At 45.6% G+C, this 72,089-nt stretch overlaps 2 protein-coding genes across 3 annotated transcripts; both read left to right on the top strand.

Annotated features, from left to right (window-relative positions):
- Positions 1-32,526: 32,526 nt before the first annotated feature.
- RPS7 (ribosomal protein S7) lies at positions 32,527-39,179 on the top strand. The gene is made up of 8 exons (XM_078856209.1): positions 32,527-32,576; positions 33,542-33,627; positions 34,043-34,114; positions 35,269-35,412; positions 35,863-35,927; positions 38,166-38,316; positions 38,652-38,733; positions 38,995-39,179. The coding sequence occupies exons 2-7, from the start codon at positions 33,553-33,555 to the stop codon at positions 38,727-38,729; spliced, it is 585 nt and encodes a 194-aa protein (XP_078712335.1). The 5' UTR covers positions 32,527-32,576; positions 33,542-33,552; the 3' UTR covers positions 38,730-38,733; positions 38,995-39,179.
- A 3,971-nt stretch (positions 39,180-43,150) lies between these two features.
- Positions 43,151-66,054, top strand: TM9SF4 (transmembrane 9 superfamily member 4). 2 transcript variants are annotated; one of them, XM_078856928.1, is made up of 18 exons: positions 43,151-43,209; positions 46,481-46,594; positions 47,489-47,588; positions 48,769-48,937; positions 49,379-49,496; positions 50,541-50,652; positions 51,451-51,569; positions 52,155-52,266; positions 53,013-53,083; positions 55,217-55,349; positions 55,481-55,562; positions 55,911-55,986; positions 56,172-56,255; positions 58,677-58,852; positions 60,059-60,122; positions 61,147-61,266; positions 62,625-62,714; positions 63,467-66,054. In XM_078856928.1, the coding sequence occupies exons 1-18, from the start codon at positions 43,195-43,197 to the stop codon at positions 63,614-63,616; spliced, it is 1,905 nt and encodes a 634-aa protein (XP_078713054.1). In that variant the 5' UTR covers positions 43,151-43,194; the 3' UTR covers positions 63,617-66,054. The 2 variants fall into 2 exon arrangements, with proteins under 2 accessions (XP_078713054.1, XP_078713053.1); XM_078856927.1 differs by lacking the exon at positions 43,151-43,209 and adding an exon at positions 43,507-43,696.
- The last annotated feature ends 6,035 nt before the right edge of the window (positions 66,055-72,089 follow it).

Raw genomic sequence — 72,089 nt, 5'->3', positions numbered from 1 at the left:
CACTTAAATACATTTTATTTTAATTGTATTACCATTTTTACCAAATGAATCAGTGTCAATTTTAAAACAAATCTGGTCTGTGGAATAATTTCTGCTGGTGGTTGGGTGCGTTTTGGAAATATATTAGCCAAGTATTGCATTTTAATCTTCATTTCTGAAAATACTCGCGGTGTGTGGAAATTGCCACATCCTGATTAAATTACCCACAGCCTGATATGAGCATATGCTGAACTATTTTCCTTCACACATGCACAATTTTGATAGGGTTTTTTTATTATAATTAATTACATTTAATCGATAAATTATTTAACATTAATAATTCAGATATCGGGTAGCCCATAGCTTATTTATCACTTGTTCAGAACTGACACATTCATTACAGTGGGGGTCCATTAGGTACAACACTGTGGGTCGTACCGCGTACGTTTTTTGCAGTTGTGTGCGATGGGCTGCCCGATGTTTCCAACAGGTCATCTGACCAACACGTGGTACAACCAGAAAACACACCGGACAGCCACATCCCTGCATCGTATTTTGACACTGACACCCATTTCCCATTTGAACGATAGACTTGTGTTCGGTTGCTCTGGATGGATGGAATAGCTGATCCGATTTGCCTTCGCAACTCATCGCGATAAAATGATGAGCTCCACAGGACTGCTGCTGTGGCAAAGCTAGCAAGTTGGATAGACGAGGGCATGCAGTGGTGGTGCTACGCAAAAGCAATCTAAGCTAAATATTAACGCACCACCAGGAAGCTCAATCGACTACAACATATCCCCATACAATAAAATGTGAGTTTATTTAGTTTAATCAGGTGAAAACCCCAAAGAGTGACATGTGTGATGATACACCACTTAGGATTTAGACCAGGACATGGGACCAAGGCAGCCATTCTGGTCATACTTGATTACCTAATTGTAGCGATAGACATGGAAGAACAGTCTGTACTGGTTATGTTATTCCGACATCAGTGATAAATTGCTATCGACACGGCGGGAATTGGCTCGGGTTTGGGGAAGTGACGCTTGAGTCCTGGACGGAACAACACGGATCTCACTCCTCCGCATGAACTGATTCCATCACTCCATCTCACTCCTGCACTGAACTGATCCCATCACTCCATCTCACTCCTGCACTGAACTGATCGCAGCACTCAATCTTACTCCTGCACATGAACTGATCCCAATCTTACTCCTGCACATGAACTGATCCCATCCCTCCATCTCCGCGGTGGTCGTCCTTTTGGATGAATTCTCTCCTATGTACGCCGTTCCGTTACCAGTCTCGTCCATAGACCTTCATCCTGTCCAGCGATGTGCCCTGCTTCGGCCAATTCATTGTCAATGCGATGTTTCTGATTTGGGTTTGTTTCCTGATGCACGTGTTCCCTTTTTTCTATCTCTTATTGTCATTGTAAGCAAACATCACTCGCCATCCCTCCCTGCGATTCTCCTGTATGGGGCTCCCACAGTGCTTCATATTATCATCACTTCTTATTTATCGTAGACATACTGTAGGTCTGTTGGGAGACGTTGCAAGGACGGCGTGGATTTGAATAACACGTAGCTCCGCGTCTCCTTTACAGAGCGCTCGAGAACGCTGATAAGCTCAATGGAAAAATTGTCATCCTGCTGACGTCTCATCCTGGATGTCAGGAAGTTGGCCGAGAATCCGGACAGCACGGAGGTGATGGCCATTGACACAGAATTCCGGGCACTGGGCCACGTGCAACTGGCGAAGCCCCCTTGCACTGTGGGGGTAGTGACAGGGATACGGGCACGCAGCCTTTGGGGGTTATCTTTAACGAGGGTTGGGGAACATGCGTCCCGCGGCCCGCATCGGGGTCGCAACTTCGTTTAACTCGCGCCGCGACCGCCTGAGGCTTACCGCTTCGAAACGGCCCGTAAAACGACGTCTATCCATCACCGTAAGTACCTTAAGATACACTAATCGGCTACTAGAGGGCTGTATTGTCAAACTGGTAAAGCTGTTCAATTTAAAGGAGGCTCGGCAAACGTGTGTCACTTGCAAGGGCTTCTCTGGCAGTGACAGCAGTGACTCTGAGGTGTGGGTTTTCATGTGTGGTTGCCCACCAAAAGGTGTGTGAGAGTCCTGTTCAGCCCTCGGCAAGGAACAGTTCCCCCAACCCCTGATTGAGACAGACGCCATCAGCTGGGTCATCCGGTGGACACGGTTGTCCGTGGTTGTCATTTTCAACCGAGGCTGCTCCATAAATTGCGTCCTCCCCTTTCCCCAGAAATGCTCGAGGCAAATATCTGGGCTGTCTGTCTGTTAGGGCTGCCTCTGACTCTCAATCATAAGTTGCCTCCTCATCATTCTGCTATCGCTGCTGCAATGTATGTATATGCATGTATATGCATGTATGCTGAACTGCTTTCGCACCGTACGGAGCCAACCGCGCTAATCGGAGATGCGGGGGACGGACATCAAACTAAACACACACAAAAACTGTTCTAAAGAAATGAGTTTTCAATCTAGATTATGCAAAAGTACATAGCTCCCAGTGGATTCCTAATGTCGGAAGGAAGAGCGTTCCAGACGGCCACAGAAGCGCATGCCGTGTGGTGAAGAATATTCAAGCAGCTTCTGTGACAGTGCTTGGGGAGATGCATTCACCGAGAGCAGGAATGCGTTGGCGATGACTGCCCAATTGCTTTTCACGTCTGGCGCTCGCTACGGGAAGCTTGAAGCCCGCATTCTATAAAGAAGTTTTTTCTTTTCACAAACACCAATTAAATCGCCTCTCGAGAGAAGAAGGCACTCCAGTTGTCCGATTGGTCTCTTCGCTATCGATCCATCGTATAAAGGGAGGTCAAAAGGTAGCGCCTGTACCGGGTGTGCTGCCTGCATCGCGCGCAACGGCATTGCAGCGAGCGCAAGTCATTAACCACTCCAGTTGTATGGTCGGTGTCAAGAGCCGGGGGGGGGGGTGCCATTCCTCGTGTCTCTTCGGTGCTAAACGGAGCGATCCTCTGCCACCCTCCGCTGTCTGAGTGGCCATTCGGGCCTGGCTTTGTTTTGAGATGTCACGCGCAGCCGTGGATCACTTCCCTTAACTCTGGAGTTGGGACCGCGTTGGGTACAACCCGGCTGGGTACGAACAACGGCAGAAAATGAACAGCTGCGGTCACGATTCACGAGAACGTCCCTCCCCGACTCGCTGTGCCCAACCGAATCGTGTTGCCACTGAGGTTGGGTTCATGTAACTGTTTTGACAGCAGATTGGATAATGCTTCGAAAATAATGGAGTGGGGGTGGGGGGAAAACCCGCCCGATGCATTGAATGTTGAGTAACTATTTCCAGGTTTCCAGGCAATCATCCGCAGTCCCCACGGTGGTGCACGGACCACACTGTGTTTATGCACTCGCTGGCTCTTTTTTTTCCTTTCCGAGAGGGCATTGACGTCACCCAAGCTATGGCAAGGCAGAACTTTCGCTTGATGTTGCATGCACGAAAATAATGTCCGTTTGGTGGCCCGCTCGCTCAGGGAGCTGATGATGTACTCTTAGTTTTTTTTTTCCGGTAAAGTCACGTAGGTAAAAATAATAAAAATAAAATAAAAAATGCAATAATAATAAATGAAAATGAATCAAGCTGATGATGTGTCAGAGACACCGAAGCCGGTTTATTTAATTTGAGTTTACAGGGCATTTAAAAGGTGTGTCACCTCGTGTGGATACATAACATTGTATATGTAAGTATGTATCTGACGTCGTCATCTCGGGTCTCTTCTTTCTGTCACAAAGTGGGGCACATCGGAGTAAACAAACATCACCATCAGTCATTGATCTATCCACTGCTGGGTGAAGTGCTCCCCCAAGCCATCTCCGTCTCTCGCGGTCTTGTGATGCAACAATCCACCGAGCATCGTGCACACGAGAGATGATTGCATTGCTCCATCTCTGGACGTCTTCTCGAGCGCGTTACCTCCCCTCGGGTCTAACGCACGTTCGTCTCCGTCCACTGGCCAGCGTTTCCTGCATCGCGCGCGTTGATATGCGCTTCTGCGGCCGTCTGGAACGCTCTTCCTTCCGATGTTAGCAAGCCACTGAAGCGATGCACTTCAAAATCTAGATTGAAAACTCATTTCTTCTTTAGAACTGCTATTTGTGTTTAGTTGATTGTCCTTCTCCCGCACCTCCGATTAGCACGGTTGGCTTTGTATGGTGCGAAAGAATTTCAACATACATACATTAGTCGAATTAACGTTTCTTTACCGTCAACACGGTGTCTCTAACTTGCGTACATTCTCAAAGCCATGTGTTCCTCGTCTCTCAGTGTAATTCTAAGGATGCGCTTCTCCATGTTTCTTTGGAAGGGGGGGGGGACAATTACAGCGAATACAATTATGGCATTGATGTAAACTCTGCAGATTAGACTGGAGCCGGATTTGAAGGGGTGGAAAGAAAATGCTCGTTTAGGTCGCCTCTTATATTTTTCTTTACTTCGTGTCAAGTGTTTCGGTTATGTCTCTTTCTCCCCTTGTCATCTCCCCCCCCCCCCCCCCTTACTTTAAAACAAAAAAACGCTCTTATTTTCCCCTTTTGGTGGGACCCTCACCCCCCCCCCCGTATGGTTCGGGGCAGCGAGCTCGTTCCCCATCTTTCTACCTATCTCCTTTTGATCATAACCGGTTTGGTTTATATTGACGGTGTGTGCACGTGCGCGTCACAATGTCATGTAACGGGCCCGCACATTGCCTCAGTAATTCATTTTTTAATGACGTCATTGGTGGCCACGGGCTATATTCCAGGTGAGTCAGCACCCACGTGCACGTACGGTGCAGGCAGAGCTCGCCCCAGATGTCTGTATCCATCACGTCCTGTGACATTCCGAGAAAACCCTGCCCCCTCCACTTGCTCATTTTGTGGTCAAGTGTAAAGGTCAGGACATTTACATTCACCCCCCCCCCCAAAAAAATATGTTATGGTCAGCTCTATTGCGACAGAGTGAGCATCTGGCGTAGTGCAAAGGTGAGCGCACTGAACCTGTAACGCAGAGCAGAGGGCGCCGGTTCGATTCCAGCTCCTAGCACGGTAGTTCACAATCAGACTCTGTATTTACAGGAATCCGATGAGCTATGAAGCTCTTTATTTACAAATGTCCAGTATTCTCACAGACGTCCAGTTGAATCAATCGATCAACAGTGCAGTAAAATCTCCGTCACCGCCTCTGCCCACCCAGCAGTATAAATGGGTTGCACCACACTTGGTCGATGGATAGTTCGCGTGTGATGGGGTAAAGTGTGGGTATGTCCACCTCTTACAACACGTCTGGTCGAAGGGTGGAAGTGTAGACCAAATGCCCTCTAGAGTTTGTTATATAGTGAAGGCTCTACTGCTAGCAGCAACAATTGCAGGGCTGTACCTTTACCTTGCATTGCAACGAGAAGTTGTTCTATTTTGAGATTGACCCTTGGCATGTAACCATCGGCAGAGTAGAAGAAGAAAAATGTCGAGTCTTGAACAGAGGCGGGGAGTCAAGAGCACGGACGGATGGAGGGGGGGAATTCTCGACCATGGGAGTTACTGAGGATAAGTAATAATCCCCAGCCATCCGTGCTCTGTATCCTCCCTCTGTTCAAGCACACGCTGCCTACTAGTATCTTCTCTTAAAAGGAGATAAATACATCATTAATATGCCACATTGGTCCCCGTGACGAACATGTCCCACTGGTGTGGAGTCTTCGACAGAGGGCCTGGATTTCTGGAGCAGAAAATGCGAGCGGGGCGAGGTCAGGCGGGCGGAGGCATTGCATTTCGGCTTCTTCGTCGAGAAGATGACATCCGGTTCCTCGACTTCGTGAACACAACAGCAGCGGCTCCACAGCCTCCTGCTCCACAACAGCAACAACTCCAAAGCATCCTCCTCCTCCACAACAGCAACAACTCCAAAGCCTCCTCCTCCTCCACAACAGCAACAACTTCTTGGTTCTTTCGGTAAAGTCACGTAGAAGGGAAGTAATAAAATAATACAAATAAAACATAATAAAATTATTCTCACGACGTTTCGGCCACAACGCAAGCAGCCGTCCTCAGGTGAAAACCAGGTCCGTCGAGGCGACAGAGTCTGAATGAAACAGCACACGAGCTTGGAGCATATATATAAGCTGGGCGCCTTGACAAAGTAATTTGCATATCAAGAGTAATTTAGCATATTTATGGGAAATGCAGGAATGTGATTAGTACTACATATGCATGTGCTCCACAACAGCAACAACTCCAAAGCCTCCTCCTCCACAACAGCAGCGTGACCGACTCGGATGGGAAGGAAGCGTGACTCATGTCCCCACGTCCTGTAACTCCGGGCTATGCTGCCTCCCATACAGTTTTCTGCGGCCCAAAGATATTCATGGGAATTCCAGTCACATGGCAAATAGCAGTCTTTGAATTTGGAAATCACCATTTCAAATCTATAATGTGATACTCATTTTATAAATCTTAGCGGAATAATGAGCCGGGTTTACGAATTGAAATCCTTTACGAATTGAAATCCTTAAACAAGATTTGCGCTCCAACCTTCTCATTACGAATTAACTTCCCTCCTGTTAGCCTGGTATACAGGAGTGCGTGGGTTCGATCCCAGACCCTGATGCCAGTATATTTGGAGTTTACATGTTCACCACGTGGTCGCGTGGGATTTATTCCGGGTCCTCAAGTTTTCCCTCAACATTGAGAATCAACATCACGCGTTTAAGAGTATTTGGCCGCTGTAAATCTCCACGCGATAAGCCACTTCGTTGAGCTATCATTTGCGACCAGGTCGCTTCTGAACGAAAGCTATGTATCTCAGTCGTGTGCGTTCTAAATAGTAGGGATGGCAAGTACGATGCATGTGTCTGTGCTGTGTCGTGTGCCCGTGATTGTTGCGACTGCTACGGGAAGGGAAGAGTGGTCGCGATGCTACAGCACCGCTGTGTACAGCACGCAGGGGGCACGCCACTACGAATGCATTTTACGAGGCCTTGACACAGATGGTTGTTCCATACTCTTAGGTTTTTTCGGTAAAGTCACGTAGGTAAAAATAATAATAATAATAAAATAATAATAATACATGAAAATAACTCAACAGTGATTTAATAGAGTTATTTTTATTTTTAAAAAATTTGACCTACGTGACTTTACCGAAAAAACCTAAGAGTATGAATCCTTGCAGTCACGAAAGCTTCAAATCCAGAATGTTTGTTCCATTTTTCTTTTTTTACAAATTAAGCTGCGTGTTTGGAATTATAACGAGAGACAGACCAATATGCAATATGAATGGGCATCTGCCGAGTAGGGGACATCGTCACGTTGACCGTTGGAGAACGATGAAGTGCGCCTTGGGTAGCGGACCGGATGGAACGGTGGCCAGTGGGTGAGCCACAGGAGGGACTAAGCCTCAGAGGACGTCTATCGCGGGAGTGGAACAATGGAATCAGTTCACGTGCGGATGCCAAGGGGGATCGTTACATGGCAGGACGGTGGGAGCAGCAACAGCATCAGGAGGCAATCATCCAGCAGTGGATCGATCATGGATGATGATGATGAAGATGATAGATGGTCATTGTGTGTACCTTACCAATTTTGGTCGTATCCAAGTACTGCATCAATTAAATACATATGCTACGTTTAAACGGTCACTAGAGGAATGTTGACTGAGAGTTTTATAATGATTATTATGAGCCTAATCTCTCTCTCTCTCCCTCAAGCAAGTCCTTGGAGTTTTATTGGGAAAAAAACAACCAAATTAAATCCTTTTAACAATTAAAGAGACCGTTGAGATCACTTTTCTCGTATTACATGGATACGTAGTAAGAGCTATTAATACTTCCAATGGGCCTTTCATGATAATAATAATTGTTACCCAGGAAAGCCATGCTGAATCTCAAGACTCCTTTCTCAGAAGGGTGCTGCACAGAGATGTTTGGTCAATTCCATTCATGAGTGTTTGGTTTCATGTGGGAGACAAGCAGAGAACCCGGAGAAATCCCACCAGACATGCACAAGGGAATTCTCAACAATGGCATTTCAAGTATGTTGAACTTCTTTCGGACCGTACGTAGCCAACCATGCCAACCGGAGATGGTGGGATTCAGTCACCTTGCCGGCCGCCCCATGCCTACAACACCTGGCAGCGTCCTGATGATCGCCCATCCGAGTACTAACCAGTCTCAAGTCTGCTTAGCTCCCGACATCTGACGAGTTCAGGCACGCGCAGGGTGATTTGGCTGTTGGGCTTTCGTTTTTCTGCTATTCATACGAGTAAACATTCAAACATTGTTTGTTCAATAACAGCCTTATAAAAATCGTTTTTAGTTGTAGTTTTGATTCTCGGTGGACTGTTATTGTAACCCTTTGCACAATAACATGTCCAGACAATCGTGTGCTGATCGGGCGTTTGGTGGGATATGGGTTTGGTGGCGTGTCAATACGGGTAGCTCGGTGGTGCCTTCAAACCCCCAGTCTGTTTGGCAACCACATCCAAAAATCAGAATAGAATTCTTGTACATATTCCAAGTCTGACGATAGAAAATAGCCAATCATAGCTCAACATACTCAGTGAACAGGACAGTGTTTATTTCTTTACAGACATCAATGCCATTCAGTTGTCACATGTAGACAACATTGTTTGATGGGTGATCGTTAAGACCAGTTGAGTGCCCAACAACACTAAAGTAATTAAATAAGTACTTTGCAAAGAAGCGGAACATTTCACTGCAAACAAAGCGAGGGAGAAAGCACTCAATAATTTACAACACAATTAAGAATTGAGTACACGTGGTATACATGTTTATTTATTACATGATAAACACTACAATTAATAAGCATTACATATTTTCCTATGTGAAATACTGTGATTTAATATACTGGACATTATACGTACGGGCTTGCATTTGCTTTCTCAAAAAAAATTCGACATTCTCTACAGAACTGTCATCAAGCAATGAATCTTGACAGCAGAATTGCCACGTGACTGGAGTGGGGACTTGGCGGAGTGGCACAGCCCAAATAATCAATAATCGATCCTTACACACGATTACCGGTAGATGCACAAGCCATGAACATCATCATCCATATTCTTAGGTTTTTTCGGTAAAGTCACGTAGGTAAAACATTGAAATTAATGAAAGTAAAATAAAATAAAAATCACGACGTTTCGGAGGCAACACAAGTCTCCGTCATCAGGTGGGACCGTCACAGCCAGATTTGCTGCATCAAGTGAGGCAATGATTCAAGATGTAATCCCTTAAAAGCAAGTTGAGGGGGGAGGAGAGGGGGGGGGAGCTCATCAGAATGTGGTAGCCAATGAATGGAACGTATCGGGAGGGAGGGGGGCGGGGCTCAAAGACGGCACGACGTGCCACGTAGAACGCATCGGGAGGGGGAGGGGGGCGGGGCCAAAAGAATGCACGACGTGGTACACGAGAGTCGGCGGCGTGGACGTGGTTGTGCGCAAGCAACTACTGCTGCACACGCCAACGCATTGGACAGAGAGGGCGAGGGGAGGCCAAAAGAGAGTGTGGGGTGCAAGTGTACGTGGACATGTGTGTGTACAAGCACCTGTTGATACACATGTGTATCAACAGGTGAATCCTTGCAGTCACGAAAGCTTCAAATCTAGAATCATCATCCATATTAATTAAATTACAATGTATCTATGCATCATTACTGTACGTGTCTACATCTAAGTACAGCACTAGCCAGGCTCAAATACACTGCTTCGCTTCCGAGATAGGATGATCTAAAAACTCAGCTAAAAACGAAACAAAATGTCTTAACTATTTTTAGTATTTTACCAGGTAAGGCCCACTCTTTTTCAGATGCGACCTGGTCACAAATGATAGTTCAACGAAATGGCTTGCCATGCAGACATTCATGGCAGTCGTGTACTCTGAATGCACGTGGATTCTAAATACGGAGGGAAAAACCGGAGGACCCGGAGAAAAATCCACGAAACCACGGAGAGAGAGAGAAACATTTCTATTACAAATATACAGCAGGCGTCAAGGTCGGGATCGAGCCAACGACCTCCTGTATACCACGCGATGGTGTTAACATCCCGCCACCGTGGATGAGGATTGGGTTAATCCTGCGAGTATTTTGGGCTTTAATTTTAAAAGTTAAAGGGGAAATTATTCCGGTGAGTTGTACAGTACGTATAAAGGGGTTGAATATATACAGACTTCGGTGAGTGTACATGAGTGTGTGGGTGAGTATGTGTAAAGGGTTCAGTGTGTGAGTGTGTGCATGCAGTGTGTGAGTGAGTGAGTGTGCATAAATGTGTAAAGGGTTCGGTGTGAGTGTGTGTACATGAGTGTGTAAAGGGTTCAGTGTGAGTGTGTGTACATGAGTTTGTGAGTGAGTGAGTGTCCATGAGTGTATAAAGAGTTCAGTTTGAGTGTGTACATGCAGTGTGTGTATGTGAGTGAGTGTTCATGAGTGTGTAAAGGGTTCGGTGTGAGTGTGTAAAGGGTTCATTGTGAGTGTGCGTACATGTAGTGTGCATGAGTGTGTAAAGGGTTCAGTGTGAGTGTGTGTACATGCAGTGTGTGAGTGGGGAGTGGTGTTCAAAAGAAGCAGCTGCCCCCCACTAACATGTTTAGAGATGGCCGTTTAAATGCCAAAGAGCACTTTTGAGATTTTAACGAACGAAAATGTGTAAACAAGAGAGATACACGTGATATTATACATGATTGTGAAAACTTAATTGACTTCGAAAAACGTCTCTGTGCCGTCCTCTTCATTAAGGCAGCTGCTGTCCTGGGGAAAAATCTCAATCTTCTTCCTGCAACATTAAAAGTACCAGATTTTTGTCAGTTGTTTATTACACATACAGTACTGAAGACCATTTCTCGACTGTTATTCTCCCCTCATTTGGTCTTAGTTATTCTTTCGTTATCATTATTTTCATATTGTCCCCGTTTTTCTGTTTACACGCTTTTATGTAACTCTGTCTGTTGTGGTTGTTGTCGTATCCTCAAATCTTGTAACTCAATTCAACCCATTTCCCAATGTGATATCGACTGCAAACTTGGTATACTTATGTCATACTGATAACAATACTATATTCAATCGAAAAATAAAAAAAAGTATTTTTAAACATTCATTTTTATATGTTATGTTTCGGCTTGGGTCTAATTGTCCACGCTCAACTCACGTTGGCTGTAAATCACCACGGCCCCTGACGTTGTGGCAAGCTTTGCGGCCACTTCCTGGAGTCGTGGAGTTCTGCCATTACGAGTCGGGTACATTTCATTAAAGAGTGTTTAAAACAAGTATAACCCGTAAAAACAAAGTTTTTCACTATAAATCCTTTATATGCGTGGCGGCTAGAGTCCTCTCATCCTCTGGCTTGAGATGGCTGCCACCTATGGGTCAGATGATTGCATGGCACCATTAAGCAATTGGTAATTAAATATAATATTTTTGTCCTAAAAAGTGTAACATTTTGGAAAAAAATTTTCACGAACATTAATTGTCACGCACAACGAGTCTATGTGGAAAATGTCAGCTCGATTGGATCACGGAAAGTGGGTTAAAAAACGACCGAAAAATTGGCACGGTCGTAAGCAAGCAAGCAAGCGCGCAAGTGAACTTAATATGAAGGATTTTTAAAAAATTAACCCGTAAAAACAAAGTTTTTCACTCTAAATCCTTTATATGCGTGGCGGCTAGAGTCCTCTCGTCCTCTGGCTTGAGATGGCTGCCACCTATGGGTCAGATGATTGTCTGCCAGCATTAAGCAATTGGTAATTAAATATTTTTTAAAAATTTCCCTAAACAGTGTAAAATTTTTGAATTTTTTTTTTATCGAAAATTTATTGTCACGCACAACGAATCTGTGTGGAAAATGTCAGCTCGATTGGATCACGGGAAGTGGGTTAAAAAACGACCGAAAGATTTGCACGGTCGTAAGCAAGCAAGCACGCAAGCAAGCAAGCGAACTTAATATAAAGGATTTAAAAAGTACTTTTAAATATTACTTATTTTACTCAAGAGGTGGAAAGCCAATGCAGCCACTGTTGTAACAATGTGCAGTGGACATCGCAACCCTCTCAACTGTTACCACAGTATAGGGTTGCGATTTGTCCGGTCTTGACCAGGACAGTCCTGAGAATTGCCATCTGTATTTGGGTGGCACGAATTCATTTCTACCGAGATCTGGTACCGGTATTGTGTTGAACCGTATCGGCGTAAACCTGGAGAGTTTTGATAGCAGAACGAGTGCCGACTGAGAAATGTGTCCTGGTTTTTTTGTCTTCAGTGGATAAGGGGGCATCCCTGCCGCACACACGGGCAAATGACCAAAAACATCAGCGCATTTCGTCAATAACACTTCATTAAAAGGATTGTTTGAAATGATATGTACATGCAAACACATTCCTGCGGAGGGAGCTGGTAGGAACGTTGGGTTGCTCGGTCAATGGGCAGGGTCAACGGCGGCGTGGTGTATTCCGCAAATATGGCCAACTGTGAGGGCGGGCACAAGCCGGCGTGAGTAGGTTAAATGTTGAGTTTTATAAGGGCACCGCGGGGTGACCAGCCCCTCCCCACCCAGCCCCTCCCCAACCTCCCCTCCCCACCCAGCCCCTCCCTCCCACCCCCCACCCAGCCCCACCCTCCCCACCCAGCCCCTCCCCACCCAGCCCCACCCAGCCCCTCCCCACCCCACCGAGCCCCACCCTCCCCTCCCCACCCAGCCCCTCCCTCCCCACCCAGCCCCACCCTGCACGACGGACACAATAATCCCCTGTGGGCTGGTGTAACCAGGAGGTTCCTACCAGTATAACCCTTCTTCATAGCATCACAAAGCAAAGTGAATTAAATGCCGTTATTGGAAGCGCTGGCGACAATGAAGACGTCAGCCCCGACCGCTGTTCCACGTCTCTGTCTGGGACGCGCCGTGGATGTGCGGCAGAGGTCGCAACCGGGTACCCGATACCCGTACCCTACCCGATACCTGGCTACCCGTACTTGTTTGCGACCCTGGTGCGGCCGGGTACGGGTACGGGTAAACCGTGAGTCACTGGTGAGTAACCGTTTGTCACTCATTTCCCAACGTCTTGTCTCTTCTCACAATTCAAGTTTCTAGAATCAACCCACCCGCGCCTGCAACATGGCTTCATCCCAGAGGTCGCAATCAGGTACCCGTACCCGGCCGGGTACGGGTACCCGGCCGGGTACGGGTAGGGTACGGGTACGGCCGGGTACGGGTACCCGTTTGCGATCCTGGTGCGACCGGGTACGGGTAAGGAATCAAAACCCGTTTGCGACCTCTGGTGTGCGGGCGGCACGGGGCCACATTGCGGCAGTGGCAACAGCAGTCGCAGTAACGACCCACGGAATCACCACCCCCACGTAAAACAGGGCAATGAGGGAGGCCCATTTGTAGCATCGCGAGGAATCAACGTGGTTGCATATAGTCTATTATCTCTCTCGTTTGATTAATGCAGTCGTAACGACGCAGAACGTTACTGACATCTCATTATCACTGGTAAAGATGAACGGCGCATGAAAGCGGTGTTTGAGATCACGGCAACTCTATTGTGTAAACACTTCACGGTGAATCATAACGTGCATTAGTATACACGCGTTTTGTTATTCCTTAACATAGACAACTTTGCCCAAAGCGGCTTTTATGAACCCGTGGTGCTTCGCATTTACGTGGTTTGACGCTGCTCAGTCTCATCTCCGAGTCGAAAAGTTGTGCCGTGAGCGTGCTGCATCCATTGGAAGGTGGGAATGAATCGAAAGTGAGAACGATTTATTTACCGCGGTATGTTGTGGGGGTTTTGTTTTTGCGTGTCTAGGTGTTTTGTGTGATAATGCAACACACTCGGCACGCACGACCACACAACCGTCCACACATTGTCGCAGGCAATCGAGACGACACATCATTGAACGTTAAAAGTGACGGTGTTAAGGGGCGAGCAGCATTGGGCTAGCAATTCAGTGTCAGGTGGCTAGCGTTGGGCTTGAGGTGAAATTGAAAAAGAAAGTGTGCACACAGACTCAGCAATCGTTTAGTACAACAAACAAGGGTGAAAATCACGTAGAATCAGTTCAACAAAGAGGGAAGGTGGGGTAATTTCGGCACCAGGAACGCAAACCGATGTTTTCCATAATGACTATTATTTGTCGAACGGGGTTTTACCCAACACGGCATTTTCCAGGAACGTATCCCCCGTGTTTGGCGAGGTCTGCCTAAAATCAAATTACAGTACTGCATATGTAACGTTTTGTGTAAACAGTTAAAGTGTCTGCGACTGTCTGGAACGCTCTTTCGTCCGATATTAGGTAGCAACTGGAGCGATGCACTTTTAAATCGTGTAGATTAAAAACTAAATTATTTAGAGCTGCTTTTTGTGTTTAGTTTGTTGTCCTTTCCTCGCTGCTCCAATAAGCATGATTGGCTACGTACGGTGTGAAAGAAGTTCAACATACATATACAGTGATCATATGCTGTGTCCTTCAACGCGTTTTTAAGTATCATTCCAAACACAGTGACATTATCAGGACATAATTAAGAAATACTGTGCTTACAATGTCTGCAGTAGTAATTTAATTTAAACTTACTATGTAGGTACTTATCAAAAGCCAGTTTTGCAGTGCATTCGAGTATTGTACTGTGATTCATGTCATAGCAAAATAGATAAGCAGACAATTATATTAACTTTTTTGACAACTCATTCTGGAAGTGCATAATTTTAGCAGCATCGATTCAAAGAAAGCTAATTCTGGACCGGTTTTGACACAGAGTCGGATGTTGCTTACATCTGTAATGCGGGCGTAAGCGACCTTCCGGATGTGACGTCACGGGGGGTGGAGTCATGTGACGTGGGTGGAAGGTTCGGGTCCTTAAGCGGGTAAACCGGAAGGGGAAGTCAGTCGGGGTGTGAGCGGAAAAGAGTGAGGCCACGCGGGCGAGTGAGAAGAGGGGGGGGCGCCGACGGCCATCGGGAGCCAACCCCGAAGACAAGAGGAAGCTGCGGAGTGGTGTGCAGCTGCAGAGGAGACAGCCAGAAGGGCTGCGTGTTAGAGGCAGCGGTGTGGCTGCCAGGAGGAGCTGCGGAGAGAGAGAGAGACAGCACGAGGCTGTCAGAGCTGTGGAGAGAGAGGAGTTGCAGCGAGTACAGCCAAGGGGGGCTGTGTGAGAGAAACAGCAGCGGGGCTGCTGTTGTGGATCGGGCCGACATTGGAGTCAGCACCGTGGAGAAGCTACAGAGTAAAGACAGCCGTGTGGGTGTACAGCACGAACCGAATAAAGGACACTGAGCCAGACATCGTGGTCCAGTCGTTTATTACACTGGTGTCGGAAGTGCAACGGCATGTCGAAACAAGTGAGGAAGAAAGTTAATCCGGCGCCTGCATCGGCTTCTTCGTCCGACGACGACGAACTCCCTCCAACCACGGATCCTGTTGGGGTGGTGGAGGAGAGCCCGGCTGAGGCGACCACGGGAACGGGAGTGGAGGATGTTGGCGCGGTGGCGGTTCCGTCGACATCATCAGACGCGGATCAACGATGGCAAGCGATGGCGGTACAACTGGAGGCACTTAAGGACGTCCTGGCGCATCTATGCCATCTCGTCGCGCCAGGGACGATGGATGATGCAATTGGTGCTCCGCGGGCCGCCACGTTGCCTGTCCTGCCGCCGCCATTGCCCACGCGGCAAGAGGCCGCCATTTTGCGCGCTCCGTGGCGCCAAACCGCCATCTTGGCCACGCCGCGGGCCGACGCCATTTTGAATTTGCCATCACAACCACCACCATTGGAAGACGGCGGGAAGAGGAGTCGGAGTCGCCACCTTATAACGGTTAAAGAATTTTCCGTCGGTGGGGACTGGAGCGCGTTCGCCTGCCGCTTCTTGGCGGCGGTACGCACAGCAAGATGGACCGATGCGGAGGCTTTGGAGGTGTTGCCGACTCTCCTGGACGACGAATCTGTCCGATTCTTCCGTTCCATAACGACCGATAAGAAGGCAACTTTATGTGGTGTTTTTCAAGAAATGGCCGATGCTTATGAGCCACCAGATGATGCGCATCGGCGATTCGCTCAACGACAACGAGCACCAGAGGAGTCGCCCGTGGCGTTCAGGAGTGCGGTGCTGGAGCTGGCCATGGCAGCTTATCCTGAGACGCCACAGGACCTGCTCGAGCCTCTCATATTAGGGAAAATGTTGGAGCTGTCTCGGGATCTAGGGATCCCCATGCCTGTGTGTGGGCATGAGAAGCTAACTTCCCGGACGGCTGCTAAGTGTCTCGATGCGCAATTCAACCTCCGTCGCTGGAAACAAGTGACGGCGTGGACGGGGGGGCCCGTCAAAGAAGGGGATGCGCTGGGGTGGAACCCTGCGCAGGCTGTCTATGTTCCGGATGACCGGGGCCCTCAACAACTGACGGCCGCCTCCGCTCCATGGACGGGACGCGGCGGGCCGAGACCGCGCGCGGCGCTACCAGAACGGGGCCGTCAGGAGGCGAGGCCTGCGCTTCGGCGCAACGAGGCCGAATGTTTCCGCTGCGGGCGTAGGGGCCACTACGCCAGAGACTGCTGGGCCCGCTTCCCGGCTCCGCCGCAGCAGGAGGCCTCGGCACCGGTCAAGTCGGCTAAAGATCCTCCGAAACAGGCATGTCGGCACGCACCAGACACTCGGCAAGGCTTTACACCTCACCCATCACCGTCGTTGCGCCATCCTAACGTTGTGGTTAAAGCATGCCCTTCGACGGGGCCTTGTCGCTCGGTCACGCAGTGGCGCAAGTTGGCACGGAGAGTCGTCGCGGCCGCTACGGGCTCGTCCACTGTACCGGGGTCTATACAAGGGGTGGACGTACGCATTTTGGTCGACTCCGGCGCGTCTGCGACTATTATTTCGGATGTCATTTTCCATCTGTTGGGCATCCCGCCGGGGGCTGTGCGTCCGGTTTATGGGTCGTGCGTCGCTGCGAACGGGGGTAGCATGGGTATCGTGGGTCAGGTGGATGCTAAGATATCTATTGGGGATGTGTCGGCCTCGGGTGTTGTGTTGATATCGAGATCTTTGGCGGTTCCTTGTTTGTTAGGCACCGATTTTTTGGCTAAGATGCCCATTTTGATCAAAATCAATGAGAATTGTATTGAACTGCCGGGGGGCCGTCAAATCTCGTTTCTGCCGTCGCCCTGGGGGCGACCTGCTTCGGCCGTACAAGTGCAGGCGCTGTCCGTCGCATCTGTGGACATCCCACCTGGTACACAGATGCTTATACCCTTGCGGTATCGGAAGCCCCTGCCTGATCGGCTAGGAGCAGTAGGGGTCTTGTTGTCACCGTCCGCCACGATAACAACCGGGTTGGCGTTAGTGGGGGCACAGACCATCGTCCGGCCGGATCAATTACCGTTTTTACAGGTGCTTAATGCGGGGGGAGAAAACGTCCGTGTCCCGGCCGGTACGGTTGTGGCACATGCCACTACGGCGTTTGCGACCCATGATTGTCCACATAGCCGGGGAGTTGTTGCTGGGGTTTCCGACCCAAGGAGTTCGGATGATCGTTGGGTTGCTCATTTATGTGACGGAAATTCTTCCCTGTCCATGGAGCAACGTGGTGCGCTGCGTAAATTGTTGTTGACATATTCCGATGTGTTCAGCTCCGATGATTTGGATTTGGGCCGCACTTCGTTGCTTTACCATCACATTGAGACGGGCGATGCTGCCCCTATTCGATTAAATTCGCATCGGATGAGTCCTGCGGAGCGAGAACACGTACGGGGGGCAGTGGAAGACATGTTGGCTGCGGACATTATATCGCCATCTAACAGCCCATGGGGCGCTCCAGTCGTCTTGGTTAAGAAGAAGGATGGCAAATTGCGATTTTGTGTTGATTTCCGCAAATTGAATAAGATATCGGTGGCAGATGCGTACCCCCTGCCGCGTATGGATGACTCCCTCGACGCATTGTCGGGGGCTAAGTTCTTTTCCACACTGGACCTCTCTTCGGGATTTTGGCAGCTTCCCCTTGACGAGTCCTCACGGGAGAAAACCGCATTCCGTACGCCGCAGGGGTTATTTCAATTCAACTGTCTCCCGATGGGATTGAATGCGGCCCCTGCTACATTTCAAAGATTGATGGAGCTCGTTTTGACGGGGTTGCAGTGGGAGACGTGTCTTATATATTTGGACGATATTATTGTCTTCAGCCGCACATTTGATGAACATTTGACGCGGCTGGAGACAGTGTTCACGAGGATGCGTTCTGCCAAATTGAAATTCAAACCAAAGAAATGTCACCTACTGCAACGGTCCGTCCGCTATTTGGGGCACATTGTGAGTGCTGAGGGAGTGTCCACGGATCCGGAAAAGACGGCGTGCGTCCGGGATTGGCCGACTCCGGCCACCGTGGGGGATGTTCGGCGGTTTTTGGGATTTGCCTCGTATTACCGAAGATTTGTGCCGGGTTTTGCGACGATTGCGAGGCCCTTGCATCTCCTTACGGGTAAAGGACGGAAGTTTGTTTGGGGACAGCCGGAGGAGGCGGCCTTTCGGAGTCTGCGTGATCTATTGGCCACGGCCCCAACATTGGATTATCCCGATTTCGATCACCCATTCATTCTTGATACGGACGCGAGTGACACAGGTATTGGGGCGGTGTTATCACAGTCTAAAGGGGGTGTAGAGCGTGTCGTGGCGTATGGTAGCCGAGTCTTGTCTCCTGCGGAAACCCGCTACTGTGTCACTCGCAGAGAACTATTGGCGGTTGTTTTTTTCCTACGGCAATTTCGACCATACCTCTACGGTCGTTCTTTTATTGTGCGTACGGATCATGCGGCCTTGCAATATGCCCTTAAAATTGACCAGCCATCCGGACAGTTGGCACGTTGGTTGGACACGCTACAGGAATTTTCCTTCCAAATTCAACATCGGAAGGGAGTGCGCCATGCGAACGCTGACGCACTTTCCAGATTACCGCGGCGCGCCCCTTGTAAATGTGAGTCGGGGACGCATAGGTGTTCGCCGATTCCAAACCCCCCTCAGCCGCTTACGTTGGCCGTCGAGAAGTCGGACACTCCGATGGAACCGGGACCGGCTGACGGGGTTTTGAATCTGCCGCGGTCTGTCTGGATCCGGGAACAGATGATGGATGAGTCATTGGTGTCCTTGCGGAAGCGGTCTGCTAGGGACAATGGGAGTCCGAGTACGGCTATGGGGCCGCAAACCGCTCTCCGAGATGGTCTGCTTATGTGGCGGGAGGGGTTCCAGGAACGTTGGCGCCTGGTGGTACCAACGTCCTTGCGATTCGAGTTGATTAGAACCCTCCATTGTGACACTCTCTTACATTTAGGGGTGCAGAAGACCTTGTTGACGTTGCAACGTCATTATTTTTGGCACGGCATGGCGACAGATGTCGTAGGGCACGTGCGCGCGTGCCCTGCGTGTGCACGACGTAAGCCGCCGAAACATCCTTACGTGCCGCCTCTCCAGTCGATTCAGGTGTCTCGAGTCAATGAATTGGTGGCACTGGACATATTGGGACCTTTTCCACCATCGGCGAGGGGTAATAAATATTTGCTGGTAGGGGTTGAGTACCTCTCCCGTTGGCCGATGGCCTGGCCGTTGCCCGATCAGTCGGCCGCGGCCATTACCGACGCCTTTTTGTTTGGGTATATTATGGATAAGGGGGCGCCTGAGAGACTCCTCACGGACCAGGGCAGGAATTTCTCTTCTAAATTATTGGCGGAAGTGTGCGCGGGCCTTGGGACTAAGAAAGTACGGACATCCCCATACCATCCGCAGACGGATGGTATGGTTGAACGGCTGAACAGGACATTGTCTGCCATGCTTTGCCATACCGTGAGTGAACAACAATCAGATTGGGATCTGCACATCCCCGGGGTGCTTTCGGCGTACAGGATGACGCCTCATGCGGCTACAGGATATTCGCCGTTTTACCTTATGTATGGTCGGGAAAACGTGCCGCCGGTGGATGTGCAATTGGGAACTGGGGTGAAGGGACCTCGTAAACCACTTCCTGAATACATTCAGGACACGGTTCGCCGAGTCACGGAGGCGCGGGAGAATGCCCGCGTGGCTACGGCCAAAGCCCAGGCCCGGAACGAGCGATATGCGCGACGGTCTGAGGGGGAGTGCCCTTGGAAGGTTGGGGACCTAGCCTGGCTTCATTGTCCACAGGTACGTCCGGGGACCTCGCCGAAATTGCACAAACCCTGGCATGGTCCCGTACGCCTCATTGCGGTTCCCAACCCACAGTCAGCACGCGTCCAGATTGGGTCTCGTCGCTGGGTTGTGCATACGTCGCGCTTGAAACCATATGTTGCTCCCTTACATGATGCGTCATCCCCCAATGTTGCCTTGCCGGGGTCTGTTGCTGCTGACTCTCCCCTGCCTGCGTCCATTGATCTTGCTAGAGCGCCTGTCGTACCTGTTCCAGACAGGCCGGCCGTGACATTGCGGGGGACGAGGAGCCCTGCTCGGAGGACGCCTGCCAGGTCTGCGGGACCTTCGAGCCCTGCAGCCCTTCCGACCCAGCTGCGGGCACGGTCACAGGGCAAGCCCAAGACTAACTCTTTAGGGACACGGGACGTCGGTGGACTTCCAGCTGCGACAGGGGGATTACCCCCTGTCATTCCTCGACTTTCATCGCGTTCCCGTTCTGCGAGTGGGCCGCCGACCGTCCGGGACGGGCCGGCGACCCGCACACGTTCCAAATCGCTTACGTTTCGTTGATTGTTGCTGTCTTGTTATTTTTTTTCTTACAGTTATATTTATTGCATGCTTTTTGTACGTTCGTTGATGTTAATTGCGTTGTTGTTGTTGTTCTTGCTGTTACATTGTATGCTTAGTGTCCTTTAGGGGGGGAAGCTCGGTTCGCCGCATTACGATTTGCTATTGGTCAGCCGAGGTCGGCTCGGATTTTTCTACGGGGGAGGGTGGTGTAATGCGGGCGTAAGCGACCTTCCGGATGTGACGTCACGGGGGGTGGAGTCATGTGACGTGGGTGGAAGGTTCGGGTCCTTAAGCGGGTAAACCGGAAGGGGAAGTCAGTCGGGGTGTGAGCGGAAAAGAGTGAGGCCACGCGGGCGAGTGAGAAGAGGGGGGGGCGCCGACGGCCATCGGGAGCCAACCCCGAAGACAAGAGGAAGCTGCGGAGTGGTGTGCAGCTGCAGAGGAGACAGCCAGAAGGGCTGCGTGTTAGAGGCAGCGGTGTGGCTGCCAGGAGGAGCTGCGGAGAGAGAGAGAGACAGCACGAGGCTGTCAGAGCTGTGGAGAGAGAGGAGTTGCAGCGAGTACAGCCAAGGGGGGCTGTGTGAGAGAAACAGCAGCGGGGCTGCTGTTGTGGATCGGGCCGACATTGGAGTCAGCACCGTGGAGAAGCTACAGAGTAAAGACAGCCGTGTGGGTGTACAGCACGAACCGAATAAAGGACACTGAGCCAGACATCGTGGTCCAGTCGTTTATTACACATCAATGCTGGTGAGCTGACGATGTTACAGGCAAAGATCCTCCCCTTATTACACAACGGGTTCCTGATTAACGCACAATGATATAGTAATACGTAACTCATGTCACAGAAGGTAATAAGTGATAGCAGGTGACCTTGCACTGATTGAAGAAAACTTCCTTCTTTGCAGTACACCGGTGTATTGCTTTAGGAAAATGTAAACGTTGTAGGTGTGCAAACAAGCATGGAGAGCTGCAACGCTCTTGGAACAACGTTTTCACCGTTAAAATTAAGTCAATTGGCTCCAACCCCGTCTCCAAAACATTTTGCGAGGAAGTTGAAGTCTATTATTTGCTCCCCTCACCAATTCTGTCAATAAGGGGGGGGGGGGGGTAGCGATATTGCACCTACCACCCCCACACTCCCGTGGCACCACAATGAAAATGTAAACAAAAATTTACAACTTGTCAATCGTATTAATCGAACGGTTCAAATCATCTCGCCACCGAAGGACGCCACGGTGGCGAGATGTTCACTGCCTCGCCTGGTAAACAGGAGGTCGTGGGTTCCATCCCGACCCTGACGCCTGTATATTTGGATCTTGCATGTCCTCTCTCCCTGTGGTCGCATGGATTTTCTTCCGGGTCCTTCGGTTTTTCCTTACACATTTAGAAACATTCTTTTAGAGTATTTTTCTACAATGCATTTTCACATATAAGCCACTTCGTTGAGCTGTCATTTGTGGCCAGGTTGCTTCTGAAAAAGAGCTCTATAGCTCAGTGGGCCTTACCTAGTAAATACAAAATAGTTTATAGTTTAAAATATACATTTATAGTTTCTGACATTCAGCATCTGTGGGCTGAGTTCAATATTGGCAACTTTAAAGGCCACACGGAGGTGGGATTTTGCAACAAGTGTTGAAGTTGATTGGTTATCATTATGAAGGTGCCTGCAAATTTAAGCACCAAATCAATATACAGATTGGCATTATTAGAATCCTAATCCATGCGATGTAGCATGCGTGGTGAGCGATGCACTCTCTCTTGCGAGCTGATCTGCCTTCAGACATTCTGTCTGCAAGAGTTGACACTTACTGGAGGTCTTCCTGCTTCAAGAAGGAATACGAAAAGGTTACATCACCTGTCAAGGATTGATGGGGGGTTTCTTCCTAAGAAATGTCTCCAACAATGCAGATAATTTACATAAACCGTTTTCATAATCAAATTAATAAGGACCACTGACCTGCACTAACAAGACACTGCAGACACGCAGCCTCAAGCTGTGCCCCGACCAATTACTCTGCTCATGTCGGTTTGGATTCCCAACCTAGTGCTTAACACTTACAGCTTCCAAGGAAAACATAGTGGCCTTCAGGGTAAAATGTTCTAAAGTTTATGTTTGTTTATGATTTCCTACAAATTCATGAGCAACTAATGCCTTGCATCTGTTTACACAGAGACGCTTCACTGGGTCTCAAGACTATTTTTCAGGAGGGTCCTGCATTGGAATGTTTGGTCGATTCCAGAGTCAATTCCATGACTGTAATTCTGGCATCTATATGTGCTGTGAAGAAGGGCATTTGCCCAAAACGTCGCTTTATTATATATATTTTTCTTTTTAAGGCCACGGTGTGGTTAATGAATGTGTTGATTCTTGTTGTGTTAAAGAGTGTTTGGCATGTGGGAGGAAACCAGAATACTGTAGCAGGAGAAACCCCACGCACGCGAGGAAATTACACCCTCAAAGCTCCACGTAAATAGATTAAATAATCTATTTCTGTATTGCCACCTCCTGGCCACCTTGCACCCCAAGTCTATGATACAATGGTGTCGCCATCCCTGTACTAACCAGGTTCAGCCCTGCTTGATTATTGATCAGTTTTGCACTGAAGGGAACGTTAAAGCAAACAATTACTGTTTTAAATAAGCACATGGCAGACAAATCCAGGGATGGTTTTCTTCGTCTTCGTATCGGTTCCTGATTTAATACGAAGGAGCGTTTATGTTGGATCCATGTGTGATTGTGAAACTACATTGGTAATTGTTGTGCTTTTTGAAAATTCTACTCAAGTTTGTATACAGATACCCCGAAAAAAATTATCAGATAAGCAAAGTTTAAATCTTGCAAGCAAAAATATAATTATAATATGATTTAATTAAACCATAACTTCCTTCAAATTAAAGTAAATTGATGCAAGATGTTTTAGCTGGAGTGTAGCCACGGGCTTGCCACTGCACATAGTAGACATGGGTTCACGTATTTATTTATTTGTGTGCCCTCTGCTGTAATCCCAGCGTTTGCTTATCCCAGGGGTACTGGCGTCGTGCTTGTGCTGCTGGTGAAGAGTACAGCGAGCCAGGCTCGACTGAAACCACTGTAAAAGGATGGAATGGTGGAGTAGTGGGTACAGCACTTAAACCCGAGTTTGATTTCTGACCGAGGCATTGGTGGCAAGTATGTACTGTATGTATGTTGAACTTCTTTCGCGCCGTACGTAGCCGACTGTGCTAATCGGTGGTGCGAGGGAAGGACAACAAACTAAACACGAAAAGCGGTTCGAAAGAAATGAGTTTTCACTCTCAATTGGAAAGTGCATATCTCCAGTGGCTTCCTAATATCGGAAGAGCATTCCAGATGGCTGCATAAGCTCATCTGAAAGCGAGGGATGCAGTGACCGTCTTTGTTCGATTCTTAAAGTTATATCGGAACTGATCCTGCCCTCCCATCCATTAAACCACAATGAACAGCGTGGTGAAGTATGATTTTAATAAAAAACCTGACCTGGCATGGGGAGGTCATCATTCATGCAGGTAGAATGGGAGTGGCTGAAAGTTGTATTTATTATGTGTATTTCACACGTGAAACTATCTCGTTGGCAGCTTTGTGTCATATCGTTTTTAAAGCGACCGCGTCTCAGGCACATAGACATTTGCGACTGATGTAAATTGTAGCTATGTTCTGAACATTAGAATTTGCAATACGTTAGCTTTGTCCTCTCGTATACGATATAACACAGCATCGTACTTTGTTTAAAAAAAAAACCTAAACACCGGCTCATACAGCACGCACTGCACGTAACGCTTGTGAAAAAAAAGGGAAATAATTTTAGAACGTTGAACCACGTGTCCTGCGCAAGCGTCTTATAATTTCCTGTGTACGAATCTGACAGCAGCATGTTCCTCGGGATATCCTGCTGCCGCAAGTCGAGCGTCCTGTAGGGCTCGCCTTCCCCTCACCCACCTCTCCAGGGTGTCACTGAAGGCCTCGCATCACAAAGAGGCCCTTCCTGTGTCCTACCTCGGGCTTTCCTGTGTTCTTTCCTAAGCACTGATTTTTTGCTGTCTAAAACATCTATTTACAGTGGAACTCCTCTTAGCCACCCAATGGAGATGCGGTGGAAGAACGTGGCTCTTTCGCGGTGTTATCTCGCACATTTCCTCCACTTATCTGCGTGGGGGGAAAAAAAATCACGGACAATCGAGGAAAGGGAAGAATTAGAGTGCAGGCAACACGAGTTTTCCCGGACCTTACAGATCCCACAAATATAATAGGAGTTGCATGTAACAGGATCACAGATAATAGGAATTGTACTGCATTATAATTTCATTTGTGGCTTTCACCGATTTTCCCCGACTGGTTTTCTCATAAGCTCCGATTAGCATGGTTGGCTACGTACGGTGCGAAATAAGCACACAAGTGCTTGCATTTGTTATTCCTACCACAGTACTGTATCTATAATGGGGATCTCAGCAAAGCCTGCCACCGCCAGCAGACATGTGTCAATAACAGGAATGACCACTGCATGCATGGGGGTGGGTTACCCGGCCGCCAGTACATCTTCTCTAGTTCCGATATAGAGCATGAACGTAGGCCAAACAACACCACCGTCATCTACACCACTTCATAACAAAAATATACACTCCTCTATATCATACAGTCAGATAATACTATGCTGGTGCCTTTAATATATACAGAAAGGGGAATTTGGAGACAATCGTGAAGTAATAGTAATTAAATAAACGTTTATTCTCAGACGCATTTCTGGGAAGGAATGTGGCTTGGTGGCTTCGGGGTCATGGCAATGAGCCGACACTTTTGAGATCTCGGGCAGGAATCAGGTCTCGTTGCTCGTGATAAATAATGATTGCAACCAGGGTTAAGCAGAGTTCTCAGGTGTTGTGGAGTTAATGGTCTCAGCCAAGGCCACTATATATAAAAAATTTGTTGAACACTTAATTTGTTTAAATTCCAGTTCTGTTAATCAAAATGATATACATTGGACTGTCATGTGCCGAACATATCTCAGGCAGGATGGCGTGGGAAAGTGGCAGCGCCACCTCGTGTGCGTGCATCAAGAGAGCCTTTCGACCTGGAATGATTCAACGATAATCTCCTTAGGCATTCAAGAAGTAAGCATTCAAGCAATTACTTGGTGGTGATGCTGCTGCGTTGGAAGTGGCGCATAAGCACAAATAATAAGAATTTTTAAAAAATAATTGTCAATAACACTGTGCCTTGAAAGTAAAAATGTATTAAAGGCGACGTTTTGGGCAATGGTCCTTTTTCATTGCATAACACGCCTTCCTTCAGCAGGTCAATCCTTGCGAGGTCAGTCCTCAGTGCGAGATTTCCAAATGGATTCTTCGACCCATAACATGACACCGCTAACGCAATCTAAATAGCGCTTTGTTAAGTAATAAATATACAGGGTTACTTACTACCTTATGAAAAAATAAGAATAGGTTTTACCCTTTCTGGCAATACAACAAGTGTTAAGATGCTCAAACACTAAATACTGATGATACATTGTGCCAAGAATCCAGTCTGCATTAACCACACGTACTTCTGCTGAACATGCAAACACACATGCTTTGGACAATACTGTATGTGCAGTCTAACTGATTGGCCTACACCAGAGACATCCTTCTTTAGGGCTACTACCACCGGGTAGTAAGCCATACGAGTGAACTCATTCTCGCTCAAGTTGGAGGAACCCTTCATGGGATGTTCCGTGATGCGGTCGAGGAGAACGTTGATAACGCTACGTGAACTCAGCACTTGAACGGACATTGAGCTGCGAAGCACATGTATGACGCGCATGCGGGCACGTGGTAAATGCTGTAACTGATACAATATAAACACACCGCTAATATTTTATATATGTAAAATACATACACCGCTGTATTTGTATGCACGTACGTACGTATGTTGAACTTCTTTCGTACCGTACGTTGCCAAGCGTGCTAATCGGAGGTGTAGGGGGACGACAACAAATTGCCACATATTTTCTAATTTGCTTAGGGGGGCACACAACTCAAGAATAATAATTCATCGCAAGCACGAAGCGCCTTTCTATAAGGTATCCAAGGCGCTGCACATTTCACAACAAACACATCGCTCGACAAGGGGAAGGAAAGAGGTTATCGGAGGTAATTTAGAGAACCGAAAGCAAGATAGTGCGTTTTGAGGCGGGGATTAAACCAAACTACTGCCATCATTTTCGTAGAAGTGACACGGCGTGGGAGGCTCTCATCTAGCAGTGGATCATTGTCCATAAAAATCCATTCTCTGTTTTCTTTTTTACTGTAGATATAAAGTGTGCAATCGTCACTACCTGCAGTTGAATTTAGAAGTTGTGAAAAAAAACATGGATCCATGGTTGCATAATTATGTAAATGAATACACTCTGTTCTAAACTATGCAACATCTAACGACAAAAACGTATGGGAGTGGAATTTGTATCACCTATTGTGTGCGTACAGTGTGGCTCCTGTTGTTTATTTTTTTGTGGGTCAAGGGCCATTGGCTTTGTCCACTCATTGTTCACTCGTTGTTCACTCATTGTTCACACGATTATCGCATTCTTTACCACAACAGGCAGGAATTCTTGGAGAAATAACCATTCGCTATATTCCACCTCTACGTTTGAAGGTCATTTTCACAATTTTTCCTTCTTATGTTAATCCACTGCTGGATGAGGGCCTCCCCATGCCGTGCGGGTCATCCCCATGAATTGACCATCCCGAGTTCAACTTCGTGCTTGTTCTTTGCCGTTGTCCTGTGTTCTGCTGTATCATCTGGGATATCCATCGATGTTAATACTGCCGCAGCCTCGACAATGTGTTTAGCTAATTCTGCATATCTGAGCATTGACTTGGTTCGACGAACGTGCACGTGTACCTTCCCTGTTCGGTAGAGAGTTCTTACATTCCAGAGTGCCACCCTGGTTTCTCTACTTGGCATTTAGGTGTCGTGTGTATTTGCTATCCACCGTTGTCGTCTTTGCTTTGTCTTTACAGTATGTAGGTTTCGATCTGTACCAATAGCTCTCCGTTTCTGGAAATTATGAAAAAAACATCAATAGTTGAACCCGACGTACTGTGTATATGGTTCTCAGAAGCAGACATTGCAGCAATTAAGATTGTTGACTATTGTACTCATAAGTTTAAAAAATTACGAAACCAGTCTACATTTGTCTATCTCTGTATCACTGCTGCCTGTCAGTCGGTCAAATTTGTTCAAATTGATTTTAATGACGATCCAAAGAGAATAAGACCACAATGAAATTTAGCAGGATTTGCAATTTTTTTTTTCATAACACACAGGCTGAGCGTTTTTCCATGTTTATGTGAATGTTTTTTTGCTTGTTGTTCTGTAATGACGGGTTTTCCTCGTCAATTATAGATTTCACTAGTATGGTTGAACCACTGGTTCGCGCGAGAAAGTCCACCACAGCAGTATGGCCCCTGGGTCCACTTCTCACCGATGCCAAGGGTGCCTTGATACCTCACGTGGATCTAGTTCGGCCGAGACCATCGTTGTCTTCGCGTGCTACAGTTTGTGACCATGCTCCATTTGGCCAGTGTTCTTCATTGTAAGGTCCGCAGGCCAATGACGGACCCTGGTGGCCTTTAGTGCGGCCCCTAATGTGCGGCCTCTGACAATACACAGCACGTGATAACACCCCCATCATCTTGCTGTCAAACCCAATGGTTTAAAATATGTGGCGGCCCTCATACTGATGTCTTATCTGCGAAAGTGGCCCCTCCTCTGAAAATGAGTGAAGAACACCGTATTAGGCCGTGACGATTCATCTGTTCGTGGGAACCAGTTGACGGCGGTTCACCACGAGTCAATTTGCCTTCATCACTGTTTACGAGCTAGGACAGTTGCCTTTGCCTCCTAAATAAGCATCTTGAGACTCAGCAAGGCTTTCCTGTAAAAATAAATTACAATATTGTCATCTCCCAATCTCCTTGGCATGCACTCGGGAAAAATCATAACCCCACATATTGGCAAATAACGCACGGATAATTGGAGTTGAGTAGAAAATTACTCCAATTATCCACATATATTTCCCATATATAAGTGGAGTATATTCGCGGATCTATGTATGTATGTTGAGTTGTCGACCTTCTTTCGCCCCGTACATAGCCAACCGTGCTAATCAGAGGTGCGGGAGAAGGACAACAAACAAAGCACAAAAAGCAGTTGACTGCCAGATTTGTGAAGCTAGTTGTAATTACTGGAGATTATGAATGTTGTGGCTTTTCTATCCAACACACTGGTGTGCTGTACTAGTAACGAATTGTCATGTTCTGTTTACGTGACAAACCTTACTAAATTGGCTGTGTCGGGTGGTGGCGCGTTTAACGACACATTTATATATTTACGCGATCTAACCCAACAAAAAAACTGTATTATGGATCATACTGGTCGTGAAAGTCTACATGTTCAACATAATTATATAATAGGCGACATTTCGGGAAATGGCCCTTCTTCGTAGCACACGGGAATTCAACCACCCCGGGAGGGAGTTGAGTGGTGACCTGTCTGCTCATGAGTCGCTTGCTGCTGCTGCTGAGCTTTAGTGGGCCCTCTACTGGGCAGCTGTGCTCCCGTTGGGGCTGTCTTCCTCCTATGACGACTCATGGGCCTTATGTTCATGTGGAGCGGTGTTTCTCATAACTCTTTTGGCTCGCGGACCACTCAGCCGATTCAAAACATTTCCGCGGACCAACCAGTTCCGCCACCCCTGGTGACAAAACGCATTCACTTATCTCGGCTCTAAATACTAGGACAGCAATACAAAGTGATTCATTTTACCGTAACATACACTTTTTTTTCACTCGGCCATCAGGTTTGTTTTTAGGGGTGGCATTTAGATCTTAGGGTTAAGGTAGTTTAATCAGGGTTAATTTACCCAACTTCATTTTAAAATCAAATATCATGAGTAACTGGGTGACATTTTATCAAACACGTGAGTCATTGGTGAATAATCACGTATAAATCTGCCTACATTAAATAACTGCGATAACATTTTAATCCATATGGCATCCTTGAAACATAGAAAGGACCTTTCTAAACTCATTGATCGTAAACAACGTGGTTTCCAAGAGTAACCGGGTAGCGTGAACAAACTAGTTCATGCATGCAGAGTGTATGTTGATTTCTATTTGCTTGCAGTTACTAGATAGTTGGGATACCTCACAAAAATGGACAATTGGTAAAAAATATTACGTTAATTATTCATACGTTTATTTCTCAATAAACATCATGGGTCAGGCAAGGTTGAAACTAAATTAAAAAAGGGATACGATAGCCAAAAAAGGTTGATAAACGCTGAAGTTGAGCAACAACTGTAGTGGTTGAGTCAGATGATTGTTTCAGGAGTAGCGAAGTGGTGCATCGCTGCTGTCACGATGCCTCCTTTGTATTTATGAATCAGGTGTTGAGTCGTTATATGTTCATTAGTTGTGTGCTGGGTGGTGACCACAGTTGCTGCACACTCACCAGAGAGTTTTTAATTTTCATCATCAAGTATCCGCATCTACTGCTGCTGCCATGGTTTGTGTGGATAGCGATTTAGGGATTGTGGCCCATGAGCTTCAGGGTATCACGACGAGGCGTTTTGTCTGTGACCTCTTGTGAACTCCATTCAGCTTCCCAATCTGCAGCATCACCATCAGGATTGAAGTTGCATTGTTGGAGGGTTAAGAGGACATTCCGTGACTCCGAACTGTTTTTTGTGTTTATTTTGGTGTCCTTCCCCCGCACCTCCGATTAGCATGGTTGGTTACGTACGGCGCGAAAGAAGTTCAACATACATACACTTGGTGGATGGGGAAATTCGCTGGGCTGCGCGGACACTGCTCGTCCACACGCGTCCTCTGCTGGTCGCCTGCGGTGATGCGGTGTCTGCATTGGCCAGCCTGGGGTTTGATCTTCCAGGAATCTTCCCTTGATTGTTCAAGGGAAGATCCCTGGCTTTGATCTCCCACGAAGCTCATGGTCCACCCTGAACCGCATTTGCACAAACCATGGCACAAATGGGAAATGTAAAACTTATAATAAATAATCATCCAGAACAAACCATACAGCAAACCGTACGTCTCAAAAACCTCTAGGGTACTTCCCGACAAAGGTAGAAAACTGAAATTTGGTACATAGTTAGTGTGGTGCCCGACGTTCACATCACCGCCCGTTCTGCTCCCTCCTCCACCACGTCGGTTGGCTCCTGCCAGGCTCCAGCGCTAGGGGCCCTCTCTCGTGCTGCTGGCTTTGGAGCCACACGGAGTGAGAATACCACACGCCCGTGCACACCGCGTCAGCTGTCGCTAACGCAGTGGGCACGAACGCACTCGCACCTGCGGGCAATTGCCTCTGAACGCGTTCACTCTCCCCCACGCAGTAGCTCCACACATAACTCACAGACACCACGACGATGCTCTGTGCTAACTTTTATTCTCGGCGCAAGCCAAGATGTTGAAGAATAAAATAAAATAAATGACGACGTTTCGATTGCAACACAAACAACCATCATCAGGTGGGAAAACCACAGCAATAAAAAAATTTGCCCACTTCAGCAAAAATGATGGTTGCTTGTGTCGCAATCGAAACGTCGTCATTTATTTTATTTCATACCTACGTGACTTTACCGAAAGAACCAAAGAGTTAAGTTGTCAACGGTTTTTCATTTTTCTTTGCGGAAAAATTTACATTTTGGAGGAGTTGTTAGTGTCTGATCGTAGATCAAAAATGTTAAAAATATATATCAAATCATTAGACCTCGTTTGCCAGTACCAATCAGTTTCAAGGACAATGCATATATTATCATAGTGTGTTTTTTGTTTGCATTTTGACTGCAAGTATCGTGGTTAATGCAGACATGAATCCTTGTAAAAATGTTCAGTTTTGTTGCCAGAAAAAAAGGGGGAAAACCATGTTATTATCATAATATATATCAGGTTAATTATTATATTTATTAAAATGTTTGCCTGGCGAAGACAGGCTTCGTGAACTAGAATTAATTACTTCTGAAATATTGACTGATGGGACAATTCTCGGGCTTTAACCAACAATGCGTGCAATGTTGATGTTTGCGTTGCACAGAGGCCCCACAGTTTAGATGACATTCTCTTGCCAATAACCTGTGGCAACTCAAGCGATGTTTCTAGATTTGAAGCTTTCGTGACTGCAAGGATTCATACTCTTAGTTTTTTCGGTTAAGTCACGTAGGTAAAAAAATGAAATTAAAATTAATAAAACGTTTTTTTTTCATTTTTTTACCTACGTGACTTTACCGAAAAAACTAAGAGTATCAAGCGATGTTTGTTTAACAAGCCCGACCCTGCTGATGAGAGAAATAAGGTCGAAACTGGTCCAGAGCTTTGCTTGCTGAAACAAATGTTGCTGGGTTAAATGTGTCCGGAAATCCAACAAGCTGATGGACTAAACATACGATGTATATATAGTGAGACAGAGTATGGAGTATTGTCTTAAAGTGCATTTCCTCATAATTCTGCACAGAACCCCGTAATTAGTGTTTGTCTGTAAACTAATAATCAACTCAATCAAAATCAGAAACAACACTCTGATCGCAAGCAAGCACAGTAAACAAGCGTTTGGTGCGTTCAACGTATGTGCAGGCGTTGCATTTACTTAAACTGAGCGCAATAGCGTGTAATAACCATTCAATGTAAAATAACGCAGCGATAACACGCGTTTCGTAAAACGCCTTTCGTGCTAGTCTCGGACACCAGCGGCTTGCCGTAGTCTCCCGCCCGACTTTATATATAAGGTGAGATCTCGCGAGACTTCTCTCCTTTCTCCCCGCGGCCTCTGCTCACGGCCTCCGCGAGGTGAGGCGATGGGCGCACTGAGAATCCGCGTCTCGTAGCCGCTAAGACGACGCGAATGGACAAATACGAGCGCGGGGCTAAGCTCGCGGGGCCCCGTTTGACCGGATCGTCGGTAAAACTGACGCGGATGGCGGAGTTTGACGAGAGATGTTTGATGGATTGCGGGAGGGCGGGTGGGCGGCCAGGGAGGTGCTTGGTTGCTCGAGCGCCATGGCGGGAGTAAGCGATTCGCAACACTGCGGGCGATGGATTGTAGCGGACGCCGGGTAGAAATCTCGAGTGTTGTAGTGTCTGTGTGTTCGTCTGTGTGTACACGGCAGTGTACGTATCGTGTGTGTGTCGATGGCTGTGAAAGTACAGTGTGTGTGTGCGTGCATACTTGCGTGTTTGCGAATTAAAGTGGTATTTGAGCCACGTGTGTGTAACTGAAAGTAACTGGCCATGCACCTAGCCTGGCACGACACGGCTCTGTGGTGATGTCACTTAGTGGAGTATGTCGGCTGTGATGCGAGTGCATACTGTACGTCTACTGTATGCGAGTTCGTATGGAAGCGAGTACAGTAGATACGTGTGTGTGGGTGTTCTGAGTTGGTGCATTGTTTAAAAAGCCGCTTTGTAGCTTGAAGGGCCTTAGCCCGAATACACGGTTGGCTACGTACAGTGCGAAATAATTTCAACGTTACATACTGTCATTTTGTATATGTGGGGATATGAGTGTAAGTTAGTACAACATGCATTTGTGAGTCGGTGACGGTTATTATCTGAACTTATACCGTACCTCCCTTCGGCCTTCTCAGGCGAGCGTGAATTAAACCCAAACATTTGAAAGGTGGCGAGTTTCTGGTTCGACCCCCACCCCGTGTGCCGTGACCATCTATTATATTAGATACAGTCCTCCATCGCGTCTGCTGCTTGTGATCTGATGGGCTAATTGTGGCTCTTTTTTATGTGTCTTGTGTGTACAGGAGCTCCCATCATGTACAGCACGAGTGCAAAGATCGTGAAGCCGAATGGCGAAAAGCCGGATGAGTTCGAATCCGGAATTTCGCAGGTGAGGTGTCTTTAAGTGCAAGCATGAGGAGCTTCAGTAAAACGTGCTGTGTGCAACCTAGTTTTATTCCACTGCTGGATGAAGGCCTTTGCACGTCATGTTGGTCATGGGGTTTATTTTGTCATACTTCCTCACTGATCATTGTGGGTTGATGAATACAGGAAGCATTGAATTAGGATCTTAAAAGTACAGTACAACAATCGAGTTTGCTGCCGCTCACCAAACTTGCAGCTCTTTTGACAACCTGTGAATGGTGGTCACCCATCCAAGCACAATCCTTATCCAACTCTACTCAATTTACCGCATTACAGGTGATTTGGTCAAAACTCCAGATATGCTGTGCGATTCTGAAATGTGTTCAGCTCTTCTGTTTATCGGCTTGTACATGTTGACGTTTGTGGTGGGCCACTTGCAGGCGATTTTGGAGCTGGAGATGAACTCGGACCTGAAAGCGCAGCTCCGGGAGCTCTACATCACAGCGGCCAAGGTATCACGTTTATAATTGCATTTTGCGGTGTCCGTTTACAAATAGGTACTTGTATGTGGAGATACCACAAATGCCCAAATAATACACTTGGAGTTTCTGTCCATTGCTACATTGCGAGGATGTCCCGTGTGTATTCTTGTCATTGACATGGCAGAGCTGAATGCCTTGGCATACTCGCATGTTGTGTTGAAACAAGTGTGCTCCTCTGCTCTTTCCTGGCCCCTGTATTGGAATGTACAATAGCATGGATGTCAATTTCGCATTTCACTGGTTAAATCCTAAATTGTAACTGGAGTGGGAGTCTGCTGATGTGGACATTTGGCTTGTGAGAAGTTGTCTAGTGCACATGTAAGAAGCTTTGGGGGGTGGGTGTGTGTGTGTGTGTTTTATGTCAGTGTAAACCTTGACAACAGAAATGGATATGTAATTGTTTTTCATATTATTGAAGGTTATCTTTGTGTGTGAGGTTATGTATTGTATGCTTAGGTTTTTTTCATGTAGGTAATATGAATATCCATGTCTAAATGTATGTAATACACGTTTTACCAGGAAACCACCTCATTTAAAGATTGTTTTTCAGGAGGGTTCTGGGTAGGGTTTATCAAAATCTATTGAGTCGCATGTTGGAGGAGACCATGGGGACATTGCTCAAATCTCTGCACAGATAGATTTAGTGATTGTGTGTATGCGACTCCACTGTGTACACAGGTTTTATTCAGTTGTATTTTCGTAGCAATTTCTCACTTATGATTTTGTGGATGGGAATGTTATGCTGTAAATGAATATACAGCTGTGACTTGAGGGAAAAGCTGCTGCAGTGTGGTGTAAATAAAGAAACATTTTAGCAAATTAAAACATTCAGAATGTTCAGAATTTATTGCTTAATAAATTGAGCGCTTATTATGATGGCGTGCCACTAATATAACAGTGCGATTGTGTAATTGGTCTTGGAATGGTGTTGAGACCTGGACTTTTGTTGCCAAAGTGACATTGGTGAGGATTGTGCAAATCCATAAACTTCACATACCCTGTCTGAACTTGAATTGTTGAAATTTTAAATCTGGTATGGTGTTTTTGTTTTACTGTGTACAGTTGCAGATACATTTTGTCGTGATAACTTTATTTTGAAACCCAGTGAATTTGTGTTTCAACAGGAAATTGACGTTGGAAGTGGCAGGAAAGCCATCCTTATCTTCGTCCCAGTTCCCCAGCTGAAGGCTTTTCAGAAGATCCAGGTCCGTCTGGTGCGAGAGCTGGAAAAGAAGTTCAGTGGCAAACACGTTGTCTTCATTGCACAGGTAAAATACTTAATCTTGAGATTACTCTGCCCATTAGCCTACATTATATTTTTCTTAAAATGTAGATGTATGAAATTTTAATCTAAATAATTGTCTCCTTTTTTCACATCCATCATGTCCCGCAAGATCTATGGGTGCGGCTATTGGTCCTCAAACTCCATTTTGTTGGGTTTCCTTGGTTAAATGTAAATAATGGATAGGCGTTGGGTGGTTTAGGGGTTACTGCTGAGGGTCCTGGGTTCTGTCCAGTCACCAATTCACGAAAAAACTCATCAAATTGAGAGAATATTGATTTGCTTGCCACGTCACAAAAATTAAAGTATAAAGTTGAGCGATGGCAACACTGCAGCTTGAGAGCAACTTGCGAGAAGATTAGTAGTTTTATTTCTTGAGTGATTACAATGTTTTGATGCAGTGAGTGGCTCAACTTAATTTTCTTGCTTTTCACAGAGGAGGATTCTGCCAAAGCCAACACGCAAAAGCCGCACAAAGAACAAGCAGAAGCGTCCCAGGAGGTAATGAATTTCCTGATCCTTAAATTACACAAGCCAAATGTTCACATGAAGAAAAAGAAACCACTTTTAATTAAATGGATTTGACTAAACTGACCATGTAAAACCATGTTTAAAAGTTATGTTTCAAAACGATTACATGTATAACCCACTAATGTTTGTACTGGTTATAAGGTCATCCCAGATAAGGGTATTCTGTTCATTGGCTAGACAACCCAGCTCTTATACGTCACTATACATATTAGGTGAAACTTAATATCGTGCTGACACCAGTCATTGCATTTTTAACCAGGTGAGAACCTGTTAATTATTGAGACTCCAATGAGATTTGTTTTTGCTCTGATGTAATTCCTAAGGCAACTCAACCTGCACACTGTTTTCATTTATTTCTTTTCCTACTGCTTAAGTGACCACTTTTCACTGCACATCTTACGACACTGCCTGCATTACGTTTGTGTAATTTCTTATATTCGTTTTATTTGCACGATCTCACCTTCGATTAGCATGGTTGGCTACGTATGGCTCAACAGATATTGTATCAACTGACTGGTATTAACACTACCTAAAGGAAACTAGCCGCAAAAAATTACTCCCTTTTTCAACGGCTGCCGTATACCAGTAGTCGGTACACATTATAGCTGGTACTATGCACAAGACATGAGGGTGGTATAGCAATAACAGTTAACCTTGGCAGATAATGTATGGTTACACAATAACAAAACTCAGAAATGCATTTAAATTGGCTGAATACAGGCCATTATTACTTAAAATAAATGAAGATATGATTATACCTCTTGGGAAAGCCTGCTTCATTTAGTTGGTGTTTCTTTCTGCTTATTGCAGATTGCTCCGCTGCTTCCTTTTGAAAATTTCGATTTGAGTAATGTCCGAAACCCCCTCTGGCATGAAGTGAAAATCACAAATGATGGCCAAGAAAGGACTGCTTTGGAGAAAGTGGCAAGTGGATCTTAATTCCACTGGTCACCCTACTAGACGAACCTTCATGTTCTATTTCAATTGCCAACAATTCACGTCAATTTGCGATCAAAATATAATTTTTTCAGCATATATGAATGCAGGCTATTGCCTTTTTTCACATGGTAGGATTACATTTTCTATGATTAAATTATAAGATTACTTGGTTGCTTGTATCAACATTTTTACAGTCAATAAAAAGATAAAATATGAAATGGTTGAGATTGCATCGACTGTGCTATAATCAGATTGAAACCCTACCTTTGTTCATGTCTTTACCTTCTCCCACTTGCTGATCCTGCTGCTAACCTACAAGCCCCGCAATATTTACAGGATCTGTGATCATCTTTATACACTAGCGAGTCACTGGGATCTTTGGGTCGCCTTCTAAGGACTCTTGAGGTCAAGGCTGATTTCCTGGGGTGATGGGGCATTTGCCAGTGCAGCTCCCAGGCTTTGGAATGCTTTGCCTCTGCTAATAAGACAGTCAGAATCGTTTGCTATATTATTTTAAGTCTTGGAAACTCACCTTTTTAAACTGGCCCTTACCCCCTAGTTCTGCCATTTACCATGGTTCTATTTATTCCCTGCTTTCCATACATGGTTCATTGGGACCTACCTTTATAAAATGTTAATTCTTATTACTTTTTATTTCTTGAAGGTTTTATCTTGCTGATGCTTATCCCCTTACCCAAAGTATTCAATTGTTAGGGTATAATTTCCAGAGCTTGGAAGTCAATACCATTTTAAATCTATGCAGGTCATAAAAATACTCTTTACCTGTCCCAAAATATCTAAATCGTCTCTTCAGTACCTTGTTCCTAACTCACCCATTAACAAATCATTGATAATGCACCTACAATCATCTCGCCCAGTTTTCCTTACCCCACGACTGGGTTCCCTGGATTTCAAACTGCTCTCCATAGACTGCTATTGCCTTGATTGCAGCATGCTGTTCTTAAACTCCTTGACCAATCTGGCTGTGAGAAATGACAGATCAGGAATTTATCTCTCAGTTCACCTGTACATTAGCTAAAATTTACACAGGTTTATTTTAAAACCTTGTCATACTTACATTATATTACATCTGAACCTCCACTGCCCACCTGCATTATTTTATTCCCTTGATCTCTACATTAAGCTGAAACGTGCCTATTACCTGATATTCTCCACTGTGATGCCTTCCTGCGTATTGTCATTCCGGTTCATTCTTTCTCCCAGTTTAGAAGCCAGTCATGAAACACTTGTTATTTTCCTGTTTTTCAGCCGCACACTGACTGCCGTGCATGATGCCATTCTGGAGGACCTGGTGTTTCCAAGTGAGATTGTGGGAAAGCGAATTCGCGTGAAGATGGATGCCAGCCGACTTATTAAGGTTCATCTGGACAAATCTCAGCAAAACAATGTGGAACACAAGGTGAGGCGTTAACCAAGTGATTTTTTTTTGTCAGTTTAATGGACTGAACTTAACCAAATATAAACTTGTAACAGGATGCCCCAAAATAGAAACCTTTCATTTCGATCTTCAAATTTAATAAGATAAAATAAGATAATTTTTAAACTGTAGTTATATTGAGTGCATGTGCTGAGTGAACGCTTTAAGCATAGCTGTACATTGATGTACATTTATTTTACCACCTGCATAATAACATTGTATACTGTTGCTTTTGTTGAAGAAATGGGAAGTGTTCCGAATATGATATTCTCATCAATGCACGTTGTAGGGATCATCTAATTGATTTGCTTGTACAGGTTGAAACGTTCTCTGCTGTGTACAAGAAACTCACGGGCAAAGATGTCAACTTCGAGTTCCCCGAGATGCAGCTGTAGAAGGGTGAGTTTGCCAAAATACCATACTCTGCAACAATGTTTTAAATGTACTGGAAATTAATAAACATGCAGTGTGTACATAATTGTTATAATGTACTGATGTGAAGTATCCAAATTATAATACTACTGCACAACATTTTAATTGAATATGTAATATAAACAATGTTTTCAGTAGGTCATGTTTAGTATTTAACGACAGAAGAAGGTTGCATTTAAAGTTTTCTGATTTGAAGATAATCTTGTTTTTTTCCCCCCACCACTTTAGGTTAACACCATTGTTCCAAAACATTGCAGCAAGATGTCCGAGTTTCCTAATGTCAGCTGCTCAACACTTCAATAAATGTTGAAAGTGGATTTTTCTTAGTTTTGTGTTTTTTGTCATTGGGAGCAAACTTGAGCATTTGTAAACTACACTTGCAGTAATTCCAATAAACGGTATATACACCTGAAGGCAGGTTGTGGCTTTTGTGGAATAAACTTTTAATATCATTAGCGTTGCTCATACTAGTTTCCTTCGAGTGAAAGACCATGTTGGACTATGCAGTGGCAGTAATGGTTGTATGCATATGAATGCACACAAGGTCTTTTCCTGTGCATGGTGGTAGGATCCTGAGATTAGGCATCTCAACTGAAGATGCATATCCAGCGAATGAATTTAAATGGCAAATCTTATCAATGATGGGGTGGAGTGACACATTATAGTCTGCATGACAGTCGAAAGAAGTGGAGCATGTATATGTAAAACCTTTCAATTACACATACCCGCGTGAAATGACATTGGATATAGCCAGAAGCACGATTCACTTATACCCCCACATGAAAAGTCGATGTAACCAAGCATAGCTGTGTGTGGGAGTATATGGCAAGTGCCAAGGCTTAATTTTCTGAGCTTGTGAATTACATGTCTAGTTGGAAGGCAATGGTTTTTGAGCCTTGTGCTTGCAGCTGTCAACTGCATTGGACGTCACACCAGTCTTCGGCTTAACAGGAAGATGCACCGCTGCATGGATGTCTCCACGTGGAGCGGCGCTCGGAGGTTCTGGGGTGGTTTTTAGCAGAGGTGGGACAAAGTCATTGTTATGCAAGTCGAGTCGCAAGTCATCAAATTCATGACTCGAGTCTGACTCGAGTCCAAGTCACATGACTCGAGTCCACACCTGGTTTTTAGTAATAACCCTGACTTGCATCGAGGATGCGTTCCTGAACATTGCGACATTTAAAAGCAAATGTCTGCACGTCATGACCTGCAACGGAGGGTATGGTGAAGCTGTGTTGAAGCACGCATCTTTATCCTAGACATACCCACCTTGCATAATTTATTTTTAAAAGTTAACTAATACTGTCCTCAACACTTGTGTACATCGGTAAACTTTGACACAAATTATACGTGTAGCGACAGTACAGAGTGGTACTGAATGCGGGGTGCCGTTTTATGGCACCAGTGTGAGTACTGCATTAAGGGGCTCACGAGAGGGCAGAGTCTGGGTGTCACCGAGGTTAGGTCAGGACATGACCGCCTGAGTGAACCCGCGAGAGCACGTGACCGGACGAGGGGGCACGGGGACCCCCAGAAGGGGGTGAGGGCCACGTGGTAGGGACCGAGAGCCTCCACGAAGGATCTAGAAAGGGGGGAGCTGGGCTGTTCGACCCGGGAAAGAAGCCGCCGCCTTAGATCCTCGGTCTTCGCGCACGAGGATCAGGCAGCGTGTTAGCTGTCCTGGTCCCGTCATACAGTGATCCTGTTCCAGTGGTTAGGGGCCGTCTATTAATGACGTCACGCACCTAGGGGGGGGGGGTCAGACGTGTGACGTCACATCAAAATACGTAGAATGGACTCCGTCTTCCCGACAGACCTGTTTCCACCTGAGGACGACTGCTTGCGTTGTGGCCGAAACGTGAGAATTATTGAATGTTTTTTATTTTATTATTTCCATTCTACGTAACTTTACCGAAAGAACCAATAAGATGAATCCCTGCAGTCACGAAAGCTTTAAATCGAAATATAGACAACACGTTCTACTTAATTAAATATACTTTTTAATAAATGTTTTCTCCTAAAACAGAGTGCAGCGCCACATTAAATATGCACTACAATGACAATAGTTTAAAGCGATTTGAAGCATTTTTTGGGGGGGGGTGGGCAGAGCTTTGTGACGTCATATTTGAGGGGGGTCTGACTTTGTGTGACGGGGGGGGGTCAAAAATCGCGTGACGTCATTTATGGACAGCCCCTTAGGTGGTTAGGAGCGGTGGCCACCACCCTATGTAGTTAACCCGAGGTGTACATAGTTAACCCGAAATGTACATGTTATGTTAGCTGGTCCGAGTGGCGTTAGTAAATAATCGTGTTGCTTCCCACGACTCGGTGTGCGCCTGTTTAGAACCCACTACACATGGTACAACAATAAGATACAGAACACTGAAAGATCCCAAAAATACTGTGTTCAAATATACTCTCCAGTCAATTTCTTTAGGCGCGATGTGAAGTTCCGTAGTTCGTGTACAGGATAGGTCGAGGCGACAAATACGAGAAAGGACTGACGCGGTCAGCGACTTAAGTGTGGGTTGAGGCGATGCAAATCGGGGAGTGATTATGAATTAGATCGGGGTATGACCACTCAGTGGCCCACACAAGAGAGGAGCTGGGCCAGTCCATGATGCCAGACTCTCAAGGGTAACACAAGTTCAGTGATTTGTTGTACGTCCATCAAAAGTTAATTAAATCAGAAATCAAATTAATATATTAATCGCATTACTCCACGTTAAAGCCATATAAGTAGAATTTCGATTTAAAGCTTTCATGAATGCAGGGATTCATATTCTTGGCTCTTTCGGTAAAGTCACATAGAAGGGAAATACAAATAGAACTACAATTCTCACGACGTTTCGGCCACAACACAAGCAGCCGTCCCTCCCAAAACAATTTATCCGCCACCTTGGATGGTACCAATTTCCGATTTTTGCCCATGCGCCAGAGAAGATTGCTGCTAACACCGAATGTAGAGAGAGTTGATCTTGTCTCAATGCGGTCTCCTGGATTGTTTCTAACTACCGGAGTTTGATTCCAGAATGGGACCTTTTCGCCAGTATCAAAGTGTGAACAAATTAACGGTTTGACCTTTTCTTGCAATAAAACAGGTGTTAAGATGTTTAAACACCAAATAGCAACCTTAATCAAGGATTCATATTCTTGGTTCTTTAGGTAAAGACACGTAGAAGGGAAATAATAAAAATGCTACTTTATTATTTTAACAGGACCCTGCGGGGTGGGCTGGTAGGAACGAATAACCAAAGAATAGAAACATAATGTATTATTACACTTGTTTAGCCAGGAAAGCCCCACTGAGTCTATAAGGTTTTTGTAGGGTCCTGCCAAGTGTTTGCAGTAGGGGGCGATGTTGCTACACCGAATCGGACGATACGAAGGGAGAGTGTGAGGCCTAGTTCTAGGCTTTAGGCCTTGCTGTAGGCGTTAGGCCGCTGTGAGTTAATTTTGAATTTAAATGTTTTAATTATTTATGTAAAAGCTTTAAATGTAAATGTTTCTATTTAAACACATCAGGGAATGTAACATTGTAAAACATTAACTCCCTTTCACACACGCGGGGGTACGATACGAAGGGAGAGTGATAGGCATAGTTCGAGGCTTTAGGCCTAGCTGTAGGCTTTAGGGCGCTGTGAGTGCATACCTTTTAAATAAGTTAAGATTCCTACTTGTTCAATGTATGCACCGTCCCGCCATAGTGAATTCCTTGTCTGTGCAAACTTACATGGCGATTAAAACCATTTCTGATTCTAAAAGTTTTAATTAAAAGCTATCTCAGGGAATTATAAGGGAATGTTACACTTGTTTAGCCAGGAAAGCCTCATTAATTTAAATGTTTTAATTAAAACCTATCTGAGGGAATTATAAGGGAATGTTACACTTGTTTAGCCAGGCAAGCGTCACTGAGTCTAAAAGATTTTTGTAGGGTCATGCCAAGTGTTTGCAGTAGGGGGCGATGTTGCTACACGGTCGGACGGGCGGACGATATAATCTATTGTCGGCTGGTCCACTTCGTTCCTACCAGTATTATTTCCCTTCTACGTGTCTTTACCGAAAGAACCAAGAATATGCATCCCTGCAGTCACGAAAGCTTTAAATTGAAACTTATTCAGGGAACGTCGTATGCTAGTATTTAATTTATTATTTTATCTTTATACGTGACTTTACCGAAAGAACCAAAGAATAACTTATTCAGGGAATCAAGTGTCGGGGGGGGGGGTCAGAGGGGCGGGTGTCGGGGGGGGTGAGGGGGGGTGGGTGTCGGGGGGGGGTCGGGGGGGGTCAGGTGGGCGGGTGTTGGGGGGGGGTGTCAGGGGGGGGTGTCAGGGGGGGGGGGCGGGTGTCGGGGGGCGGGTGTTGGGGAGGTTGAGGGGGGCGTTGCCAGCTGGCAGTGACGTCACGCGGCACACGTCGCGCGACATGGCGCCCGCCCAGGTGAGCCAACTTCTCACTCGCCGCGTCGCTTCTCGCTTTCACCGCGCGGCCGCGTCTCCCCGCGCTCCTTCCCGGCTCTGCCGCCCGACCCCCCTGTCCCCTTCCTCCCCGTCGGCTCTCCGTCCCTGCCCGCCCGCCTCGTCTAGCCGCCTCAGCGCTCAGTGCGGAGGCGGCGCGGCACCCAATGGCGCGAGGCCACACTTCGATCGCCGCCTCCGAGAGCCGCCGCCCGATTGGCTGGCTGCGGCACGTGGTCGGCGCGCTGCGGCACGTGATCGGCGCTGGGCCAATGAGCGGCGCGCTTCTTCGCCTCCCGTCGCCTCTGTGGAGTGGAAGTTTCGTGCCGAGGCCTCGAACAGCGGCAGTCGCTCACGAGCAGCAGCAGCAGCAGCAGCCGGCGGTCGCGTTAGCGGCACACCCCGGGGTTGGTTTGGCGCCGAGAGGTTGAGTGAGGCGCGTTCCTGTCGGCGCGATGCAGGATACGATTGTGAGTAATAGCCAGGCGCGTGTGGTGGTGGTGGTGAGCGGTGGCGCAGCGGTTAGCGCACTGCGCTACAAACCGGGCGACCCGGGGGGTTCGATTACCGCTCACGGCCAACACCGCCGGTGACGATTGTCTGAACCGGTTCCGCGCCTCCACTAGTTCGACTTGGCCTCAAATGAGTACCTGGCGCGGTGTAGTAAACATCGCCACTAGGGGAGACAAAGGCGGCCGGGCGTGGTGCTGGCCACCCACCCCCTCGTGTGCCACAGTGCCGGCCTTCACAGGTGCTGCTCGCTAACAGCACTTGCCCCTACAGCCTGTTAGAGGCTACACGGGGTGGGGGGTGTCTTTGTTGGTATAGAACAGGGGTCGGCAACCTACGGCTCCGGAGCCGCATGCGGCTCTTTACGGGCCGCTTCTTGACAATATGTACGTATGTACAGTATGTACTCAGATGCATTGCGGCTCTTGAAGTACTGAATTTTGTACCGAATTGGAAAGAAATGGCTCTTCTTGTTATTTTGGTTGCCGACCCTTGGTATAGAACGACGCTCCTCTGGCGTCCCCCGTTCACGGTCGCGTCGCTCGCAGTTAAATGTCCCCATCGGCACTTCCGTGTCCAACTTCCCACTTTCTCGAACGAGACCCCCTCTGCTTGCCAGCCCCGAACCTAAAGCGCCGCCTCGTACAATGTCCCATCGTTCAGGGACAAGCCACCCACCCCGACATTGGTCAACGTTCACTGAGTGTGTGGTCGGGTCGCGTTCGTCACCTGCGCCGTAGTTCGCGTTCTAAGTGCGTCTCCAAGGAGGGGGGTTTGTGACTGATTTAGGTTGGGTGGCGCAATGCGATGGCACCTTCGTTGCGATTCCAGGCCACGACTAAACATCGGTCGCGAGTGATATCTGGAGTCGTGGCTCTTCCCAACCTCCACGACACACCTGGCACGCACTCCACCCACGGTGTCAGTCTGGTCTGATAGCTCCCCCTACGGCCCTCGACGTGTGGAGGCTTTCACCACCGTGGTGTAGTCGACTACGGGCCGCATATTATCGTAATGATTACTCTGCTCAAACACGTACGCCGTTCACAAGATGTAGTCCTTTCACGCACAGAAATGGTTGTGCAAAATGGACAGAAAAGCTGTTGTCCGGTACGGTATTTAAACGCGAGCGGTGGGTTTAGGATGATGTTATTGGCAGGTAAGCTAGAAGTGCGTTGTCTGAATAATCCGTGTTCTTATTCTTGGTGCTTTCGGTAAAGCCACGTAGAAGGGAAATAATAAAATAATAAAAACATAAAACAATAACAATTCTCACGACGTTTCGACTGCAGCACAAGCAATCACTGGAATAAGGTGCGAAGAAAAATTTCTTGCTGGGGATTTCACACCTGATGATGACTTTACCGAAAGAACCAAGAATATCAATCCCTGCAGTCACGAAAGCTTTAAATCAAAAAAGAAATCCGTGTTCTGTGTAACCCGAACATGGGATGTTCCGGGCCCCTCCTTGCCACGTGTCATACGTGACACAGTGTAAACCCCGAGATGAGTGCGGCATGTGGGGTTGGTGACACACGATTACGTTCTCTCTCCATCCCTGTCACCGACTATGGGTGATCGGCAAACGTTGCTTTTGTGTCCTCTTAAATTTATCTCAAGAGCCCATTCCGCTGCGTGTGATGTCGCGCTACGATGGATCGTGTACGTGATGCCGTGCCTGTGGTTGAGTTGTATTAATTATTAATGGTTTAAACTAACACGAACTATCTTGACGTACGCAGACGTATATCGCACCTTATTCCAGTGCGCTTTATAACAATGTGAGAAGTGTGCATGCGATGTGTGTGAGCTCAAGAGTGAAGTTATTACAAGTCGTGTAAGCTATGAAGGTCGTGGTTTAGATTCCGACCCCGCCTCCTGCTGTATATTTGGAGTCTGCGGTTTTCTCTCTCCCCGTGGTCGTGCGGGTTTGTCTCCGGGTCCTCCAGTTTCCCCCCTCCGCATTTAGAATCAACATCGTACGTTTAGAGTATTTGGTTGCTATACATTTCCACGTAATAAGGCACTTCGTTGAGCTATCATTTGCAACCAGGTCGCTTCTGAAACAGAGCTATATAGTTCAGTGGGCCTTACCTGGTAAAAAAAATTACAACTTTTTTTAGTTTATGGTGTCAGGAGGACGGGCCGGAGTGGGTAAGGGAGGGCTTGCGGTCGGCCTAGTCGTACCTGCAGGGCTTGGGCAAGGAGTAGCAGTCATAGGATGGGTAAGGGAGATGCGATTGGGGGTTGTTTTAATGGAGGAACGGAACGCATGTTAGCGAGGATGATTGCTTTATGTGGCAGCGAAGGGGAGCAAGGAACGCACGCGGTTACTGGGAGCAGCAGGGCGAGGGAGTTTCTCAGTTGACGTATTTGCAGCAGCTGCGTCGCAAAGTTACTACATTCATGTACTGTCATTCTTCGAGGTGATTCTAATGTGTCAATGGCGAGAACACCCCATCACAACAGAAATATTAGGCCAGGCCGAAAAGTAAATGGATTAAACAACGCACCAAGATGTATACTACGTGTACACACGTTCTCGGCCTTGTGCAGACCACTATCTCCAAATAACTGCACGAATTGACATGTTTATTAACTCTTTACAGGCCTTTAAGTCATATTTAGGGAATCCTATTGAAGTAAAAAATCTAAATGATTGATTTTGTTAAATATTGTCTGGTTCTCGATTGCAATGTCATTTCCCTTGTGCTTAACTCGAACTGTTGTGTATTGGCTTTCAGAAAATGTGTTTGTGGCAGCTTGTGATAGCTCTCTTAATAAATGGAGCAAGCACCTTCTATGTGCCTGGAGTCGCACCAATGGATTATGCCAAGAACCAGTATGTGGAAATAAAGGTAAATATATATTTGATTAAACAGACGTACACGTGGCACTATTCATTGTTAAAAGCTACAGGATACTAAAGTCAACACAGGAAGGTCTGAGCTGGCATTTCACGGCAGTTAGCGTCCTGTCGTTCATGAAATATTTATTTGTTACATTAAAAAAACTATGTACAATGATGTTTTATGTATTATCAATACCCACTTCCAATTCTTCATAAATATGTGTCCAACTATTGGTCAACATCTGTGTATTGGAAATGATGTACATTCTCTTGTACGGTGGTCCTACTTTGAATGTTGAAACATTCTGTTGTTACGCTGCCATGTTCAAGGATATAGCCTTGAAATTAGATCCATAGGAAGATAGTGTTACTTGTTGCAATGAATCGAAATCAAAGTCAAAACGCAGTGTCCCACTCGAACAAGCAATGGGGCCTCACTCATCCCTATTGCTGGTTCTGAGCCAGTGATAAAAAAAATCCACAATACCCTGATGGGTGCCAGTCTCTCCATAGAACAACCACTGTTAATTTGCTTACAAATTGGTATTTATGTTATCAACAACTCTAGGGGTACTGATAAGCTGAATCTCAAGCACTCAAAGCACTACTAGTCCACCTGGCCAGATAGTGTTGAGTATAATTTGACAGACAATAAAATGTAATTTGTTATTTCGTACTATCAGTACTTATCTACGTTTGAATTCCTGAATGGGAGGTAGATATTACACTTTCCTCTGGCAGCAAACCAGTACCTTAAGAGGTATATAGCGTCAATACAGTACAATGTATTTTCATGAAAACTAAATTGTTCTTTCAAATTTTAATGATAATTGCAGGATGTTTTGATGGTAAACATGCGGCGTCTGTACTTGACCAAGTTTGTTAATTATTGTCTTCACAGGCTGTTAAAATGACAAGTTCTCACACCCAGTTGCCCTATGAATACTATTCACTTCCTTTCTGCAAGCCACAGAAAATATTGTATAAAACTGAAAACTTGGGTAAGTTATACAGTTTAATCAAATGATTTCTTTTTTTATTATTGTAGTTAACTTATTATAAAGCCGCACACTCAATGACAGACTAAATGTGTAATCCTGTTCATTGGTCTGATATACAATGTTGAGAATTTACTGAATGTTATGTGCATATGACGATTGCGTACTTGTCTAAAGTAGAGTTTGTGTGTTCTTTCTCTCCTTGCCGACGTAAAAAAAAGTTCCGTTTCTTGCATATATTTTTGTAAAATATGTTTTAATATATGCAAATTAGTTCGGAGGATTCAGCTGCGTACCAAGGTTATGGAGCGACGCAATGGCGAGTTGTTATCTGCCTTTCCTGATTATGCAGGAACTCGTGGGTTCAATCTCGACCCTGAAGCCTGTATATTTGGAGTTTGCATGCTCTCGCCGTGGTGGAGTGCATTTTTGTCTGGGTCCTCCGGTTATTCCCTCCACATTTAGAAACATGCACTTTGAGTATTTGGCTGTTATAAGTTTCCACATGATAAGCCACTTATTTGAACTATAATTTGTGGCCAGATCACTTCTGAATAAGAGTAATATAGCTCAGTCGACCTTACCTGGTAAAATAAAAAGAATAGTTTAATGGTCAAATTAAATCTTGACGAAGTGTTTCAAAATATACTTGAAATGGTTCTTTACAAGTGTATTGCAGTTTTACTTTTTGCCTCGTGAAATGTTCAACCATGTGTGTGATAAATCAATTTGGAAACTGTTAATGTACCTTATGACCTCCCAGAGAAATATTTTCCAGCATGCATGACGAATGGCAAACTCATGATAGTTTTAGATACAGATTTGAGTCTTGTCAACATCTTGTGGTCTATGTATTCTTAGTTCTTTCGGTAAAGTCACGTAGAAGGGAAACAATATAATAATAAAAATATAAAACAATAAAATTTTCACGACGGTTCGACTGTAACACAAGCAATCATTCTTTTATTGTTTCCCTTCTATGTGACTTTACCGACAGGACCAAGAATATGAATCCCTCCAGTCACGAAAGCTTAAAATCGAAATCTTGTGGTCTATTAAACACTGATCGGTAGCCTAGTGTTTTCGGCAAGAGCTATCAAACATTGTGGAGCTCACACTGTCTTTGTGAATCTTGAATAATAAGTAACCAAATTAACAAGAACTTTGTCTGTTTTTCTGATAGGTGAGGTGCTTCGTGGAGACCGGATTGTTAACACACCTTATGAAGTGCGCATGACTGAAAAGAAGGATTGCAAGGTCTTGTGTGATATGCCAAATGTTCCGGTTAAATTAACTGTGGAGCAGAGCAAGCTCATTGCCGAACGCATCAAAGAAGAATACTATGTACACTTGTAAGTTAAACCTTGTCAATGTGTATCTTGGTTATTTTAATAATTAACGTGTGAACATGAGGTACCTGTGCACTAATTATACCGTGCTGTATTCAACTGTTTTTTGTGAGCTAATCACAATGTAAAGTGGGGATTTAGTGAAATGTCCCATTTAGTTGAACATGTATCTCTTTTTGTAATTACACAAAGTGGTTTACTTTCTGTTTACTCTTGGTTCCTGAACATGGAGATTTCATTATTTCGAACAGCTTGGATCCAGTTTTACACGTTTTCCTTTCATGCTGGATCGGGACAATTCTGTCCTTTATTATTTAACTATGTAATATTTGTCAAGGTATTCACTCAAATGTGGACAGCCAAAGATTTGCAGTATCATTCTTATAAATCCCATGCACAGAATTGAATTATTTACATAACGTGAACTTACATTTTTATGCACAGAATTGCGGACAACCTGCCTGTTGCAACAATCCTTTCTTTTGCTGAAAAAAGTGGTGATGCTGAAAAGCCAGAACAGTTTGAACATGGATACAGACTTGGCTTCATGGACAGACAGAAGGTACGACTTATTCTTTGGGTCTTTCGGTAAAGTCACGTAGATAGGTTCAAAGAAAATAACAAAAAACTACGACGTTTCGATCACAACACAAGCGGTCAACACAAGCGGTCGTTATCAGGATGATGATCGAAACGTCGAAACACTGATATCAACATTTTTATCAGAACATATGTTTATCAGTCTTTAATAGGCCCTGTCGCCGGTTTATTCACTCTACGGAGACTTCATAAAAAGGTCATTATTGACCGTTGATTTGAGTGTTGGGCACACGATGCTGCTCTAGACCCACCAGGTAAAGATGAGGCCCGAACTGATGATGTCGGTGTTGCCCTTAAGTAAGTTGCAGACTCTCCATCAGAAGTTGCCTTGGCTTCAGCAGCTGCTTTCCCATTCGAATGTGTGGCATGAGTCATAATATTTTGATGCCACCGTCCGCCAAGAAATTATTCTAGAAATTAACCGAGGAACCGTCCGACCAAGTCTCGGGCACGAGTCAAAACACGGAACTAATTGTCATCAGGCTGGGTGCTTTACGGCAACAGACTGTGAAGCTTCATGTTCAGCTGCTCATAACATTCGTCTTTCGACTGCTTCAACATCACGAGAACTGATTTTGACGCACCCCGCAAGATTTTCTGACCGGTGTTGAAAATCGCCAATACGTTCATACAGACTAGTCGTGCAATGTAAAATAGTGACTGTGTGCAAAATAGATGTGGAGGCAATGAACCTGTATTAAAGTGTTGAATCAATGTTCAAACCCCAAGCATAATTTTAAATCCTAATCCATAAAATGTTGGTACAGAAAACTATTGACTGGCATCAATTACAACTTGATGATTGTGTATAAGTATAATTAATGTATTAAAACATGCACAATTTTAACGTAGATATTTTCTTATTTTACGACCATTTTTAGATTAAACATTTCTGTGCATTCCCCAACTATCTTAGTGTGTTACTTACATGATGGTATCGGTGGAGAAAACGTTATATGTTCTTTATTTCAATTTCTTAAAACGATCATTTTTGATTCTGTCAAAGGTGTACCTTCACAATCACCTGAACCTGATTCTGAGCTACCACAAAGAGACTGAGGATGCCAAGTACAAAGTGGTGCGATTTGAAGTCATCCCACAAAGCATCAAATTTGAAGGTACGTAAGGTGCTTGCTGGATTGATAATGAATTGCTCACATTATTTTGATCTGCACGTTCACAGCATTGTGGATTAGAAACCTTTATTTCTGAACTTTTCAAAGAGCAACCCATTGTGTTCATGTCATAAAACAGCCTCCAGAGAATGGTAAAAATTCTGACGTCACTTGTATATGTCTTACCAATCCAACAACACATGGCAACCCTTCATACTTTACAGAATATATCTAAACTTTTTTTTTTCCCAAGACCTGATCTAGAATATGCCGAGTTGGGTAAATGTATTATGCTAGTCTTCGTGCAAGTTGTTGGTGGCCAGATTAAAATGATCAACCAAATCGATTCAGTAATATGGTTCTCATTCTTGGTATGAGTTCAATGCTCTGATGGACATGATGCCTCTGAACTGTTGAGACACCCCTACAGGACATCTGTGAAGAAGGGCTTCATTGGTCATCGGATTTCTCCAGGATAAATAAATATAGATTCTGAAGAATGAAGCTACTTCTTGTTCATCATCCATTTATCTGTAAATTGACAGAGATCCACGATGTTAACAACAGAAACCCCAACTATCTGAGGATATGTTTAGAAATATAATGTATTTCTTGGAATGGGTTATGTCTATGTAAAAAAAAACTTTTCCTGTTTTAAAATAGGTAAAGTATTTTTCCATATTGATTGACATTTTCTTGTGCATGATAATATTGCTTTATATATGGTGGACCACACAATGGCATAGTATGCTTGGGATGCAATTTCTGGAGTGAAAAAACCAACCCACTGTCATCTTACAGCCCTGAATGCAGATGACAAAGGAGATTGCCAGAGTCCAGCAATATCAGGTGTAGAAGCTCAAGAGATTGATCCTAGCAAGGAGAACAATGTCCTCTTCTCTTACTCCGTCAAGTGGAAGGTTTGTTAACGCACGCTTGGACCATGGCGTCTTTATCTTCATTAACATTCAAAGTTGCCCTTTCTCAAACGTATATCTTCTGTAAACTCAGGTTTTCGCATACATTGTAATGAATAAACTAGCGTTGTTCATCAATTATCGATTTTCGATTTTTATTCATCAATAATTTATGTCATTAATACAGGAGTATCTATATTTTATGTCACCTGTGATGATGGGGACTCCCTTAAAATCAGCCGTGCTATATAGATGGCTAAGACTTACATTTCAGGTACACAGATTTTTAGTGTTGGGATGTTGCAAAAACTGCCACTTTCTAAATGTAAACTGTAATTTGTGATCAATAAAATTGGTAACCAGCACACAATTAAATAGTATTTAAAAATTGTTATCTCAGAACAAGCTTCTGAATTGGCTTCCATAAATGTCATATTCGGATAAGGCAAACCTCCCTTATCTCAAAGCACCTGCCCAGAAATTCTATGGGACGTAACTTTCTACGTAAAAAAAATAATCTGCATTTATCCATCTCGGATTTATAAACAGTGTAAGTTGCATTTGTTGAGTTAACTGCTTGTTTTGCAGGAGAGTACAGTGAAATGGGCATCCCGATGGGACACCTATCTGACCATGAGCGATGTGCAAATCCACTGGTTCTCCATTGTCAACTCTGTGGTCGTCGTCTTCTTCCTCTCTGGTTCGTCAAAACCAAAACATGGGGTTGCTTATCCCTCGCTTTGTTTGCTGCCACTTTTGTGCTCGTGCAAATTTTTTACACAAGCCGTACACATTACAAATAATTGCACTCGAATCGTAACGATGTATGCAATGCTTTGATTCGTGCTTCTAAGCCGATGTTCAACTTTTGAGGTAATTAAAGATGTTAATCAATGTATTACCAAGGGAATTTGCAGATTTCTGAATTCATAACTCAACAACCAAGCAGCCCGAGCCAACTGGCCGCTTGGCCCCACCCCATGTGGCCACGCTTCTTGTGGCACATGGCCATACACCACCAGCATCTTTGTTGTGGTGTTGCACAATTATAATGTAATCGTCTTAAAGCAGGATTATTGGAATGATTTAACATTGACTCCCACCGACCGAGTGAGCCTTCTGGGACTGGTTATGAAATTAATTCAGTATCATGGTCGGTTAAACATCTCTGCTACGTGAAGGCTTCACTTTCCCGTAGAAGAAATGTTTGCAAGCAATGCAGACATAAGTGTGAGTGTCAGAGGAAAGGTCAAGGCCATAAACATTTACACTTTAGTCATAATGCCTTTATTTTAGAAAAAGAGAAGAAATAAGTTGTGATCCATATGTTTTGTGTTGCATCCAGGTTACCTCGTTGCTTTAGGAAGTTTTATATATATAAAAAAAAGATTTTGAGATTTGTACAAATATTCTGTTGATTCACAAAGCAGCCTTTTTATTTTACAGGCATCCTCAGCATGATAATCATCAGAACTCTACGACGTGACATTGCAAACTACAACCGGGAAGATGACATTGTACGTAAAAACAGAACTGGATAAATGTGGTGTTTATTCAACTTATTTTTGAAAGCCACTGAGCTATGTGCTTTTAAATCTAGATTTAAAACGGAATTCTTCAGAACTGATTTTTGTGTTCAGTGTGTTTTCCTTCCCACTGCACCTCCGATTAGCACGTTTGGCTATTTATGGTGCGAAAGTAGTTCAACATACATCCATACAAATGTTACCTTTAGGCTAATGCACCGAACAAAGCAGGGAAAATTCATCAACAAACGAGAACGTACAAGTGACACAAAATATAATTGATTTTTAAATCGAATTGTGATCCTGAATTTGGAAATTCATTGAATTATGTGGGGAGTGAATGGTAATATGACTAGTTGCTATGCAAAACTGTGTCTTCTAGTTTCACTCAATGGAAGCACCACTTCTGTGAAGTGGAAACTTTAAGGCTTCCATATCTGAGCTCTGGGACCTTCAGCAGTGGCACAATTTGAGCCATTCCAGATCGGTGGATGTTTCTACAACCCCTAACCTCCAATCCATGACCTCTACCAGCTCCACTCTCGACTTCTTTATTTTAAACACCTAAGACATCATTTAAAATTTCTTGCATGGTCTTGCATGATTGTGTTCATAAAATGTACCTATGCAATTATTTCAATCCTTAGGAGACCATTATTTTACAGAATATACATTATATACAATATATGAAATGGCATATTCTTAGGTTTTTTCGGTAGCTAATTCGGCTGTGACGGTCCCACCTGATGACGGAAACTTGTGTTGCCTCCGAAACGTCGTGATTTTTGTTTTATTTTATTTTCATAAATTTTGATGTTTTACCTACGTGACTTTACCGAAAAAACCTAAGAATATGATTCCTTGCAGTCACGAAAGCTTCAAATCTAGAATTTATGAAATGGAACTTTTTATACAAGTACGATCATATCCCCTGCAACAGTGGTTCTCAACCGGTGGTACACAGACGCCTAAGGGGACTTGGCAATGTCCCAGGGGATATGTGAGGTGATTTATAAATGTGTGAAATTATATTGTTACATGAGTCATCGGTGAATAATCATGTATGACTCTGCTCAAATACAATTTTAATTCACATGGTAATCTAGAAAGATACACAATAACTTTCCAAACTTTGTTCGTAACAATTTGGTTTACCAGAGTAATGAGCGAGCGTGAATAGATTACGCGATGCATGCAGAGCGTCTGTTGAGTTTTGTTTTATTTGCTTGCAGTTACGAGCCAGTTAGGATACCTCACAAAATAGACAATTAGTTAAAATAAGAATGTGAATTTATTTCCCAGAGTTACGTTGGGTCAGGTAAAGGGAGTTACTTGGTTGAAACAATATTCAGCAAGGGCTGTGCAGTAGCCAAAGTTCTAGAACCCTGCTCTACACCATGCAGAATGTGAACATTAAATACTCGTTTTTGGAATACATTTACTTATGTATTTGCCATTCTAACACTTGTGCCTCAATAGCAATAAGGGTCTGGGTTTGATTCCCGACTCGGGCACCGTTCTGGGTGTAGTTTGTATGTTCTCTCCCTCTGTTCTGCATGAGCTTCCTAAAGGTCCTCTGGTGTCCTCCCGTAGCTAAAACGTTAAACCACTACAATATAACCTGTTATTGGCCAAACCTCAAAAGTAATCAATTGGGATGACATCAACTTTGCACCATACTGCGAACACCTGGCAGCATCCTCCTGCAAAAAAGTATTGAGGCTCGGTGAGGCTTTCTTTGGTAAACAATCATCATAAATTACTCCACCGGTATTACACACCGCAACTATTACCCGTTACTGGCAGCGTAATGCCCATTTGCTGCAGGTCAGGTGCTGAGTCACCATGTGCTGTACAGCGACGGCTGCCACTGGGAGCCGCTCCAATGTTTGAGGTTACATGTGTGATGTAAGTCGCTTTTTGCGCGTTAAGCACTTTGAGGTGCCCCGGCGTGAAAGCACTCTTATGAAAAACAATTATTAACGTGTCCCCGCATAGTGTGGGGGAGGCCCTCATCCAGCAGTGGATTCACAAAGGGCCGTACATGTGAATGTACGTCGTTGATAAAAGAAAATGAAACGTACTACAGGATTAATAACTCGCCATGGCCGTTATCCGTTACAGGAGGACACTATGGAGGAGTCTGGCTGGAAGCTTGTGCATGGAGATGTCTTCAGGCCTCCACAGTACCCGATGCTACTCTCTTCACTTCTGGGTTCTGGCATCCAACTGTTTCTCATGGTCTTAATCGTCATCAGTAAGTTAAAAGCGATCCAATCGGCATGATAAAGCAATACGTATAAAAAAAATCACAGCAATTATGAAACTGCTCTCGTTATTTTGTGCCTCCCCCATAACAAATATCACACATTTTTTTTGTCTCATCAGTCGTGGCAGGTCTGGGCATGCTGTCTCCTTCGAGTCGCGGTGCACTTATGACCACCTCTTGTTTTCTCTTCATGTTCATGGGGTGAGTGCTTATAATCCGGAGAGTGTACCGTAGTTTGCTGTACAATGGCCATGATTGGGATCCTGAGAGATGTGTACAGATGTGATCGACAATACTTTTTTCCTTGGTGTGATTTTTGGGACAATATTTACTCTGTTGGAATACCATGAAATAATCATTCAGAGGGATTCTAAACTAAAGGTCTGAAAAAACATTGTGACCCGCACTTGTATATATACTTACCTGGCGTGAAGTGGATTTAATGAAACTACAGAAAATCCCTTGGTAACCAGTCAAATACACTATTTTCAACGGGTATATTTGTAGCTTCTAACAGCTAAACTGCCGTGCTTATCTTTTACTTTGCAGACTATTTGGAGGATACTTTTCAGGCCGACTGTATCGCACGTTGAAAGGACAGCGTTGGAAAAAGGGTGCTTTCTGGGTAAAGTCCATGTTTGTTGATTATAATATGTTAACTTTAATTGAAACTGTAATTTTTCATAATTATCTTTTGTTTAGCTTACCTTTGCAGTCTTAATCGTAACATTTCAGCACTCTGTAAGAAATCTTCCCTTTATCTCATAAAACACCTATGTCACGCGTTAAGTATGACTTCTACGTTTGCAGACGACCACGATATACCCTGCAGTCGTGTTTGGAGTCTGCTTCATTCTCAACTTCTTCATCTGGGGAAAGCACTCGTCCGGTGCGGTAAGAAAACATTGTTACTGTTCAGGGAAATGTAACCTTTTCTTCATTTGTCAAATGGTTTTCTGCTCGCATTACAGAAAAAACCTTGCACCATTCTGAAAATAAATAAATCTTTATTTTATGTTCCAATATCACCCTCAATAAAGTAGGCATCAGTGCAGAATGCAACAGAAAGGGAACGGTACGGGGGGGCATAGAGCAAGAGAAATAAAAAAAGAAACCCGTCACGACCTCGGCGGCTAACACCGACTGAGCAAAGTAAATTGCAACTGAGCGCAAAATAAAATTCAACCGTGCGCAACGAATAGCATAAGAGAGGTAAGTAGTAAATATAAATCATTAATAAGTAAAGAAACTGTTTTTAGATTCCATGAGAAGGCAACTGTGAATAGATGTGTCTTGCACATGCCACGGAATTGAGAGACACTCGGAATTTTTGGGATGTCTGCTGGCAGGGTGTTCCAGATTTTTGTGACAGTCCTCGAGAGAAGGCTTTGTCCCCCCCAGCTTTGAGTGAAAAATCCTGGGCTGTGCAAGTCTTGCCGTTCCCACGGAACGGAATGCGTTGTAAGTGCCTGAGGATTGGAGGGAGATACAGTTTTGCAGGGAGATGGGCCTAGCCATGCAGTGCTTTGTAGGTTAAGAGAGCAGGAACCTTGAATTGGATGCAGAAATGGTCTGGTGGTAGCCAGTGCAAGCTGCTGAGGGTTGGCGTAATGTGTTCAAAATGGATCACCCGTCGGATCATCCGAGCAGCTGCATTCTGCACTCACTCGAGTCTCCGCACCAATCCAAGTGGTACCTCTGCACCAGTCCAAGTGGTACCTCTGCATGGAGGGCGTTCGCATAATCCAGTCATGTTGAGACAGGCATAAGCTCATGATTCCAAGTCTGGGGTGGAGAGGAGCGGGCGCAATCCTCGGGAGTGTTCGGAGGCGGTATAAACCTGCTCTGACCTCGCTGCGACCTGCGAGCGCATAGTCAAGCTCTGATCGAACAGCACGCCTCGGTTGTGTACTTCGGACACGTAGAGGGCCAGTTATACATACGTGCGTATGAAAGGCAGCATGGTTTATGCACGATTGACTATCATTTAACATCATTGACATTGAACATTGAATTTAAATAGGCAATGCAGTGACATTCTCCCCGTGTGCAAGTGTAAATGATTAGTTACACAGTTATTTTTTCATTGTATACATTTGCAAGTATTGATACATTCCTTTTCGCTTTAATAGATAGAAATCGAATGTTGTATTTTAAATACGTTCACCAGTGAACATTGGCCTTTGCGGTACTTCAGATATTCACGGTGTCTTTCTATGCAATACTATTTGCGTAACCACATCTTAAGACATCGAGCCCAAGACAAGCACTTCGCTCTTGCGCAGCAGCTCGTTAGAAAATACGGCTCTTGGAACTGGGCTCAACTGAATTAGCTTATACAAGTTGGACTGCTATCAATGAACATTACATTATTTGGTATACAGATGATTAATTTAAATTAACATACTGAGACAATTATATTCTTAGGTTTTTTCGGTAAAGTCACGTAGGTAAAAATGTAAAATTAATAAAAGTTAAATAAAAATAAAAATCACGACGTTTCGGAAGCAACACAAGCTTCCGTCTTCAGGTGGAACCATCACAGCCCGACAGCTGTATCAAGTAAATGAGAGATTACAAGAGATACCACTCCGTATATATAATGGTTTAGGGGGGCAGGGCCAGGAACGGCACACTTTTTATTAATATGGTAAGGTGAGGCTTAAGACTAAGAATAGACTGCATAACAATTGACTGAGCCTTTGTTATGGAGAGGTGCGGTTTGTGACTAACGCCTAGCCTACATAACAAATGCTGCAAATGGGACCGAGCCTCTGCCATGTAGATGGTAATAGGCTACATAACAAAAGACTGAGCCTTTATTATGGAGAGGTTCGGTTTGTGACTAAGCCTGGCCTACATAACAAAAGTGTGAAAAAAGAAAGCTAAACCTGGTAAAACAGAACTGGCTGTCTATCAGTAACCTGTAATAGTTGTCTGTCAAATAAGATGGTCCAAATAAGTGTAATTAAATCTTTTTTGCATGGTTAATCACAAAAACCTAAGAATATGAATCCTTGCAGTCACGAAAGCTTAAAATCTAGAAATACTGAGACAACTAAGTGTTTAAACGTACTGCAAACATTCCAAAAGTCGTTAAATATTGAAAAATATTACGTGAAAGTTATATCATGGAACGTAATACACTCGGCTGTGTTGCTCACCTCGAGTAATGTACTTGTTTCATTCACCTAACCTGAGTAAATTATTCATTAAAAAAAGTTGTATCATTGCTAGCAGCGTACGTGTGCATAAAATGATTTGCTTGAGGCACATCTGAGATGACTTCAGTTATTGTTTCTGACCGTGAGACAGGTTCCATTCAGCACCATGGTGGCCCTGCTGTGCATGTGGTTTGGAATATCAATGCCACTCGTCTTTCTTGGATACTACTTTGGCTTCCGCAAGAAGGGCTATGAGAATCCCGTCCGAACAAACCAGATCCCTCGACAGATACCAGAGCAGCGCTGGTACATGAATAAGTTCATTGGGTAAGTAGTGACATTTCACTTTTCACTAGACATGTTTTGTTGCATTATTTTAATGCATCCCTAAGAATGTACATGTGCATAGACTTAAATGTAATAAATTGATATAGTTATTTTTATATAAACGTGTATTACTACACAATTGGATGAAATGGCAGTGTTACACCAGAAGAATCTTAGCCCATACACCATGCAAAGCAAAACATGGAATACTCAAGTAGAACATAAAATGTGCTTATTTAATTGCCGTCACGTGTTTTTTACATGGTTCATGCACCTCGGTATTGATGGGCGGTCAGCCTGTATTGAAGTTTTCCACTTCCAATGGTGGCTGCTATGTGCTAAAAGCGTGTTGTGCGTTCCCACTGGCATTCCCAAGCCGTGCCGTGCAGTTCCTGGAATGGCGTGGGGCACAGCTTGGGTCCTGTCTCATTGCACGCCTCGTGGTCTCGGCCCTTCAACTCTGTCCACTCCCCACCCCTCCAACCCCTCCTCCATGGCCAGGATGATTGAAAACTAATTTCTTTAGAACGAATTTTCGTGTTTAGTTTGTTGTCCTTCCTCCACACCTCCGATTAGCACAGGGTCAACATACATACAATTGTAATTAAATAAAAAGGTTTATTTTATTTGAGGTAACTTTCTCTGGCACATTTTATGGGAGAGACACCATTAATAGTGAGAGACTCGGGCTTTCCTGGGTAAAGAAACAATTGTTTAAAAAAAAATGATGTTTTAATTCTACATGTTGGGGGTTAACTGCGATAGGTTCAATCAGTGTTGTAAACTGTTACTTATTTAACTGTCTATTGTGATACAAAAAATATATATTTTTGGTTATGTGCATATTGTCCATATAATCCCCTTCCATCTCAAAGGCTTCATGCCATCGAGGAACAAGAACATGTGTGTGTATTCCTTGCCAGTGGGACATTACTTTCTGGGTGTCCTTATATTCAAAAGCTTTGATTCCTATTGCTAATTTGTTATATTGCTTCAGATTAAATTATTCATAATCACACGTTAATAAAGTTCATTAATTCTTCCTTGTCGTTAACAACATTTTTGAGCTATTTGATGCCAACTTTTTTTTGCCTGCCAGCACTATAAATAATAAAATGATGTATGGTGATGTGGCATTACATACAAAAAAAAAACCTCTGCTAGTCTGATTGTTGACGTTGTTTTCTATTTCTATTTTCTTTACAGAATTCTCATGGCTGGAATATTGCCATTTGGTGCTGTTTTCATTGAGCTGTTCTTCATTTTCAGTGTAGGTATCTTTTGAAAACTAAAATAATAATTATACAGTGATTTGATTTCTATTCAACGTCAATGTTAATTGCATTTCTATGTACATCTGAATTGTGGATAACTGTGGATTTAGTATTAAATTAATCGAGCTTGTAAAATCACCTCAATTATTATTTTACTTTATTTTTTTACCATACGAATGTTTTTACATTAAATGCTCATTGAGATTTTTCATATTTATTGAAAATGTTTTTTAACTACATGTATGCATTTTGCCCATTTTTATTGGCTACTATATCCATTTTGTAATTTACACACGTGACTTATTCCTGTTTTTACAAATTCTGTTGTTCCCATTTGGTATGCATTTAAAAGTAAAAAAAATCACTCAAACGGCCTGAACTAATTGGCGGTCTCTCGGTGATGTTCACACGCTCTACAGCAGCATTACACATTACCAGAGCACAGGCAGTTCACTTGGAGCACGTTGGCAGCTGCCGCTAGACCATGCGTAGCATAATTTTTTAAAGTTAAGCTACACACCTCACAGCCGAATTAACCAAATAACAAAAAGACTGTCCAGTGCACTGATGGGAGAGATTGATTTACGTCGCAAATGTTACATCTGTATTGATTTAACATTTCTGTTTCTGCCTTGCATACAAACGTTCATGCAAAATTTAAGTAATGTCGTAACGCTTAATGTTTATCTCTAAATAAATAACTGGCGTCCGTCTGACATGTCCAACAGAGCCAGGCGCCTCGTAGCTATCAGGCTGAGCAGAACCCTTGCTGTGCGCGTACATTCTCTCTTCCCAGCCGTCCCGGCACCATCAATCTCTGATGATGTCACTCTAGCGCATATTTTCCCTTCCTTGCATTTCTCCAGTTGACATCGTATGTCCTCCATTCTTTTTTACACTGCTTGTGGGAATGTTTTATTGTACACGTTGATGGGCTGCAATGTAGTGTTTGTGTAACAGCATTGAGGAGGGATTCTAGTCCAGCTGTTGTTTAAACGATGTTCTTTGTTTTTTTAACAGGCCATTTGGGAGAATCAGTTCTACTACCTCTTTGGCTTCCTGTTCCTTGTGTTTGTCATCCTGGTGATCTCCTGCTCCCAGATCAGCATCGTCATGGTGTACTTTCAACTGTGTGCCGAGGTAGGCTGGTTTACATTCACCCGATAAATACTTCAACCAAAGAAAGTGCCCGTGTCATGTGCTAATATGATGATACCCATGTTGCATGCCTGTTATGTTTATTTATGAGAAACATTCGGGGATCATTTTTACACAATGTAAAAATTTTTATTGTACTTTATTATTGCTTTTTTCTTGTAATCGTTGATTTTGTAAAGGTTGCATGTTTATAAATTAACCATAGTATAGTCACTGTGTTATATTGTTGATTTACAATATAATAATCTCTTGGTTATTACAACATAGTGGCTTATTACCTTGGAGATTATAAACAGTTCAGCAATAAAAAGTAATCTGTGAGAAAGCTATAATAACTTCATATTTATCAACAGGAACTACTGTATCAAAAAAATCATTCATAGCACATTTTATCTTGACAATTGCTGAAACGGTTGGTTTTGCTGAGGGCATACTCGCCTGCTTCGTCTCCGTGGCTGGTGATGAGGCGATTAGTGCCACGTTGCTTTGGAGATGGGCGTCGCAATCCTTGCAGATGTAATGATTCCCAGTGGTATGATTGAGGTGTAAGGTCACAGCATGAAATGCAAGCTCCCTTTCCATATTAGAGTTCCATTGGTTGGACAAGTTTTTTCTTAATTTCATCTCGTCTTCTTGGTTCTTTCGGTAAAGTCACGTAGAAGAGAAATAATAAGGCTTTAAATCGAAAACATTTTATCTCGTCTCTTGCTCAACACTTTGAGGTACATCAAACTAGGGGATCACCAGCTCAGTGGTTTGGGCATGGGTGTAGTATCTCGTCAATAAATATCTGATTACTGCTGACCGTGATAATTAACACACTATTCGGCATCGTTGTGAATCTGATGTTGAAGGGCGATGAGGAAAGCGAGATCGCTCTACGTGTGAGGTCTGCCGCAAAGTGCACTTAATGGTGCACCTTGGCACTGAAAAGTAAAGTCAACCACAACAGTCCGGGCGGCTATTTACAGCTGCAGCGCAATTATCTATTTGCAGCTGCAGGGCAATAATCTGCAACATCGTAGGGATCCATAAATAATTGGATGAGTTGTAGATATACGCTGCTTCCCGTGATGGGATTTGCGGATGGGAATGCTGCATGGAGTTGTGTCTAGGGGTTTATTAGCATGAAAGTGTTTTTTCCGTAAATTTTTGAAGGCATACAATGATTAATAAAAAATATTTTTGACTTTTTTATATGTACACTTTCAAACATTTCAATATCGCCACGCAACAGTCTAACTTCCTGGTGGCTTTTTTTATCGGATTTTTCACGTGTGTGGTCTCCTTTTCTGGTGTTGTGCACTCGGTGTTAATGCATTCGTACGATGTGTGTTCAGGATTACAGATGGTGGTGGAGGACATTCATTGTGTCGGGAGGATCTGCCTTCTACGTTCTAATGTATGCCGTCTTCTACTTTTTCAATAAGGTAACCCCAGTATTTCTGTGCTACAGTTGTAACTTGCGATACCCCGACGACAATTATGCATTCCCGCATGTGCATCTTTGATCACAAAATTCAATTCAGAAGTAACTTTCAAATAGTCCCTCGATAATATTTGGTTACAGCATCATCTTCCATGTGCTGAATGTTGTTCAATATGCCGAGTCAACTCCAGTTAGTATTCCAAAATATATTTTAATTGTTGCAGTTTAAATTCCGTACGAATTAATAATCGCTAAAATCCATACCTTTCCAATACTCAACTAAACTTAGAAGCGTTCATTACATCAGCATTGAAATGCAAAAAAACCCGACATATATTATTGAAAAATGTAATGCTATTAGCATGTTTTGTAGTATATTTTAACATCATTAGCAATTTATTATTATTATAAATCTTTGTTCAATTCAATGGACAGTATTTTGATACCAGTTTTCATCACACACTGGCATGATGACAACTCCTTATTTCGCCGTAATATAGCAAGCCATGACTGATCGGCATTCACTAATACGTGTAAGATGTTGAGGCCAGAGGGTAACAGTGCTCACAGTATGTAGTCCAATTTCTGATTTGAAATGTATGAACATTTTATTTGAATAGTAATATTATTTGTACATTTTTATTTGAATACAGATATGCGTAGGTATAGTTACGCAGGTGTGTACATGCTTATTTTTCATGATAAATATATATTTATGAAAATGTATTTTAAATGCAATCTCTGCTTTTGCAGTTGGAGATTGTGGAGTTTATTCCTTCGCTCCTGTACTTTGGCTACACTGGATTGATGATCGTCACCTTCTGGCTGCTCACCGGAACGATCGGCTTCATCGCTGCGTACATATTCATTCGTAAAATCTACGCGGCCGTCAAAATAGACTAGTCACGTGTGCGGCGAGGGAGTCTCGGGGTGTGGTGATGGGTGTGGGGCTGGAGAGGCACAAATGATTGGCGTTGGCATTTCCACTAAACATGTCAATAAAAATGTCTGTTGACATCCGTGTGCGGTCCAACAAATGATTTGTGTACATTTTAATATGGTGGAGACAAGATCATGTACATAGTTGATGATAACCTTGGCTAGTTGTTGATGTATTGTGGGTTTTAGCCTTTTCTCGGTTTTCAAAGAATATGTAAAAAAAATCTATTCTTTTAACCATTTAATTGATTTCTTGAAGTTACATTGCTTTTCATGTTGCATTTAGGGTTATTGAAGGTCAATTTTCGTTTGCATTAAAGTGGTAATGCTTTTTGTCTTTCCATGGTAAATTCCTGTGTGATTCAAAGCGGAACGGTCTTGGGATAATTTCTTCTGATATGAGTACTTTACAGTTAAAGTTGTATGCACAAATGTATGAAAAAATTAACATAAATACTTTGAGAAAATACTTTTGAGTTTTTTGTATTGAATCATAAGTATATATGAGCGAAACATATGCATAAGGCTTTTTTATTTTAAAATATTAATGGCCCTGATGAATTGGTGATCGGAGATATATTCAGAGGTGTTTGCATTACCATTTAAACAGTTTTGCATCAATGTTAGTTATTCCTCTTAAACGGATTTTTGCATAGCAGCATAACCACAGTGAAAATCGGAAAATTCGAAGTCTGTAACGAACTATAGTAGAATGTATACACTCTATGACATTCACCCTCTGTGAATCGTAATATACACAGGTACCATATCTCTGAATTTAACAAATTATTTGGTGATATTCTGTTGGCAGTGGTGCACAAATGACACTCACTCGTCAACAATGCATTCGGCTAAGACATAAATAGGTGACAGTTCAGCCAATGGCACTTCGTAGTGCACAGAGGCTACGACCAAAAACGTGGCCGATTTTTATATTTTTCCTTATAAGGCAATGTTATTGAATGTGCATTTTTTAAGTATATGTTAAAGTTCTATGATTCACAGCTACAATTGACAGTTAAGATTCACAGTAAGTTGGATTACAGGCGCAACAAAATGTGTTGCGATCACGATATTTAACTGGATAAATAGTTTTTCCTTGGTAACGTCTGTGTTTCACGATGAGTATAATTTTGCATGGGGATGCGTCTTTGCTAATATATATGTGGAATATATGGATGATTTTGCTCGTCATTTGGTGATGTGCCAGTGCAGACGTGTCCAGTCGCCTTATTCCACAGCATGTTTTCTAATAGGAGGGTTGAAGCAATTCCCTAAACAGCCTCTGCAGCCCTTGATATTGCGAACAATTGGGAAAAGCCCATCTGTGCTTCCTCGCACGATACAGAATCAGAACTTTTATTTATACAGAAGGAATCCGATGAGCTATAAAGCTCCATTTCACACATGTCCAGTGGGGGTGGGTAGCAACGTGACGACAAACAACGCATTCCGTTCCACGTGTAACGGAAAGCTCCCAGAATCTTTGGTTTGCATTGTCAAGGACCGCGAGTAAGTTTCATCGCTCGCCTTGCGTTTTTCACGTGGGGAGGAGGGTAGTTAAATACCCAGGTGATGTTTCGTTTTCTTTTTTTCCTTCATGTGCAAATTGGCAGCATGGGCACACCGCTGAAACGTTGATGAAAGGTGTCTTGTCTGCAGGTTATGTTTAATGGGGCGGGAGGGGGGTTCAACTGTGCTGCTGTTTTCTCTGTGTATAATACTGCATTGATTTAACCCGTCTTGACAAAGTCCTTGCGAGTCCCAAGTTTGTTGAAAAGTTTGCAATCCGGTATAGATGTTAGTGTGAATTTGAGCGTCACAAAATAAAACACTGCAAGTAACGTTGCCTTAGGTATACATTTGTGTGATAGGTAAACATGCGAGGTGTGCTCATTGGCCAAGACCTGTTATTGACGTTTGCCACGAGACCGATATGAAAGCACTCCTGGTTCCCTGTTTGGCCAATTGTCTTAGTAACACATTAATGAGGCGATAGAACAACATTTTCTATGTACATATAATTTGATAATAACTGCTTTGTAAGTGGTTTTACAAGCAAAGTAACAAAAAAAACTCCACATTCATCAATAGCCCTGCCATGAAGGGGAAGCTATCTAATAGGTGAAATTCTGGGCCATGACCCTTTTACGTACCACAAGGACACGTCTGAAATGGCGCATATTACATATATTTCCTTTTATACAAGGTAGTGTTATTAATGAATGTGATTTTTGTATGTACTGGATGTTTTAAAAAGCTAATAAGCATGTTACCACATGTTTTAAGTATTCTTCATGGTTCAACATGTTTAAGTATTCAAGACGTTAACCAACCACGCCATTTGTGATCTCTGTGCCATTCCTATGCGAAGTAATCTCTTGAGTAGTCGACATCGCTTGTACAACTGAAGTACCGGTAAGTACGCTGGACACCCAGGTTGAGGCACACGTATGTTTATTACAAGTTGTCGGTACAGGACAGCACTAGAGGGGGTAGCGGCCCCCTCACCCGGATAACTGGGGATACACCCTAGCTAATCCTGACCTACTCCCAAGTCCTCCACTAACGGGCTAGGGGAGGCTAACTGGCCCGACACTGGTGAATCGGGCTACGGTCTCCGGAGTCCCAGGGTACTGACCCTGGTTCACGGAACCACGCCTCTGGCTTGATCCTCCGCAGCCCTGACAAGGGCGGCGTCGAGGGGAGTCCAGGGCTTCTAACTAGGAGATCTTCCTTCTTCCTCCTTCGTTCCCAGACTGAGCCACGAGCTCTCTCTGTCCTCCCCTTTTATACCCCCCCGTCAGGATCACAACCCCCCAGGCTGCCTGATGCGGACGTCGCTGCGGGCACCCCCCCCGTGTACTCCCGGAGCTCCGCCCACTGTGTTTATTCCCCGTTGGATCCCATGCACCTACAGCCCTCCCGTAACAACCCTACATCACTCCCCCCATTACAGCTCGCAGCCGTCCCGGCTGCAACAATTCCAATAAAGGAACATTTACCCCTCAACCCCGTGTGTGCCTCATTTTTTTCAACAAAATGCAAATTGAACAACAACAACAAGAACAACACGAAGAACAAGCACACCCCCGAAGGGAATGTCCGACGCACCCCCCCCCCCGTATAAATACGAAATCCGTAAAAGCGCGTATATACAACTAGCCAGGAACTCCCCCAGCATACACAGCACACCCACGACACACAACGCACCCACAACACACACACCCAATGTGGCAGGAGCGCACCACCGACGCAGCATACAGTAACCATGACACGTGAAATAAAAAAAATTTCTTCTTTTTGTATATTATAAGAGTCTGCGCATCTTAGCGCGTGTCCTTGCCGCAGGCCCGTCACACGGGGCAACCCCGGACGGCGGACCATCCGGTCGCGGCTGTCCCTTTCGAGATGAGGTCGCGATTGAAGTGGCGCGACCGTCGGCATCACCCGTGTGGGTTGTAGGGCATGAGCCCGTCATTCCCGGTGCACCTGTGGGTGGGACAGCCGGCAACACATCAGGCGAGAGCAGCGACGGACCCTCCGAGTCGGTCGACCCCCCACATGCTTGGCCCCGCGCGTGTGGAGTGGGCCCTCGCACCGCAACAAACGGTTTTAGCCTAGAGGGGTGTACAAACCACCGGCGCCTGCCCCATTTGATTCGAACGCACTGAGGCCTCAAAACCTCGACAACCTCGACGGGGCCCCGCCACGGGCGCACGAGTTTAGAGGAGGTCGCGAGTGGTACCTGGGGACAGTGCAGCCATGCCCTGTCCCCCGGCTTCCACTGCAGCACGTGCGCGCGAGCCAGCCTGAGGCGCTCGTTCGCCTTTTGACGCCTGTCAGAATTTAGCCTCGCAGCATCCCGCGCCTCAGTCAGTTTGTCAAGGTTAAATTTAACGTGTTCATCCAATTTAATTTTACCCAGCGGCGCGGGGATCTGCAGCTGTGCCGAAACAGGTGGGTCGGGTTCGCGGCCATACATAAGAAAGAATGGTGAAAATCCCGTCGCAGCATGGGGAGCCAATCTGTATGCCGCTAGAACCCCTTGAATTTGTAAGTCCCAATCAGTCTGTGAGTCCGAGACTTGCTGCGACAACATAGACGAGATGGTGCGATGCAGACGCTCGACCATCCCGTCCGTTTGCGGGTGATAAGGAGAGGTTCGAATTTTTTTTCGTTCCTAGGAGATCACAGACTTGTTTTAGGAGTTTCCCGGAAAAATTTTTACCCTGGTCGGTCAGCAACCGCTCCGGAGCACCTTTGTCCATGACATAACCCTGGACAAAGGCGTCGACGATGGCTGCTGCCGACTGATTTGGCAGGGGCCAGGCCATAGGCCAGCGCGTAAAATATTCGACCCCAGTAAGCAAATATCTGTTTCCCCTGGGGGTGGCGGGGAATGGCCCCAGAATGTCGAGTGCGACCAGTTCATTTACTCGGGAGACCTGGATGGACTGCAAGGGCGGGTTCGACTCCCGTGCCGGTGGTTTGCGCTGCGCACACATAGGGCACGCTGCCAACAGATCAGTGACATCCCTTGTCATGCCTGGCCGAAAAAAATTCAGCTGGAGCAAGGCGAGAGTTTTCTGGGTCCCCAGGTGGAGGAGGCGCTCATGCGCAGCCCACACCACCTTACCCCGTAATCCCGAAGGGACCACCAGCCGGTGACGGTGGGATTTGCTGTCCCAATGCATGAGCAACCCTGCGTGCATGCCCCAAGCGTCGGCCTCACCCGTCCCCCGCCCCCTCTCCCCGGCGCGACGACGCAACGCGAGGAGGGAGGAATCCTCCATTTGGAGGCGCCCCCATTCATTAACGGGCAACCCAAGCAGGGAATCTTTCCCCTGTTCCGCGATATCAATGGTGACCAATGTTTCGTCATTGGCGGCGGCCGCCAGGACCGGATTCATCATGTCCCCTGCCGGCTTGCAACGCCCAGACCCCAGGAGGCATGCGCATTCGGAGGCGGTTGGCATCCGTGACAGAGCGTCAGCGTTGGTGTGGCGAACGCCCTTACGGTAGGTGGTTTCGAAATCGAAATCCTGGAGGACCTCCAACCATCGGGACAATTGTCCCGATGGCTGTTGAACCTTCAGGGCGTACTGCAGTGCCGCATGATCTGTGCGGACGGTGAAACGCCGACCGTACAAATATGGGCGATACTGTTGGATGAAATAGACAATTGCCAACAGTTCCCTACGGGTGACACAATATCTTTGCTCCGCTGGAGACAACACCCGACTGCCGTACGCAACCACCCGTTCCACGCCGTCAACCACCTGGGAAAGCACACCTCCAATACCCGTGTTGCTCGCGTCGGTGTCGAGCAAAAACGGCCTAGAAAAATCTGGGTAAATCAGGGGAGGAGCCTTTACCAGGGCGTCCCGAAGGGAGCAGAAAGCAGCTTCCTCCTCCTGACCCCAGTGGAACCGAACCCCTTTCGATGTTAACGCGTGTAGGGGTTTGGCAATCGTTGCAAAATTAGCGACGAAGCGTCGGTAATATGATGCGAAGCCAATAAAACTCCTGACCTCTCCCACCGAGGTGGGAGTCGGCCAGGAGCTGACACACTGCGTTTTGGCGGGATCGGTAGCAATACCCGAGCGCCCTACGATGTGCCCCAAATAACGCACCGACTCGCGTAACAAATGGCATTTCTGGGGCTTAAATTTCAAATTAGCAGCCCGCATCTTTAGGAAAACCGCCCGCAACCTCTGGAGATGTTCATCAAAAGTTTTACCAAAGACAATAACGTCATCCAAATAAATCAGGCACGATTCCCATTGCAATCCAGCCAAAACCAATTCCATCAATCGCTGGAAAGTTGCCGGCGCTGAGTGTAAGCCCATCGGCAACCGGTTGAATTGGAACAGGCCGTGCGGTGTACGGAAAGCAGTTTTAGGCTTAGAATCATCGTCCAGAGGAAGCTGCCAGAATCCCGAAAGTAAATCTAGTGTGGAGAAGAATCGCGCTCCCGCCAAGGCGTCCAGCGATTCGTCCATCCGTGGGAGCGGGTATGCGTCGGCAACCGAAATTTTATTAAGGCGCCGAAAATCCACGCAAAACCGCAACGAGCCGTCCTGCTTTTTAACCAGGACGATCGGCGCTCCCCAAGGGCTGGTGGAGGGAGAAATGATGTCGGCGGCTAACATGTCATCAACAGCCGATTTGACATGGTCCTTTTCGGCGGGACTTAACCGAAACGGATTTTGGCGAATTGGCGCGCTGTCACCCGTGTCAATATGGTGACGCAGCAGGTGAGTGCAACCCAAATCATATTTATCCCGACTGAAAACGTCGGAAAATTCCCTCAGTAGCGTTCTAAGCTGTTGGCGCTCTGAATTTGTCAGGTCCGTCGATCCCGCACAAAGCGCGTCGAGCCACCCTTCATCGCTGTCCGAATGTGGGAGCATTCGGGAAGCAGTGCCAACATGGTTCGCGACAGGTTCCTCGCAGGGTACCGGCATCGCGTGAGCGAGCACCGTCCCTTGAGGGACCACCACTGTCTGCGACCCCACATTGAGGACCGCGATGAAAGGGTCCTCGTCCCCTCTTACGACGGTCTGGGCCGGAATCAAATTAGGTGCACTAACCCCGGCCCTAGACGGTCCCAGCAAAACACCCTGATCCCCTACGCCCATAGCGAAGGGCTTACGAAGTTTCAGAGGCACTAGCATTTGAGCTCCCGGCGGCACACTAACTGTTCTGACGACAAACGCCGGTACCGTCGCGAACGCCGTCCGAGCCGCCGCAGGGGAAGGCAGGAAGGCCATGCGTCGCCCTGACGGAAGCTCAATGCATCCTTGGTCGATCAAAATACGAATTGGCATTTTTCCTAAGAAATCCGTCCCCAGCAGGCACGGAACCGCCAGCGAGGAGGAAACGAAAATCGGCCCCGACAATTTGATGTCCCCGATACAAATTTGCGCGCGAATCTGTCCCATGATGCCCAGAGAGCCCCCGTTAGCGGCATAGAATGGGACGTTAACCGGCAGTAAGGGCCGGCTTTGTACAGGCAGAATATTGTAAATTAACTCCGAAATGATTGTCGCCGATGCCCCCGTATCGACCAGGATGCGTACCTCTACCCCGTCAATGTGTCCGACCACGGCCGACGACCCTGACGACGCGGCTACCACGCGATGGGCCAACACGGACCACTGTTTGGGCTCGATTCGAGTCCCCGCAGTGATCCGCGTTGGGCCGTCGCAACGCAACATCGGCCCCCCGTTCGTTGTGGTGCGAGAGTGTGCAACGGGCGGGTGCTTTGGCCAAACATGTGTGGTGCCGCGACTCGCCGGATCATGTTGCTGGAGCTTGGGAGGAGGAAGCCCGGCGTCCCGTCGAGGCGTCGTCCCGCGCTGTCGAGGCGAGCGGCACCCCAAGGCGACGTGGCCCCGAACGCCGCAGTTGAAACACCGCGGACCCCCCGGTGGAGACGATGGACGGTCGAACCGGCTTGAGCCGTCCCGGCCCGCCCGTGCTCCTTGCGCCTGTTGCCGTCGGTGGTCGACGGCGTAGAGCTCCTCCGTCTGAAGGGTGGCTGCAGCCACCGCACGCCCGGCCGATGCCCTGCTGGCTTTCCGCCGCAGGGACAGAAGGTTGGCGTGAAGGAGGCGCGCCGCCTGAAGAGAGGTCATCTCGGCGTCCTCCTGTGCGACGACAGCGATGTCCAGGTCGTCTGCCAGGAGGAGGATCTTCTCCGTGACCATCGCGTCCACGCCGTCGTCGTCCATACGGGGAAAAGCCGTTTTGGCCAGCGCCAGGAGGCTCGTCCTGTATGCCAGGGGCGACTCTTTTTCACCCCGCTTGCGGTCGTAGAACTGCTGTCTGCATTCTGCAGATGGTCCATAGACCCCAGCCAGCAGTTGTAGCGCCCTCGGCAGAGTAGAACGCTTCTCTCTTGGCGCCGATGTGAGGGCGGCGAGCGCGTCGGCGTCGAGGAGCGCCGGCAGCGCGCAGAGGGCTTCGTCGTCCGACCACCTAGCCATTTCTTGGTGGGCGATGAAACGACGCTGGAAGCCGCCCCAGTCGCCCTCCGCGCCAACAAATTCCTTCAGCGGAGGTAGGCGTTGTTGCAGCGCAGCGTTCGCCTTGGAAGTCTGCAGGCTGCTATCCCCAGGACTCGGCTGTGCGTCGGCGCGAATGGCAGATGGAATCGCCTGTCGCAGCCGTGATGACGTTCCCGCCGCTGGCGATGATGCGGCTGTCCCAGCGAGGGCGGTGTCGGACCCAAGGTTTAGCCCGGCCACGCCCTCTGCAGCTGCCGTGGCGATGGCGGGAATTTCAAAGTTGGAGTCTTCCGAAATGGCGGGAAGGCGCTCCGGTCGTCGACTCCCCTCGCCCCGTGGTGGACCACCAGCCCCCAGCCGCGTGATGTTTTCCAGCGTGGCGGCAGCGGCATACAGCAGCTCCGCCAGCCTCTCGTGAGCCA

The sequence above is a fragment of the Lampetra fluviatilis genome, chromosome 5, assembly GCF_964198595.1.
Source record: "Lampetra fluviatilis chromosome 5, kcLamFluv1.1, whole genome shotgun sequence".
In the NCBI taxonomy this organism is placed as follows: Eukaryota; Metazoa; Chordata; class Hyperoartia; order Petromyzontiformes; family Petromyzontidae; genus Lampetra; species Lampetra fluviatilis.
Note: the sequence above shows the minus strand (reverse complement) of the source record. Positions and strands in the feature narration are given on the sequence as shown.

Coding starts and splice junctions, on each gene's coding strand:
- RPS7 (XM_078856209.1), top strand. CDS start 33,553: ATGTACAGCACGAGTGCAAAGATCGTGAAGCCGAATGGCGAAAAGCCG. Junction 34,115..35,268: donor TCTACATCACAGCGGCCAAG/GTATCACGTTTA, acceptor GTGTTTCAACAG/GAAATTGACGTTGGAAGTGG. Junction 35,928..38,165: donor AAGCAGAAGCGTCCCAGGAG/GTAATGAATTTC, acceptor CCTGTTTTTCAG/CCGCACACTGACTGCCGTGC.
- TM9SF4 (XM_078856928.1), top strand. Junction 47,589..48,768: donor GTATAAAACTGAAAACTTGG/GTAAGTTATACA, acceptor TTTTTCTGATAG/GTGAGGTGCTTCGTGGAGAC. Junction 62,715..63,466: donor TCTTCTACTTTTTCAATAAG/GTAACCCCAGTA, acceptor CTGCTTTTGCAG/TTGGAGATTGTGGAGTTTAT.